We start from the raw sequence: 72,089 nt of genomic DNA, 5'->3' as shown, positions 1-72,089 counted from the left end.
AGTATTCAATTTTCTTGGTTAGCACTAGCAACTAGTCATGAGGGGTGCTAACTAGCTTTGGTTGCCATAGGCTAACTTTGATGATCTTGTTCTACTCTAGACCAAGTGAATCATGAATCAAAAAGTACTTTGATAAAACAAAGCAATAAAACTTCTAAGTAAAAGCTTGTAAGTAAAAACTTGGGATAGGCTCATTAAGCATAAAGTAAGATGGTGGTGATGCCTTGATCTTGTAGAGCTTTGCACTTTGCAAGAATATTAGCTTGCCTTGGTTGGTGTGGTGATCAAAGTTCTCTTCTTCTTCCTCTTGGTAGAAAACCTCCTCCTCTTGATAGTCTCCGGTACTAGCGTCTATAAACGAATACGAGGATACAAACACCAAATCAATACTTAAAAGAATCTAAATAGCCTTAATGGCTCACTCAAGATGATCTAGCATCATCATCTACCTTACTCAACATTTGACTAGGGTTTCTTCTTTAGTGTTTAGAAAACAACTCCTCCTATTGAATTAGGGTTTTCTCTTTAGTTTTTTGGAGAAATAATTTCCTCTCATTGAATCTTGTTAAGATTTACTCTCCTCAAATAGCAAGGTAGGATCACATGTTGACCAAGGTCAACACTTCACACTTACCCTTTGGGAAACATGATTTAAATGAGGTTCGATACCTCATACCATTTAAATCCTATTTGATTTAATATCCTCAAGTGTGCAATCATGAGACCAAGCCACAAGGGTCATCACATTACTTCATACCACTTGGGAAGATGATTTAAATGAGGTGCTACACCTCCTAGATTTGAAATCCTAAATTTGTAAATAATTTAAATGGGCTAGTATTGACTACATAGCCAATTCTTGATTCTAGCCCATGATGATATGAAGCAACTATAGTATTTTATTACATAATAAATTAGACAACATTAAATGTGATTTATGAGAGTTGGAATCACTTCAAAATAGTTTATGGTTGATTTTACATAATTATTTGAAGTTTGAAAAGGCCCTGCCTTGTTATTTTTACTATTTGAATTCTACAAGAGATCTTGGTTTGAATCCAGTGGGGCTGGATGGAGATTTTCATAAGCTTTCCAAATATATAAAATTGGTCAAATTTGGTTTGGTGGATTTGAAGTTATTTAAATTCTAAGTGAGCACTAGTATTGAATTTGCAACTAAAATGAATTAAACGAATTCAAAAGTTTGGGCTCTGGCGGGAAAGAGTTTGGGCCGCAGAGGGGGAGAAAGAGTTAGGCCAGCCCAACTAGCGTGCCACGCACGCAGCAGGCCGCCTGACTGTGGCCCCCGCTTGTCAACGGGTCTTAGCCAGCGAAACGGCATGACTCCGAATGAGCCGCACGATTAGAATACAGATCAACGGCTGTGGTTCATCCTCGTCGGCGACGAGCTCCGGTGAGATGCGGACTTACTGGCGGCGAGGGTGGGGGTCGGCGAGGTCTCCGGCGGTCCGGAGAGAGTTGGCGAGGTGCAGGAGGAGGTTGTCGAGGATGAGGAAGCGGCGGGTGCAGACGGCGGCTCCAGAGGTGGCTCAAATCAGCGACGGCGTCTGCGGCGGCTCACGGGTCTCCGGCGTGAAATTGATGGGCTTCGGTGAACAATGTGGACAGGGGAGGGTGCGAGGACGCTCAGGAGGGAGAGGGGAAGTCGAGGGCATGAAGAATTCGTCTCGGGGCGGCCGGCTTTTATAGGGTTGAGAGAGGCTGAGGCGGAGCGGGGCAGGTTGAGGAGGGAGACGACGCTACGGTGGCTGAAGGGGCAGGGTGACGTCAGGGAGGTGTTGGCGACGTCGAGGCGGTCACGACATGCATCAGGGCGCTAAAAACGGAGCACGGGAGCGTCGTCGTCGTCATCGGGTACCAGGGTACTGTGGCGGACGGTCGTCGTCATGGGCGTCGTCTGCAGCTCGTCCGCGGCCAATTGGAGATGTCCGCGAGCTAGCTGACGTCGAGGGGAGGCTGCAGGTACAAGGAGAGGTCGCAGGGTGGTGTGAGGTGACGAGGCGAGGCGGCGTACTGTCGTGCCCGTGGCCATGCCTTTGCGCGCGCTGGCAAGACCGAGGATGGTGACCACGTTGTAGCCAGGCCTTGGTTTCTTCTCCTTGACCCAAGATCATGTCTAGCAAGTACAGGGCGATGAGGTGAGGCTATGTGACAAGGGCAGAGGAAGAGAGGAGGACCAGAGGCAGGTTTGACATTGGGGTGACCATGATGGCCGGCATGGTCTTGTCCTTGAGGTTTTTGGTGTGAAAATCTTTGTCTCTGGGGTCATGGCTTGGTAAAGTGGGGTGAGTACGTCCAGATGATTTGACAAGGTTATCAAAGTTGGAGAGGTCTAGAGCTTGTAAAATTAACTCAAGTCCTATATGTATGTGGCACATGCACTAATTTTGGCCATGGTTGTGATGTGAGGTGACCATGCAAGCTATGTGAGGTCAGGGTGGGGTTTTGTGGTACATGTTGCACTATTGATGAGCCAAAGAGAGAGAGGGTGAGAGGTGGTACATAGTGGGTGGGGTGGTTGTACCCTAATTCTTACTCTATGTAACTAATTGATTCTCTTGTAAAAACACTCACGTGTGTGTAAATTTTACTAAGTTTCTTCATAGATAGGTTCTAAATGATATTGGGCAACCACTCATGGCATTGGTTTGAATTTTGAAATTGATTTGTGAAGATTCTAAATTTGGAGGGAATCTAGAATTTGTTTCAATGTAGCATCTTGGGTTGACTATTTTGAGCAATGGTCAAAGATCTGGTCAAAGTGATCAACACCAAAGTTGTTCATCTTGATGAGGTCTTGGATGAGGTGCAAAGCGTTGAGAGGGTTTGGTTTGAGAATCTCCTAATAAAAGGGCTCAAAGTGAGGTACTTGTTAAAAGTGTCACATGTGACCATATTGCATGTGAGTTGGAAATTCATTTTGTTTTCATTTTTATTTGAGTTTCTTTGATTCCAAAAGTGTTTCTAAGTGTTTAGTAACCATCTCTAATCAATGGTGCAAGCCAAAAGGGTCTAGGTTAAAGATTTTCAAAATTGGCCATAGCCACATATATGTATTGAAAAATCCTTTAATTTTCAATTTGATTTGGTTTTTCTTGACCCCATTGATGTGGTTGAGGGTTAAAAGGTTATGAGAAAGTAATCCAAGCAATGAAACCAAGTTTGGTGGCCTTTTGCTCAAATTTGCATTTTTGGCCATTTCCTCTCATATGCCTCTATGGACATTTTGGATTTTTCTTTATTTTCTTTTGTTTCACCTTGGATTTGATTTGTTGAGTTCTAGGTAGGGTTTCTTAATATTTTCAGACCATCTAGCAAAGGTAGATCATGTCCTAGACCTAGTTTCCAAATATAGTCTTAGGCTCATATGTGTATTTCTAATTTTTATTTCCTTTTCTTTTTATTTGATCAAAGGGCATGGTGTGGGGTCCATTTAGGGTTTGATGGGGTTTAGTAATGGTTTCAAACCATTTGGGCAAGGTAGAGGTGCTTAGGTCAAGTTTTGGTAATATGGCTATGTGCCACATATGTCTTTTTATTTTATTTTAGTTTCTTCATATTTGACCCATTGGGATTTGAGAAGGTTAGGGTTTAGGGTTTTGATATTATGTTCAATGTAATAACAAACAGTCATGGCAATAACACAAGTATTTGGTGTGAGCACTATGCATAGCACCATATGTAATAAAAGTTTTTGTTGGTTCTCATTTTTGGAAAAAGGAAATTCATTTTCTTCTTTGTTTGTAAATTTGGGATGTTACAGAATGTGGTAGCCATCCAAGAGGCTCGCTTTGCTCACCTCGCAAGGCGTAACTCCGCTGGAGAACCCATGGACCTGCAGTCCCACCCCGAGCTGAAGCACCACGTGGAGCAACTGGACATTATGTTGTTCCAGACTCAGAAGGAGCTGGACAACTCTCGCATCTACGCCAACCAGACTCACCTCCACCTAGCTCAGCATGCCGATGCCATCAAGATGCTTCCAAAGGACCGCAAGTCACTCCGCCAGCAGCGTGCCAAGAAGGACGCTACCATTGCGCGCCTTCGGAATCAAACAAGAGGACTAGATGAGGGAGATGGAAGAAGAAGGTGAAGACATTCAGGGAGGAGCAGCCTTCCTGAGTGATGATGACGACTTCGAGGAGGATGAGAACACCGATGTGGAGGACTACGAGTTCCTGGAGGCTGGAGAAGAGGATTACATCCCGATAGATGTAGATGATGAGTAGTTGCATTTGTTCACTTGCGTAGGTGTGAGTTGTATCAGAATCCCTTGTATCGTAGCTTGGAAAAAATGGTTCTTAAAACCATTAGTGTGTTAACTTGTAATGTGTGTTATTTGCAATGAATGAAAGTGTGTTTGTTTTCAACATAACAAGTCTTCAAGTTTTAAACTTTTAACTTAAGCACAAAACAAGCCATAGAGAATTTCCCTCTCATCTCATGATCTATCTCAATGTTTAGATGGCCCCTCCGACTTGCAGCAGCGGTCAAGAAGCAATGATGCAACTTTTGAAAACCCTGATGGAAGATCGAGAAGTTGAGAGGGCTGAACGACAAGCCAACATTGCTGCACTGCAACAGATTGCCCACAACAACCAAGGACAGGGAAACCATGATCACCCTGGGTCCAAAATCAAGAACTTTCAAAACACCAATCCCCCTGTGTTCAGCAAAACAGAAGAGCCACTTGATGTCGATGACTGGCTCCAGACCATGGAGAACAATCTGGAAGTTGCGGGAGTCGAATCCGCAGAAAAGGTCTTGTTTGCTACCCATTACCTAGCAGGACCTGCAAGAGCTTGGTGGACCAGCACCCGAGCCATGAACGCCGGACAGATCATGACTTGTGCAGATTTCAAGCTCAAGTTCAGCAAGTATCACGTGCCCCCGGGTCTGATAAAGAAGATGAGGGATGAGTTCCAGGAACTCAAACAAGGTAGAATGTCTATGGTAGAATACCGCGACAGGTTTCTCACACTATCAAGGTACGCCCCGGATGAGACCGACACCACTAAGAAGAGGAAGGAAAGGTTCCTGAATGGACTGCACGACGAGATGCAGACTGTGCTTGTCAACATCCCCTTTGCTGATTTAGAAGCCCTGGTAGACTTAGCCATCCAGATGGAGGGCAAGCTGCATCAAGCCAACGAGAACCGCAAGCGCCGCATGATGAACCAGAGTGGGCCCAGCAATACCCCAAGGTATCGCCCCAGCTCAAGCGGAGGATTCAACCCCAGAAACAACAAGCCCCATGTGCCGCTGTCACGTCCGAGTTTCCAGAATCGGAGTGGAGGACACCCAAGGCCAGGAGGCCACAACAACAACAACCACCATGCCAACAACAACAACAACTTCAACCGCGCCCCGATAAGAGCCCCCAACAACAACAACAACACCAACACTGCACCGAGGACTGGGAGTAACGCTGTCCCCATCGCCCCCAAGGACAAGTCGACTGTGACTTGTTATGAGTGCGGAATAGTGGGACACTACTCCAATGAGTGCCCCAAGAAGCTTGCCAAGACCACCCCCAATGCCTCTGCCCCTGCTCAGCAACAACGCCGTGTCTCCACCGGCAGGAAGTTCACCCCGAACAACCCGAACAACCGCGGCGGCCGCCTCTTCCACATGAACGCCTGATATGTCTCCGACGTATCGATAATTTCTTATGTTCCATGCCACATTCTTGATGGTATCTACATGTTTTATGCATACTTTATGTCATTATTTATGCGTTTTCCGGAACTAACCTATTGATGAGATGCCGAAGGGCCAGTTGCTGTTTTCTGCTGTTTTTGGTTTCAGAAATCCTAGTAAGGAAATATTCTCGGAATCGGACGAAATCAATGCCCAACATCCTATTTTTCCCGGAAGGTTCCAGAGCATCGAAGAAGTACCGGAGAGGAGCCAGGGGGGGCCCACACGCCAGGGCGGCGCGGCCAAGGGGTGGGGCGCGCCCCCCTAGTGTGTGGGCCCACCAGGCCCCCTCCGAGGCTGCCCTTCTGCCTACTTAAGGTCTCTGTCGCGAAAACCCTACCACGTTCGACGAAACCAGAGAAAACCTTCCAGAGCCGCCGCCATCGCGAAGCCAAGATCTGGGGGACAGGAGTCTCTGTTCCGGCACGCCGCCGGGACGGGGAAGTGACCCCGGAAGGCTTCTCCATCGACACCACCGCCATCTTCATCAACGCTGCTGTCTCCCATGAGGAGGGAGTAGTTCTCCATCGAGGCTCGGGGCTGTACCGGTAGCTATGTGGTTCATCTCTCTCCTATGTACTTCAATACAATAATCTCATGAGCTGCCTTACATGATTGAGATTCATATGATGATGCTTGTAATCTAGATGTCATTATGCTAGTCAGGTGGATTTTACTTATGTGATCTCCGGAGACTCCTTGTCCCACGTGTGTAAAGGTGACAGTGTGTGCACCGTGTGGGTCTCTTAGGCTATATTTCACAGAATACTTATTCGCTGTTATGAATGGCATAGTGAAGTGCTTATTTATATCTCTTTATGATTGCAATGTGTTTTGTATCACAATTTATCCGTGTGCTACTCTAGTGATGTTATTAAAGTAGTTTATTCCTCCTGCACGGTGTAATGGTGACAGTGTGTGCATCGTGCAGTACTTGGCGTAGGATATGATTGTGATCTCTTGTAGATTATGAAGTTAACTATTGCTATGATGGTATTGATGTGATCTATGCCTCCTTTCGTAGTGTGAAGGTGACAGTGTGCATGCTATGTTAGTACTTGGTTTGGTTATGTTGATCTGTTATGCACTCTAAGGTTATTTAAATATGAACATTGAATATTGTGGAGCTTGTTAACTCCGGCATTGAGGGTTCGTGTAATCCTACACAGTTAGTGGTGTTCATCATCCAACAAGAGGGTGTAGAGTCTAGCATCTATTTATTTATTCTGTTATGTGATCAATGTTGAGAGTGTCCACTAGTGAAAGTATGATCCCTAGGCCTTGTTCCTAAATACTGCTATCGCTGCTTGTTTACTGTTTTACTGCATCTTTACTTCCTGCAATATTACTACCATCAACTGCACGCCAGCAAGCACTTTTCTGGCGCCGTTGCTACTGCTCGCATTTATTCATACCACCTGTATTTCACTATCTCTTCGCCGAACTAGTGCACCTATTAGGTGTGTTGGGGACACAAGAGATTTCTTGCTTTGTGGTTGCAGGGTTGCATGAGAGGGATATCTTTGACCTCTTCCTCCCTGAGTTCGATAAACCTTGGGTGATCCACTTAAGGGAAACTTGCTGCTATTTTGCAAACCTCTGCTCTTGGAGGCCCAACACTGTCTACAAGAATAGAAGCACCCATAGACATCAAGCTATTTTCTGGCGCCGTTGCCGGGGAGGAAAGGTAAAAGGCACTCATACTCCGGTCCCAGGTAACTGAGTACTTTTCTGTTGCCGTTGTGTATGTGCTCGAAGCTATTTCCTTTAGATCCTGCAATTGCATCTTTTTGTTTCTTGTTTACACTAGTTAGGCATAATGGACAACAATAAGCTTCTTATTCTATTTCCTGATTTAAGACATGGATGGTTTGATGCGAAAATTAAAAAACCTATGGAACATATTAGTATGAACGCTTTGAACACCATTGTTGCTAATGATATGGAAAATTCTAAGCTTGGGGAAGCTGGCTTTGATGAGCATGATATTTTTAGTCCCCCAAGCATTGAGGAGAAAATTTACTTTGATGATACTTTGCCTCCTATTTATGATGATTATAATGATATTGGTCTTTTAGTACCGCCTGTTATGGAGGATAAATTTGATTATGATTACAATATGTCTCCTATATTTGATGATGAGAATAATAATGATAGCTACTTTGTTGAATTTGCTCCCACTACAACTAATAAAATTGATTATGCTTATGTGGAGAGTAATAATTTTATGCATGAGACTCATGATAAGAATGCTTTATGTGATAGTTATATTGTTAAGTTTGCTCATGATGCCACTAGATATTATTCTGAGAGAGGAAAATATGGTTGTAGAAATTTTCGTGTTACTAAAACACCTCTCTATGTGCTGAAATTTTTGAAGCTACACTTGTTCTATCTTCCTATGCTTGTTACTTTGCTCTTCATGAACTTGTTTATTTACAAGATTCCTTTTCATAGGAAGCATGTTAGACTTAAATTTGTTTTGAATTTGCCTCTTGATGCTATTTTTTGCTTCAACTACTATTTCTTGCGAGTGCATCATTAAAATTGCTGAGCCCATCTTAATGGCTATAAAGAAAGAACTTCTTGGGAGATAACCCATGTGTTTATTTTACTACAGTAATTTTTTTTATATATTTGAGTCTTGGAAGTTGTTTACTACTGTAGCAACCTCTCCTTATCTTAGTTTTATTGCATTGTTGTGCCAAGTAAAGTCTTTGATAGTAGAGTTGATACTAGATTTGGATTACTGCGCAGAAACAGATTTCTGTCTGTCACGAATTTCGGCAGGGCTCTCTGTAGGTAACTCAGAAAAATCTGCCAATTTACGTGCGTGATCCTCAGATATGTACGCAACTTTCATTCAATTTGGGCATTTTCATCTGAGCAAGTCTGGTGCCACTTTAAAATTCGTCTTTACGGACTGTTCTATTTTGACAGATTCTGCCTTTTATTTCGCATTGCCTCTTTTGCTGTGTTGGATGGATTTCTTTGTTCCATTGACTTCCAGTAGCTTTGGGAAATGTCCAGAAGTGTTAAGAATGATTGTGTCACCTCTGAACATGTGAATTTTTTTATTATGCACTAACCCTCTAATGAGTTTGTTTCGAGTTTGGTGTGGAGGAAGTTTTCAAGGGTCAAGAGAGGAGGATGATATACTATGATCAAGAAGAGTGAAGAGTCTAAGCTTGGGGATGCCCCGGTGGTTCATCCCTGCATATTTCAAGAAGACTCAAGCATCTAAGCTTGGGGATGCCCAAGGCATCCCCTTCTTCATCGACAACTTATCAGGTTTCTTCTCTTGAAACTATATTTTTATTCGGTCACATCTTATGTACTTTACTTGGAGCGTCTGTTTGTTTTTGTTTATGTTTGAATAAGTTCATCCTTGTGTGGGAGAGAGACACGCTCTGCTGGTTCATATGAACACATGTGTTCTTAGCTTTTAATGTTCATGGCGAAGGTTGAAACTGCTTCGTTAATTGTTATATGGTTGGAAACGGAAAATGCTACATGTAGTAATTGGTAAAATGTCTTGGATAATTTGATACTTGGCAATTGTTGTGCTCATGTTTAAGCTCTTGCATCATATACTTTGCACCTATTAATGAAGAAATACATAGAGCTTGCTAAAATTTGGTTTGCATAATTGGTCTCTCTAAGGTCTAGATAATTTCTAGTATTGAGTTTTGAACAACAAGGAAGACGGTGTAGAGTCTTATAATGTTTACAATATGTCTTTTATGTGAGTTTTGCTGCACCGGTTCATCCTTGTGTTTGTTTCAAATAACCTTGCTAGCCTATGCCTTGTATCGAGAGGGAATACTTCTCATGCATCCAAAATCCTTGAGCCAACCACTATGCCATTTGTGTCCACCATACCTACCTACTACATGGTATTTCTCCGCCATTCCAAAGTAAATTGCTTGAGTGCTACCTTTAAATAATTCAAAATTTATCACCTCTGATTTGTGTCAATGTTTTATAGCTCATGAGGAAGTATGTGGTGTTTATCTTTCATTCTTGTTGGGCAACTTTCACCAATGGACTAGTGGCTTCATCCGCTTATCCAATAATTTTGCAAAAAGAGCTGGCGCGGGGTTCCCAGCCCCCAATTAATCAACCTTCATTAATAATTCTCTTCACATGTTTTGCTCTGATTCATCAGTAAGCAACTTAATTTTGCAAATAGACACTCCTTCATGGTATGTGAATGTTGGAAGGCACCCGATGATTCGGTTAGCCATGGCTTGTGTAAGCAAAAGGTTGGGAGGAGTGTCATCCATAAATAAAACTAAAATACATGTGTAAACAAAAGAGAAGAGGGATGATCTACCTTGCTGGTAGAGATAACGTCCTTCATGGGAGCCGCTCTTTGAAGGTTTGTCTGGCAGGGGGGTTAGAGTGCCCACTACCATTCGTTGACAACAACAAACACCTCTCAAAATTTTACTTTTATGCTCTCTTTATGTTTTCAAAACCAAAGCTCTAGCATAAGTATAGCAATCAATGCTTCCCTCTGCGAAGGGCCTTTCTTTTACTTTTATGTTGAGTCAGTTCACCTATTTCTCTCCATCTCTAGAAGCAAACACTTGTGTGAACTGTGCATTGATTCCTACATACTTGCATATTGCACTTGTTATATTACTTTGCATTGACAACTATCCATGAGATATACATGTTATAAGTTGAAAGCAACCGCTGAAACTTAATCTTCCTTTGTGTTGCTTCAATACCTTTACTTTGATTTATTGCTTTATGAGTTAACTCTTATGCAAGACTTATTGCTGCTTGTCTTGAAAGTACTATTCATGAAAAGTCTTTGCTTTATGATTCATTTGTTTACTCATGTCATTACCATTGTTTTGAACTCTGCATTCATTACATATGCTTACAATAGTATGATCAATTTTATGATGGCATGTCACTCCAGAAATTATCTTTGTTATCGTTTACCTGCTCGGGACGAGCAGGAACTAAGCTTGGGGATGCTGATACGTCTCTGACGTATCGATAATTTCTTATGTTCCATGCCACATTATTGATGATATCTACATGTTTTATGCATACTTTATGTCATTATTTATGCGTTTTCCGGAACTAACCTATTGACGAGATGCCGAAGGGCCAGTTGCTGTTTTCTGCTGTTTTTGGTTTCAGAAATCCTAGTAAGGAAATATTCTCGAAATCGGACGAAATCAACGCCCAACATCCTATTTTTCCCGGAAGGTTCCAGAGCATCGAAGAAGTACCGGAGAGGAGCCAGGGGGGCCCCACATGCCAGGGCGGCGCGGCCAAGGGGTGGGGCGCGCCCCCCTAGTGTGTGGGCCCACCAGGCCCCCTCCGAGGCTGCCCTTCCGCCTACTTAAGGTCTCCGTCGCGAAAACCCTACCACGTTCAACGAAACCAGAGAAAACCTTCCAGAGCCGCCGCCATCGCGAAGCCAAGATCTGGGGGACAGGAGTCTCTGTTCCGGCACGCCGCCGGGACGGGGAAGTGCCCCCGGAAGGCTTCTCCATCGACACCACCGCCATCTTCATCAACGCTGCTGTCTCCCATGAGGAGGGAGTAGTTCTCCATCGAGGCTCGGGGCTGTACCGGTAGCTATGTGGTTCATCTCTCTCCTATGTACTTCAATACAATAATCTCATGAGCTGCCTTACATGATTGAGATTCATATGATGATGCTTGTAATCTAGATGTCATTATGCTAGTCAAGTGGATTTTACTTATGTGATCTCCGGAGACTCCTTGTCCCACGTGTGTAAAGGTGACAGTGTGTGCACCGTGTGGGTCTCTTAGGCTATATTTCACAGAATACTTATTCGCTGTTATGAATGGCATAGTGAAGTGCTTATTTATATCTCTTTATGATTGCAATGTGTTTTGTATCACAATTTATCTGTGTGCTACTCTAGTGATGTTATTAAAGTAGTTTATTCCTCCTGCACGGTGTAATGGTGACAGTGTGTGCATCGTGTAGTACTTGGCGTAGGATATGATTGTGATCTCTTGTAGATTATGAAGTTAACTATTGCTATGATGGTATTGATGTGATCTATGCCCCCTTTCGTAGTGTGAAGGTGACAGTGTGCATGCTATGTTAGTACTTGGTTTGGTTATGTTGATCTGTTATGCACTCTAAGGTTATTTAAATATGAACATTGAATATTGTGGAGCTTGTTAACTCCGGCATTGAGGGTTCGTGTAATCCTACACAGTTAGTGGTGTTCATCATCCAACAAGAGGGTGTAGAGTCTAGCATCTATTTATTTATTCTGTTATGTGATCAATGTTGAGAGTGTCCACTAGTGAAAGTATGATCCCTAGGCCTTGTTCCTAAATATCGCTATCGCTGCTTGTTTCTTTGTTTATTGCATCTTTACTTCCTGCAATATTACTACCATCAATCGCACGCATGACAAGCACTTTTCTGGCGCCGTTGCTACTGCTCGCATTTATTCATACCACCTGTATTTCACTATCTCTTCGCCGAACTAGTGCACCTATTAGGTGTGTTGGGGACACAAGAGATTTCTTGCTTTGTGGTTGCAGGGTTGCATGAGAGGGATATCTTTGACCTCTTCCTCCCTGAGTTCGACAAACCTTGGGTGATCCACTTAAGGGAAACTTGCTGCTGTTCTACAAATCTCTGCTCTTGGAGGCCCAACACTGTCTACAAGAATAGAAGCACCCGTAGACATCAACGCCGAAGAAGCCCAGGATGCACCAGATGTAGTGCTGGGTATGTTCTCTGTTAACTCAATACTTGCAAGAGTGTTGTTTGATTCCGGAGCATCGCATTTGTTTGTTACCGAAGATTTTGCATGCACTAATAAGATTCAACCAATCAGTTTGAAACATGTCATGATAGTTCAAATACCTGGTTCAACTACAAAAGCTAGAAAAATTTGCAAAGATGTACCCATCAGAATCCATGAAATAGATTTTTATGCCAATTTGATTGTTCTGGGAACAAAAGGTTTGGAAGTAGTACTGGGTATGGATTGGATGTCGAAACATCATGGATTGATTGACTGTGCCAAGAAGGCCATCACATGACTAGTAGCACCGGAATATTAGTAGAACATGTGTCTGAAAGGCTGCCCAGAAAGTTTACCTGCAACTAGAGTTTAGCCAAGCCAACCTTGGATCAGATCAGGTTCGTCTGTCGATACCCCGATGTGTTTCCTGATGATCTACCCGGTATGCCCCCAGATCGGGATATCGAGTTTATCATCGAGTTAATCCCTGGAACAGGACCTATAGCCCAGAGAGCCTATAGCATGAACCCCGCAGAGTTAGTGGAACTGAAGAAGCAACTGGATGATATGCTGTACAAAGGTCTGATTCGACCAAGTGCGTCGCCTTGGAGATCCCCAGTTTTGTTTGTGGATAAGAAGGACGGTGCCACTCGTTTATGTATGGATTACCGTAAGCTTAACGATGTCAGCATCAAAAACAAATATCCCTTGCCAAAGATAGAAGACCTGTTCGACCAGCTGACTGGTGCCAAAGTGTTCTCTAAGATTGATCTTAGGACAGGTTACCATCAACTGAAGATTCGTGCAACGGATATTCCTAAGACTGCCTTTACCACTAGATATGGATTGTATGAGTACAATGTCATGTCATTTGGATTGACCAATGCCCCCGCTTATTTCATGAATCTCATGAATAAAATCTTTATGAACTTTTTGGATAAGTTTGTTGTTGTCTTCATCGACGACATCCTTATCTACTCGAAATCCGAAGAAGAACATGAGCAACATTTGGAAGTTATCCTAGAAACCCTTTGGCAGCACAAGTTGTACGCCAAGTTCAGCAAATGTGAGTTTTGGTTGAAGGAAGTAGGATTCCTGGGACACATCTTGTCTGCAGGAGGAATTGCCGTAGATCCCGCTAAGATCAAAACCGTTGAGGAATGGAAAGCCCCAACCACTCAGACCGAAGTGTCCATGCATCGGATTAGCGGGATATTACCGCAGGTTTGTTGAAGGATTTTCTAGCATCGCAAGACCAATGACTCAACTGTTGAAGAAGGACAAGAAGTTTTAGTGGACTGACAAGTGTGAAGAGAGTTTCCAGCAACTCAAGCGCAGATTAACCACAACCCCAATTTTGAACATGCCCGATATCACCAAGCCATTTGACGTCTATTGTGACACATCCAAGATTGGTCTTGGATGTGTGTTGATGCAAGAAGGCAAGGTGATATCATACCTGTCAAGGCAACTAAAGCAACATGAGCAGAACTATCCCACCCATGATTTGGAATTAGCAGCCGTAGTCTTAGCTTTGAAAGTATGGCGTCATTACCTCATGGGTAATCGATGCGAGATCTATTCGGATCACAAGAGCTTGAAGTATATCTTCACCCAGAAGGAGCTGAATATGAGGTAGCGCAGATGGATTGAGTTGATCAAGGATTATGATATGGAAATTCACTACCACCCCGGCTAGGCCAATGTGGTAGCGGATGCCCTGAGTAGACAACCAATTCAATTGAACTCCATGATCGCAGCAGAACAACCTAGTTTGTATCAAGAATTTGAACAGTTTATACTGGAGCTAGTTAGTGAAGGATTTCTAGCAAGCATTGAGCTACAACCTACGTTGATGAGTCAAATCAAGGAAGTCCAGAAAGGAAATGCCAGCATTGATGGAATCAAGATTCAAATAGCTGCAGGAAAGGCACCAGGATTCACCGAAGATGAAGAAGGAGTGCTGTGGTACAACGGACGCCTGTGTGTGTGATACGTCTCCGACGTATCGATAATTTCTTATGTTCCATGCCACATTATTGATGTTATCTACATGTTTTATGCACACTTTATGTCATATTCGTGCATTTTCTGGAACTAACCTATTAACAAGATGCCGAAGTGCCAGTTCCTGTTTTCTGCTGTTTTTGGTTTCAGAAATCCTAGTAACGAAATATTCTCGGAATTGGACGAAATCAACGCCCAGGTTCCTATTTTCACCGGAAGCATCCAGAACACACGAGAAGGACCAGAGGGGGGGCACTGGGCCCCCAGACCATAGGCCGGCGCGGCCCAGGCCCTGGCCGCGCCGCCATATGGTGTGGCCACCCCTTTAGCCCTCCTGCGCCGCCTCTTCGCCTATTTAAAGCCTCCGTCGCGAAAACCCTGATGCGTTCGACGAAACCCACAGAAACCTTCCAGAGCCGCCGCCATCGCGAAGCCAAGATCTGGGGGACAGGAGTCTCTGTTCCGGCACGCCGCCGGAACGGGGAAGTGCCCCCGGAAGGCTTCTCCATCGACACCGCTGCCATCTCCACCGCCATCTTCATCACCGCTGCTGCTCCCATGAGGAGGGAGTAGTTCTCCATCGAGGCTCGGGGCTGTACCGGTAGCTATGTGGTTCATCTCTCCTATGTGCTTCAATACAATAATCTCATGAGCTGCTTTACATGATTGAGATTCATATGATGATGCTTGTAATCTAGATGTCATTATGCTAGTCAAGTGAGTTTTACTTATGTGATCTCCGGAGACTCCTTGTCCCACGTGTGTAAAGGTGACAGTGTGTGCACCGTGTGGGTCTCTTAGGCTATATTTCGCAGAATACTTATTCACTGATGAATGGCATAGTGAAGTGCTTATTTATATATCTTTATGATTGCAATGTATTTTGTATCACAATTTATCTATGTGCTACTCTAGCAATGTTATTAAAGTAGTTCTATTCCTCCTGCACGATGTAATGGTGACAGTGTGTGCATCCGTGTTAGTACTTGGTTTATGCTATGATCATGATCTCTTGTAGATTATGAAGTTAATTATTGCTATGATAGTATTGATGTGATCTATTCCTCCTACATATGCATGAAGGTGACAGTGTGCATGCTATGTTAGTACTTGGTTTAGTCTTTTGATCTATCTTACACTATAAGGTTACTAAAATATGAACATTAATTGTGGAGCTTGTTAACTCCGGCATTGAGGGTTCGTGTAATCCTACACAATGTGTTCATCATCCAACAAGAGTGTAGAGTATGCATTTATCTATTCTGTTATGTGATCAATGTTGAGAGTGTCCACTAGTGAAAGTGTAATCCCTAGGCCTTGTTCCTAAATACTGCTATCGCTGCTTGTTTCTTTGTTTCTTGTGTTACTACTGCTGCAATACTACCACCATCAACTACACGCCAGCAAGCTATTTTCTGGCACCGTTGCTACTGCTCATACTTATTCATACCACCTGTATTTCACTATCTCTTCGCCGAACTAGTGCACCTATTTGGTGTGTTGGGGACACAAGAGACTTCTTGCTTTGTGGTTGCAGGGTTGCATGAGAGGGATATCTTTGACCTCTTCCTCCCTGAGTTCGATAAACCTTGGGTGATCCACTTAAGGGAAAACTTGCTGCTGTTCTACAAACCTCTGCTCTTGGAGGCCCAACACTGTCTACAGGAAAAGGAGGGGGGCGTAGACATCAAGCTATTTTCTGGCGCCGTTGCCGGGGAGGAAAGGTAAAAGGTACTCACACTCCGGATCTCGGCTACTAAGCTATTTCCCGGCGCCGTAAGTACTCAAAGCTATTTCCTTTAGATCCTGCAATTGCATCTTTTTGTTTCTTGTTTACACTAGTTTGGCATAATGGAGAAGAATGATCTTCTTATTCTATTTCCTGATTTAAAACATGGATTGTTTGATGCGAAAATTAAAAAACCCATGGAACATGTTAGCATGAATACTTTGAACACCATTGTTGCTAATGATATGGAAAATTCTAAGCTTGGGGAAGCTGGTTTTGATGAGCATGATCTTTTTAGTCCCGCAAGCATTGAGGAGAAAATTTACTTTGATGATACTTTACCTCCTATTTATGATGATTATAATGATAGTAGTCTTTTGGTACCACCTGTTATGGAGGATAAATTTGATTATGATTACAATATACCTCCTATATATGATGGCTACTTTGTTGAATTTGCTCCCACTACAACTAATAAAATTGATTATGCTTATGTTGGGAGTAGTAATAATTTTATGCATGAGACTCATGATAAGAATGCTTTATGTGATAGTTATATTGTTGAGTTTGCTCATGATGCTACTGAAAGTTATTATGAGAGAGGAAAATATGGTTGTAGAAATTTTCATGTTACTAAAACACCTCTCTATGTGCTGAAATTTTTGAAGCTATACTTGTTTTATCTTCCTATGCTTGTTACTTTGCTCTTCATGAACTTGTTTATTTACAAGGTTTCTATGCATAGGAAGCATGTTAGACTTAAATGTGTTTTGAATTTGCCTCTTGATGCTCTCTTTTGCTTCAACTACTATTTCTTGCGAGTGCATCATTAAAACTGCTGAGCCCATCTTGATGGCTATAAAGAAAGAACTTCTTGGGAGATAACCCATGTGTTATTTTGCTACAGTACTTTGTTTTATATTTGTGTCTTGGAAGTTGTTTACTACTGTAGCAACCTCTCCTTATCTTAGTTTAGTGTTTTGTTGTGCCAAGTAAAGTCGTTGATAGTAAGGTTCATACTAGATTTGGATTACTGCGCAGAAACAGATTTCTGTCTGTCACGAATCTGGGCATAATTCTCTGTAGGTAACTCAGAAAATTATGCCAATTTACGTGAGTGATCCTCAGATATGTACGCAACTTTCATTCAATTTGAGCATTTTCATTTGAGCAAGTCTGGTGCCCAAATAAAATTCGTCTTTACGGACTGTTCTGTTTTGACAGATTCTGCCTTTTATTTCGCATTGCTTCTTTTGCTATGTGGGATGGATTTCTTTGTTCCATTGACTTCCAGTAGCTTTGGGCAATGTCCAGAAGTGTTAAGAATGATTGTGTCACCTCTGAACATGTGAGTTTTTGATTATTCACTAACCCTCTAATGAGTTTGTTTCGAGTTTGGTGTGGAGGAAGTTTTCAAGGGTCAAGAGAGGAGGATGATATACTATGATCAAGAAGAGTGAAAAGTCTAAGCTTGGGGATGCCCCGGTGGTTCACCCCTGCATATATCAAGAAGACTCAAGCGTCTAAGCTTGGGGATGCCCAAGGCATCCCCTTTTTCATCGACAACATTATCAGGTTCCTCCCCTGAAACTATATTTTTATTCCATCACATCTTATGTGCTTTTCTTGGAGCGTCGGTTTGTTTTTGTTTTTGTTTTGTTTGAAAAATGGATCCTAGCATTCACTTTGTGGGAGAGAGACACGCTCCGCTGTAGCATATGGACAAGTATGTCCTTAGGCTCTACTCATAGTATTCATGGCGAAGTTTCTTCTTCGTTAAATTGTTATATGGTTGGAATTGGAAAATGATACATGTAGTAATTGCTATTAATGTCTTGGGTAATGTGATACTTGGCAATTGTTGTGCTCATGTTTAAGCTCTTGCATCATATGCTTTGCACCCATTAATGAAGAAATACATAGAGCATGGTAAAATTTGGTTTGCATATTTGGTTTCTCTAAGGTCTAGATAATTTCTAGTATTGAGTTTGAACAACAAGGAAGACGGTGTAGAGTCTTATAATGTTTACAATATGTCTTTTATGTGAGTTTTGCTGCACCGGTTCATCCTTGTGTTTGTTTCAAATAAGCCTTGCTAGCCTAAACCTTGTATCGAGAGGGAATACTTCTCATGCATCCAAAATACTTGAGCCAACCACTATGCCATTTGTGTCCACCATACCTACCTACTACATGGTATTTTCCGCCATTCCAAAGTAAATTGCTTGAGTGCTACCTTTAAAATTCCATCATTCACCTTTGCAATATATAGCTCATGGGACAAATAGCTTAAAAACTATTGTGGTATTGAATATGTAATTATGCACTTTATCTCTTATTAAGTTGCTTGTTGTGCGATAACCATGTTCACTGGGGACGCCATCAACTACTCTTTGTTGAATTTCATGTGAGTTGCTATGCATGTCCGTCTTGTCTGAAGTAAGAGAGATCTACCACCTTATGGTTAAGCATGCATATTGTTAGAGAAGAACATTGGGCCGCTAACTAAAGCCATGATCCATGGTGGAAGTTTCAGTTTTGGACATATATCCTCAATCTCAAATGAGAAAATTATTAATTGTTGTTACATGCTTATGCATAAAAGAGGAGTCCATTATCTGTTGTCTATGTTGTCCCGGTATGGATGTCTAAGTTGAAGAATAATCAATAGCGAGAAATCCAATGCGAGCTTTCTCCTTAGACCTTTGTACAGGCGGCATAGAGGTACCCCTTTGTGACACTTGGTCAAAACATGTGCATTGTGATGATCCGGTAGTCCAAGCTAATTAGGACAAGGTGCGGGCACTATTAGTACACTATGCATGAGGCTTGCAACTTGTAAGATATAATTTACATGATACATATGCTTTATTACTACCGTTGACAAAATTGTTTCATGTTTTCAAAACCAAAGCTCTAGCACAAATATAGCAATCGATGCTTTCCTCTTTGAAGGACCATTCTTTTACTTTTATGTTGAGTCAGTTCACCTATTTCTCTCCACCTCAAGAAGCAAACACTTGTGTGAACTTTGCATTGATTCTTACATATTTGCATATTGCATTTGTTATATTGCTTCGCATTGACAATTATCCATGAGATATACATGTTACAAGTTGAAAGCAACCGCTGAAACTTAATCTTCCATTGTGTTGCTTCAATGCCTCTACTTTGAATTATTGCTTTATGAGTTAACTCTTATGCAAGACTTATTGATGCTTGTCTTGAAGTACTATTTATGAAAAGTCTTTGCTATATGATTCACTTGTTTACTCATGTCATATACATTGTTTTGATCGCTGCATTCACTACATATGCTTTACAAATAGTATGATCAAGATTATGATGGCATGTCACTTCAGAAATTATCTGTGTTATCGTTTTACCTGCTCGGGACGAGCAGAACTAAGCTTGGGGATGCTACGTCTCCGACGTATCGATAATTTCTTATGTTCCATGCCACATTATTGATGTTATCTACATGTTTTATGCACACTTTATGTCATATTCGTGCATTTTCTGGAACTAACCTATTAACAAGATGCCGAAGTGCCAGTTCCTGTTTTCTGCTGTTTTTGGTTTCAGAAATCCTAGTAACGAAATATTCTTGGAATTGGACGAAATCAACGCCCAGGTTCCTATCACTACAAGAAAAGTTGCCATGGCCGACGAAGTTGAAGTCGTGCCGTGGTTGCTGGTGTACCATGGCCGACGATTTTGGGTCCCTCCGTGGTGCATGTCAAAACTTTTTTTTTCTCGTTTTTGAGGCCACCTAGCCCGACGAAAGCGGCCAAAACGTCGAGTATGGTGGCCCGGGACGTGGTGCATCTCGAAATCTCGGGTTCGCCGGCCGAGTCAACGCAAATCCGCACCGCCGAGGGATGTAGGGCCCAGATGGCAGCCTCTCTGGCATTGTTTTTTTTCTCGATCGCGCCATCTCGTTCAACGTTCTCCAATCGAGCCGTTTACGATGCAGGATCATGGGTCCCGCATTTCATCCTCTATGAACCAAAATTCTTTCTATTCTTGGATTTTTTTTGACCCCCTGATTTCTGGCTACTTCCTTTTTCTTTTGATCCCTTGCCGCCTTGGAAACGTTGAGACCGCTGCTGCCAAATGGGACCCGCATGTCATCCTCTATGTGCAATCAACTTTCTTTTCTTGGAGTTTTTTTTGGCACCTCATATTTGGTCACTTGCCTTTTTTTTTTGATCCCCTGCCGCCTCTCAAACGGTGATACCGCTGCTGCTAAATGGGACCCGCATGTCATCCTCTATGTACTATAAAACTTTCTTTTCTTGGATTTTTTTTGGCACCTCATATTTGGTCACTTGCCTTTTTTTCGATCCCCTGCCGCCTCTCAAACGGTGATACCGCTGCTGCTAAATGGGACCCGCATGTCATCCTCTATGTACTATAAAACTTTCTTTTCTTGGATTTTTTTGGCACCTCATATTTGGGCACTTGCCTTTTTCTTTCGATCCCCTGCCGCCTCTCAAACGGTGATACCGCTGCTGCTAAATGGGACCCGCATGTCATCCTCTATGTACTATAAAACTTTCTTTTCTTGGATTATTTTTGGCACCTCATATTCGTTCACTTGCCTTTTTCTTTCGATCCCCTGCCGCCTCTCAAACAGTGAGACCGCTGCAGCTAAATGGGACCCGCATGTCATCCTCTATGAGCAATCAACTTTCTTTTCTTGGAGTTTTTTTTGGCACCTCATATTTGGGCACTTGCCTTTTTCTTTCGATCTCATGCCACGTTTGAAACGTTGAGGAACCTGCAGGCTCATGGGACCCGCATGTCATCCTCTATGTGCTATAAAAGTTCATTTTCTTGGTTTTTTTCACCTCTGATTTTTGGCAATTTCTTTTTTCTTTTGAACCCCTGCCGCCTCTCAAACGGTGATACCGCTGCTGCTAAATGGGACCCGCATGTCATCCTCTATGTACTATAAAACTTTCTTTTCTTGAATTATTTTTGGCTCCTCATATTTGGTCACTTGCCTTTTTCTTTCGATCTCATGCCACGTTTGAAACGTTGAGGAACCTGCTGGCTCATGGGACCCGCATGTCATCCTCTATGTGCTATAAAAGTTTCTTTTCTTGAATTATTTTTGGCTCCTCATATTTTTTCACTTGCCTTTTTCTTTCGATCTCATGCCACGTTTGAAACGTTGAGGAACCTGCTGGCTCATGGGACCCGCATGTCATCCTCTATGTGCTATAAAAGTTTCCTTTGTTGGATTTTTTTCACCCTCTGATTTTTGGCTTGCCTTTTTATTTTGATCACCTGCCCCCTTTGAAACGTTGAGTAAGCTGTTGGCTCAAGGGACCCGCATGTCATCCTCTATGTCCATCAACTTTCTTTTCTTGGATTTTTTTTCACCCCTAATTACTAGCTACTTTCTTTTTCTTTTGATCTCAAGCCGCATTACAAACATTGAGACCGGCCGCAAAATGGGACCCAGATGTCATCCTCTATGTACAATAAATCTTGGATTATTTTTGGCTCCTGATATTTGGTCACTTGCCTTTTTCTTTCGATCTCATGCCACCTTTGAAACGTTGAGTAAGCTGCTGGCTCATGGGTCCCGCATGTCATCCTCTACGAACAATAAAAGTTTCCTTTCTTGGAGTTATTTTTGACCCCTAATTTCTGGCTATTTGCCTTTTTCTTTTGATCCCCTGCCCCCTTTGAAACGATGAGGACGCTGTTGGCAGGTCGGTCCCACATGTCATCCTCTATGAACAATAAAAGTTTCCTTTGGTGGATTTATTTTTGACCCCTAATAAATTTCTGGCTATTTCCTTTTTTTCTTTTGATCCCCTGCCGCCTTGGAATTGTTGAGAATGCTGCTGCCTCATTTTTCTTTTGGTCCTGTTCCGCCTTGGAAACGTTGAGACCGCTGCTACAAAATGGGACCCGCATGTCATCCTCTATGTACAATAAAGTTTCTTTTCTTGGATTTTTGGCTCCTGATATTATGTCACTTGGCTTTTTCTTTCGATCTCATGCCGACTTTGAAACATTGAGGATGCTGCTGCCTCATGGGTCCCGCATGTCATCCTCTCAGAACGATAAATGTTTTCTTTTCTTGTATTTTTTTACCAACTGATTTTTGGCTTTTTTTTTATTTTCGGTCCCCTGCCGCCTTTGAAACGTTGACGACGCTGCTGGCTCATAGGTCCCCGATGTCAGCCTCCCCGTACAAGAAACATATGATATTTTATTTTGCAGACAATAAACGTTGTATTTCGCTCTGAGCTATTGCAAACGGATAAATTAAATCTTTATATCTACATAAACAAACTTATATGTTGAATCTCCTTGTTTTTTGTTTTTGCGAAGCATAGGACTTTCCTGTTTTTTTTTGAGAAAAATCCGACCTTTCCTGTTTTGGAGTGGGCTGAAATTGTACGGGTCAAAAGGCCCAGCAGGATAGTTCGAAGGCCCAGATGTCGAGATACAGCCCAATTGAAATCTTTCTTTTCTTGGATTTTTTTTCACACCCTGATTTCTGGCTACTTCATTTTTCTTGCGGTCCTGTGCCGCCTTGGAATTTTTGAGAACGCTGCTACAAAATGGGACCCGCATGTCATCCTCTATGTACAATAAAGTTTCTTTTCTTGGATTATTTTTGGCTCCTGATATTATGTCACTTGCCTTTTTCTTTCAATCTCATGCCGACTTTGAAACGTTGAGGAAGCTGCTGGCTCATGGGTCCCGCATGTCATCCTCTATGAACAATAAAAGTTTCCTTTGTTGGATTTATTTTTTTCCCCTAATTTCTGGCTATTTGCCTTTTTCTTTTGATCCCCTGCCCCCTTTGAAACGATGACGATGCAGCTGGCAAGTCGGTCCCACATGTCATCCTCTATGAACAATAAAAGTTTCCTTTGATGGATTTATTTTTGACCCTAATTAATTTCTGGCTATTTCCTTTTTCTTTTGATCCCCTGCCGCCTTGAAATAGTTGAGGATGCCGCTGCCTCATGGGTCCCGCATGTCATCCTCTCGTAAAGGTAAATGTTTCTTTTCTTGAATTTGTTTACCAACTGATTTTTGGCTTATTTTTTCTTTCGATCTCCTGCCACCTTTAAACGTTGACGACGTCGCTGGCTCATGGGTCCCCAATGTCAGCCTCCCCATACCGCAAATCCTCTTTACGCAAAGGTTGTATTTCTAGATAGATAAGGTGGATTCGAATCTGCCATGGTTCAAGCAGCTCAGGTAAGCCTTCTTGCACTGATTAATGGAAGTAGTGTATAGCAAGGTCAAGACATGTGGCTCGGTGTAATGAATCTATTTGAATCATGTTGTGGGTTCAATCTGATAGTTCTCTAACAGGTCAGCCAAAATAGAAATTAAGTTTTTTTCTAAAACAGAAATGCAAATTAAGATGAACACAAACATTAGTTATCATAATAGCTGATCATACATACATACTTGCTAAGAGCAAAAGCTTGCCAGAGTTTTACCACCCATACAATTAATTAGCGGTTCAGATAAGATAACCTTATATAAGTATAACTACAAATGCATTTGCTAAGGGCTCATGGGGCAACAGAACTAGACAACCGCGAACTTTATGACCAGCATGTCACAGTGGCATCGAAAGATCTTGACCTTCAACTTTGATCCAATGCGAAGTTTGGCACCGTCAATGAACTTTTTCCACCTGGAAGTAACAGCCAAGCGGCCATCTGTGGGACGGACGGAGTACCGTCCCTCAACGGTGAGACCTTCACTCTCCATGACGAGGGATATCTTGCCCCTTCGGCCAGCATTGAGATCCTTGGAGATACTTTTAGGCAATTTCTGATTCAAAGCAAGAGATACCACCAAAAATTAGTCAATGGCACCAATGCACCGAACCATGTGAGACTTTGAGCAGAGAAGACATCAAGATAAGAGCAGTTATGCTGTCATATACTCACGAACATAGCCTTCGGATGCGTCCTGGTCACCACACGGGTGGCCACAACAATGAGCCGAGACCTCGGTGATCCGGTGGGGCAGGTGCGGGAGCCTGGGCTGGTACACGAGCCTGGTGCTGATGCAGAGACCTGCTGGGCAGGTGCGATAACGGTGCCTCTAGAGGAACCGGTGCGATGCAGGAGACTGTTGGGCAGGTGCAATAAAGGCAGCTAGAGGAACCGATCTTGATGCGAGAGCTCTTTGGCAGGTGTAGTATATGGGGCCTCTACAGAACCAATGCCGATGTAGGGGACTGCTGGGTAGATGCAAGAAACGGAGCTGGTACAGAACCGGTGCCGATGCAGAGAGTGGGAAGCCGGTGCCGATCTTTGGTGTGGTTGCCCTTTGTGACATCCGCTCATGTTCCATCAGGGGATCTGCAGCTTTGATCATGTTAAACCCAGCAAGCTAGAACAGAGGGAATGGTTTAGAACAACTGCTCAGAACAGTTATCAAAAGATATGAGTAGAAAAAAGTTACATATTATATATTTGGAAGTGTCTCCAACTCTGTAAGCAGTTACGTATATCTGCCCGTTTGAGTTTCGATCCTCGGCTCGTCGCCCTTCTTCGCACCGTAGTCAAAAGCAAACTTTCTCCAATCATGTCCATACAAATATGTGATGGCTGCGTCTTGTAGACATACACCTCATAGACCGTGTAGGTGTTCATCAATTTGCCATTGCCATGCATAGTGAAAGACCCTTCATGCGGACACATCTGGTTAATCATTGGACGAAGTTCACAAGGTACAGTCTGCATGTGAAAATTGATACAAATGTAAGAAGTAGGAAGACTAAAAACAAGACTTTACTATATGCCAATTCATGCTAAACCACTGAGAATACATACCTGTAACTCTGTGAAGGAGCTACTAGAAAGGTAGATAGAGCCATAGGAGGTGTTATATGCGGGGTATGTACATGGGCCCGCCATATTCCCGCAAGCTCGGCATCGGGATGGTGAAGGAAACATGGGAGGTACTATCAAAAGTGCGTAGCGCTGAACGTAAGTGGAAGAATTAGGTTGTGTAAAGTGCATAGTTCAGAGCAATGCAAATGTTGACAAGCGAGTGCATAACACTATGTTACAACCTGAACAGTGAAAAATTAGTGTATGATGAATATAAGCATGCTAATTTGGTGTTTCCGAATTCCAAAAAGCATTAGACAGAGCCTGTGATAATATCAGACATAAATCATGGCATGTATATGTGGCTTAAGAAAATATACCCGAACCCTTGGATGGTTACGGCCCGGCTGGTCCTTGGACTTGAGCTTATATAAGCATCCAGACGGTGGGGCCGACAAGAACTTGGTGGCAGCCTCTGCAGATGCCTCATCACAGTAGTTGCAATCCTTTTGACCAATGAAGGGTTAGCGGTTTCAGTCTGCATATGAAAATTGAAGAGCAACGGACATCAATGAGTGATATATAAAATGAATCTATGAGACACTGATGCATATAGTGCTGGATGTAAGTGTAAGAATAGGTGTGTGTGTTTCTGAACTATTGGTAAGCATTAGACAAAGCCGGCAATAAACAGACAAAAATCAAATCATGTATGAGGATTAAGAAAATATACCCTTCTTGAAAAGGGTACCACCCAAATGGCCCGTGGCCTTGTGCTTGAGGAGGTTTTCGAGAAGATGGTGGCGGCACCATCGTCTTCACACAGCAGCCTCATCAGGATCATTTTTATCCATTTGAGTAGAGGCACAGAAGTTTCATCCTGCATATGAATAGCAACAGAACTCATCATTGATATTTAATAAATCTATGAGATAGACTGATGCAAATAGTGCGGGTGTAAGTGGAAGAATAGGGTTGTGCATAGAGAACAGTCGACAACAATGCAAATGATTACAAAACAAGCCAATGGAAATCAACAGTTTATATACTGGATGAGACAGACTGAAAAGTGAAAAATTAGTGTATGATGTTTGTAAGCAAACGCAGTGTTTCTGAACTTTTGGTAAGCATTAGACAAAGCCAACAGTAATTAAACAGATAATAATGAAATCATGTATGTGGATTAAGAAAATATACCAGATTCATTAAAAGGTCACCACCCAGCTGGCCCATGGCCTCGTGCTTGTAGAGGTTTTCGGAAGATGGTGCCGGCACCATCGTCCTCACAGCAGCCTCATTAGCCTCATTTTGCATCCACTTGAGTAAAGGCGCAGCAGTTTCAGCCTGCATAAGAATGGGAACAGATCTCAGCAGTGATATTGAATGACTCTGAGACAGACTGATGCATATAGTGCTGGATGTAAGTGGAAGGGTATGGCCGTGTATGGACAACAGTTCACAACAATGCAAGGGTGTGTTCGGTTCTGAAACAGCGTGGAATGGAATGGAATGGTTCCATTTCAGAGGAATGGAATGGTTAAATTTTTGTTCGGTTGGCATAAATGGATAGCAGAAGAGATCGAGGTTAAACTAACCATTTGTCTCAAAATTGTAATTAACAATTACAAATGACATTTTAATCTCAAAGTCATAATTAACAGCGCCTAATGGTGCTCTTTTAATCTAAAAATCGTAATTAACATAATTTTTTGTTGGGTTAGGGGAACTGGAGTAGATGAACATTAATGTATGATGATTGTAAGCAAACGAATTTGGTGTTTCTAAACTTTTGGCTTCGAGATCTTATGGGTTTCAACTCTAGCCTACCCCAACTTGTTTGGGACTGAAAGGCTTGGTTGTTGTTGTTGTTGTTGTAAACTTTTGGCAAGCATAGAAAAAACCGACAATAAACAGAGAAAAATCAAGGCATGTTTTGTGGATTAAGAAAATATACCATATTCATTAAAAGATCACCACCCAGCTGGCGCGTGGCCTTGTGCTTGTAGAGGCATTTAGAAGATGGGGCGGCATCAACATACCGGCAGCCCGATCAGCCGCAGCTTTGATCTTCCTTTTGAGTAAAGGCCCTAAAGTTTCACTGCATATGAATAGCAAAACAAAAGGCAGACCTCGGCGGTGATATTGAATTACCGTATGAGATAGACCGATGCATATAGTGGATGCTCTTAGCCTTTTGCAGCGTGAACACTAGCTATGGACAGACAAAAAAACTAGTTAACTCAGCTTTGTCTAGATATGAATGTACTACCACCATCCAAAAGCTTAAGCCTTATTTATTTTTGAGAAATCAAAACAAGCAAAGTTTGACCAAAATTTTAGAACATTCTATCAACAAATATAATACTGTGTAGATACCGTAGGAAAATATATTTTATTATCAATTTAATGATATTAATTTTGTATTTTGCATGTTACTGATTTTTGGTAAAAGCTTAGTCAAACATGGTATAGTTTGACTTTCTAAAAATAATATAAGCCCAAAGCTTTGGGATGGAGGCAGTAGTATCTAGAGCTAAAACACATCTAGATACATCCGTATCTACGTATAGTTGAGTCAATTAATTTGGATCTGAGGGAGTATCAGATTCATACTACATCATGGTAAGTTGGTTAAAAAAAATTACCCCTGGGCGGTCCCTGCCCAGCTCGGCAGTGTCATTTCGCTTCTTGTGCTGCAGATCGGGCCATGCTCCTGCAGCAGGTGGGGCGCTATTCTCGTTCCCCATAGCCTCAAAGACGGAACCTGGAGGTACCAACCTGATACAGAGAATATAGAGCATGGTGTCACAGAGGCTTTACGCACAAACACCCGAAGACATGTGCTACTTTAAGCATATTCCGTAACAGGAACAGATTGAGGATGCGAGAGAGACACTTAAAAGGTAAAGAGTGGATAAGCAAACGGAGTACCGCTTCGCGGGGCTGGGGACGCAGCTCGAGGCTCAGCCAACTGCCCACATGCGTGGTGGCCTTACGCTCCATTGCCCCCACCACCGAGGTCTTACCTTTCTGTACAAGCCGACAAAAGATACAAGTGAGGATCAGCGAAACTACAAAGGTTGCAAATGTCGACATATCAAGGAAGAACACACCAATCCAAGCAAAGGTAGACCCCGCACACCAACCCCATCAATCACTCCCAGCTCGAGGGTGACCAGAAAGACACCCCTTCGCCCAGAATAGGAAAGAGATGCGCAAGATATCGAGGAGAGGAAAAAAGAACCGATCTCGAGAAAGGAAAGAACATTACTAGTCCTACCTAATCCGCTTGGTCTAGATGCAGCTTGCCCCTCCAAGCTGGATGCCTGGACGGTGGAGGCGAAAGGAGGGGATCGAGCTAGCGGCTTGCATCCGTCGGCAATCGGCACTTGATCGGGAGAGAAGGGGTGCTACATAAAGGGGAGGGGTAACATATTTTATTATACAGTGAACTTACTGATGTGACTATAGTCATTACATGTCTCACTGAAACTAGGGCCCATAGCGTGGCACCCCAAATTCACTTGAAGCTGCCCGGCGGGACGCATTGGCGCGTCAAGAAACCCCCGAATTGTAGCGGGGAAATGAAACATTTCACAAAAATTCGAAATTCAAGCACACCGCCACGCGCCAAGCACGCGGCTGTTCCTTCCTCTTCCTCGGTTCCTCCTCCCCTATCCGAAAAAACCCCAAATCCCAAGCTCAAACCAAAAAAAAAAACCCTGGCCGCCATGCATGTCCTTGTTAACCCGCTGGAGATCGTTCCTGGACGATGCGGACCCCCCGCCCTGAGATCCAGAATTCCGTCCACCTCGAGGCACTGCGTGCTGTCTCGCAGCAGCGGCTTGAGGGCGCTGAAGAGGAAGTTCCGCCGGAAAGTGCTCGTGGCAACCGTGCAAGCTCACCGGCGTGCTGCATCCCGAGAGGAACTGGTCAAAGCTTTGCTATTCGCCACACACAAAAAATTGCGGGCCAAGATCTGGTCAAAGCTTTGTCGATGGCTTGCCGCGAGAGGCTTGGAGTCCAGAGTCAATAAACTAGCTGCTCGAGGACTGGGTGGTTTACACGGATTCATATTAACTGACTCAAGTTTGTTAGTCTAGTTAACAAATGCATCTAGATACATCCATATCTAGACAGAATTGAGTCAATTAATATGAATCAGAGGGGAGTACCTGAAAGTGTTTCATGCTACCAACTAATGCGCTGGCAGGAATCGCTGTAGAAGTAATTGTGCTACTACTCATACGATGAACTGATTGTGTGGGTGTCGAATTTTGCAACGCGATCATCCACTGAATGCTTAATCTAGCGCCAAAGGCGTACAAATCATAACATACTACAGCACCAGAACATAAGAGTACGAATCATAAAGTAGCTCAACATTTTGCATCGTGGCTGGGTGGTCCCGAGACTACCGGGACGCCCGATGATCTCCGGTGTGCATCCTCTTCAACGCAAAGCTGTGTACTCGGTCCACGGCCTCCTTCGTAGGCTGGATAATCTCAGGTGCAGGACCTTCGTCTATGAGAGGCTCGTCATCGCAGTACCATCCACAGGTGCATCAGGGCTGGGTGGTCTTGAGACTACCCGGACGCCCGATGATCTCCGGGCATGCATCCACTTCAACGCAAAGCTGTGTACTCGGTCCACGGCCTCCTTCGTAGGCTGGATAATCTCAGGTGCAGGACCTTCGTCTATGAAAGGCTCGTCATTAGTACCATCCACAGGTGCATCAAACTGAGATTCATCTTCAAATCTCCCATCAAACTGAGAGACCTCTTCAACTCTATGCTTCTGCAATTAGTACATCAACCGATTAGACAAACATCTAAGGGATGCAACCTGAACAAATGCCGTTTTACATATTTACCTTCTCATCTGGCACAACACATGTCCCAGAGCTGAAACCCGTTTCCTGAAGCAAGCGCTTTTTCTCTCCTTCCCGTCCATCCATCTGCAACAAGTTAAATTTGAGTACGTAACCTTGCACAAAGAATGCAAACTATTGATTGAAACAGCGGCAGCATCAATATAAATAATTAACTACATATGCCAAAGACACATACGGTGTGAGCAAGATCTCGCTTCTCCCGCAAAAGGATCATTATATGGTTCACCATGCTAAACCCGCCTAACATATGTGCGGTCCATCCCAAAAATGTGTAAATGATCTGCCACTACAGGGTGAGGCCTCTTCTCACCATTCATACATGTGCAGCGCGGGCAATACACGTCCAGGTTGTGACTTTCATGAGCTCTAATAAACCCCATAAAGGGTTGAACACCATTTATATATGAAGGGGGACATAAGTGTCCATGCAGTATCCAAGTTCTGTCCATCTGTTTAATTATGAGATACAGTGGTTGGTGATTAATTTAAGGCGAAGTAGGAAATGTATATCCATCGAGTACAAAACTATACTACATGATTATGCATTTCAGCAATCATGTCGAGTACAAAACAAAAAATGCCCATCGACATTTTAGCAAACAGATCGTGTACAAAACTCTGCCATGGCATTTCAGCAAATTAACGGTCGAGTGCAGAACTGACTCTATATGCCCACGCAAATGAACAAATTGATCGATGACAAATCGAGCGGAAAACTATAAAGTGCCAATTAGTTCGAGCATACTGACGAATTTTTTTAGCAGCATCAAGAAAATATAAATTGTTAGGTCGTCTTGCCCGATACATGATTGAGCTAGAGATAGCAGCCCTACCGTGGATCAACTTGACCGCCGGTGCGTCTCGAGAAGAACGACGGGGAGGGGAAGCTTCTTCTTCGCACGGACGGGACGGGGAGGGGAAGCTCTTCGCACGGACGGGGATAAGTTGTGTAGGGGTGGGTGGGGGGTCATGCGGCCGGGCCGCCGGGGTGATAATTAAGGTCAGTAGGTGGCGTTGTTTAATGGAGTTTAAATTCAAACTATCCCGCCCATGTAGTTTAAATTCGCCATATTTTCGTTAAATCGACATAAAGTCATGTGAGTGGGGGAAAATTAGCAAAGTTGCTTGAAAAATAGTAAAACTCTGGAATTATCCTTTAAATATGCTCTACTTCGTGTGGAAATCGGGGTGTGGAAGCATGTTGAGCTGTTTTATTTGTACTTTCTTCATTAAAACTCCCATTTTATGCACTTTGGATGGAAAGAAATCATTTGTACATAAATTTTGACAATGCCATTTGCAAACACTAATTGTTTTACATGCCAAGATGCACCCATCCACCAAATATATATGGGGCAAAAGTTTATCACAATCTAGCAGATATGCACAATTAGTGAGGGACCCCTTTTGATTTTGTGCAATTTCCACTAATTAGGTAGAGAGAAGGGGTTAATTAATTAGGCCATGTTAGGGGTTATGTGTTTTAGATTAGGTTGTGTGGATTCAAATACAACTTCTTTATTTGTGTGCTATGATTAATCAAAACTAGATTGATCGACTGCGCACACATTATTAGAGGCGCATGCCTTTGCGCACAAAGTGCATGTGTGTGTTGTTGGCCACCAATTAACGAGAGAGAGAGAGAGAGAGACAGAGAGAGAGAGAGGTAGAGAGAGATCTACATACGAGAGAGCGATTGAAATCCCCAAATTAAACACATATATATATGCATGGCACATTTAATTTAATTAGAGGACCGCGAGCTAAGGCACCCCTGGCCTGCTTGATGCACAATTAAGTGTCATTGGCCTATATATAGGGTTTAATTAGGGTTTAGGGTTTAGGGTTAGGAGGTTAGGGTTTAGGGTCTAGGGTCTAGGGTTTAATGTTTATGGTGTTTAGGGGTTTAGGGATTAGGGATTAGGGTTTATTGAATTAGGGTTTAAGGTTTATGGATCATCGATCGAGTGCGCACACACACATTATTAGAGGCACACGTGCCTTTGCGCATAAAGTGCATGTGTATATGTGTGTGTTTTTTTGGCCAACAACGATATATAGATGATCGAGAGAGAGAGAGATTGAAATCCCCAAGAATATGTTCGATCAAATATATATTAAAATATATGCACGAATGCATGCATGGTAGGCCATGCATGCACACTAATTATATATATATATATTATGAGGAAACTTAATCAAATGTGTTTTCATTCGAGAGAACTTGTCAAAATTCAAGTTAATTAATTTATCATCGATAATTATATAATTAATTAATGAATCTCGGGGAGATGTTATACAACATATGATCGATATAGGCCATGTCGTATATATTAATTGGTGTTAATCTACTAGTTTAATTTGCTAGCTAGCTGCTATATATAGATCGAGCATGTTTTTATTAGATCGGGTTATAGCTAGCTAGTATAGTTTAGGGTTATGTGTTTTAATGAACTAGGGTTTGATTAGCTAGGGGTTAGTTATATATATGGTTTAGGGTTAATGCATGGCACATTTAATTTAACTAGAGGACCGCGAGCTAGGCACCCCTGGCCTGCTTGATGCACAATTAAGTGTCGTTGGCCTATATATAGGGTTTAATTAGGGTTTAGGGTTAGCTAGGGTTTAGGGTTTAGGGTTTAGTGTTTAGGGTGTTTAGCTAGGGTCTAGGGTTTAGTTTAGGGTGTTTAGGGTCTAGGGTTTAGGGTTTAATTAGTGTTTAGGGTGTTTAGGGTTTAGGGTTTAGGGTTTAGTGTTTACGGTGTTTAGGGTCTAGGGTTTAGGGTTTAGTGTTTAGGGTGTTTAGGGTCTAGGGTTTAGTGTTTAGGGTGTTTAGGGTTTAGGGGAGTTTTAGGGTTGTTTAAGGTTTAGGGATCATCGATCGAGTGCGCACACTAATTATATATATATATATTATGAGGAAACTTAACCAAATGTGTTATCATTCGAGAGAACACTTGTCAAAATTCAAGTTAATTAATTTATCATCGATAATTATATAATTAATTAATGAATCTCAGGGAGATGTTATACAACATATGATCGATATAGGCCATGTCGTATATATTAATTGGTGTTAATCTACCGTTTAATTTGCTAGCTAGCTGCTATATATAGATCGAGCATGTTTTTATTAGATCGGGTTATATATAGCTAGCTAGTACAGTTTAGGGTTATGTGTTTTAATTAAGTAGGGTTGATTAGCTAGGGTTAGTTATTACATATATATGGTTTAGGGTTAATGCATGGCACATTTAATTTAATTAGAGGACCGCGAGGCACCCCCTGGCCTGCTCGATGCACAATTAAGTGTCGTTGGCCTATACATAGGGTTTAATTAGGGTTTAGGGTTAGCTAGGGTTTAGGGTTAGGGTTAGGGTTAGGTTAGGGTTTAGGGTCTAGGGTGGTTTAGGGTCTAGGGTTTAGGGTTTAGGGTTAGCTAGGGTTTAGGGTTAGGGTTAGGGTTAGGGTTAGGGTTTAGGGTCTAGGGTTTAGGGTTTAGTGTTTAGGGTGTTTAGGGTTTAGGGATTAGGGATTATTAGGGATTAGGGATTTAAGGTTTTAGGGGTTGTTAAGTTTAAGGTTTAGGGATCATCGATCGAGTGCGCACACACATTATTAGAGGCACCCGCGCCTTTACGCATAAAGTGCATGCGTATATATGTGTGTTTTGGGGCCACCAACGATATATATATAGATGATCGAGAGAGAGAGAGATCGAGACTGAAATCCCCAAGAATATATATGTTCAAATATACATTAAAATATATGCACGAATGCATTGTAGGCCATGCATGCACACTAATTATATATATATTATGAGGCAACTTAATCAAATGTGTTTTCATTCGAGAGAACTTGTCAAAATTCAAGTTAATTAATTTATCACGATAATTATATAATTAATTAATGAATCTCAGGGATATGTTATACAATATGATCGATATAGGCCATGTATATTTTAATTGGTGTTAATCTACGGTTTGCTAGCTAGCTGCTACATATAGAGCATGTTTTTATTAGATCGGGTTATAGCTAGCTAGTATAGTTTAGGGTTATGTGTTTTAATTAAGTAGGGTTGATTAGCTAGCTAGGGTTAGTTACATATATATGGTTTAGGGTTAATGCATGGCACATTTAGTTTAATTAGAGGACCGCGAGGCACCCCCGGCTCGCTCGATGCACGTACAATTAAGTGTCGTTGGCCTATACACATAGGGTTTAATTAGGGTTTTAGGGGTAAGCTAGGGTTTAGGGTTAATTAGCTAGGGTTAGGGTTTAGGGTCTAGGGTTTAGGGTTTAGGGTTAGCTAGCTAGGGTTTAGGTTTAGGGTTAGGGTTAGGGTTAGGGTTTAGGGTTTAGGGTTTAGTGTTTAGGGTGTTTAGGGTTTAGGGATTAGCTAGGGATTATTAGGGATTAGGGATTTAAGGTTTTAGGGGTTGTTTAAGGTTTAGGGATCATCGATCGAGTGCGCACACACATTATTAGAGGCACCCGCGCGCGCCTTTACGCATAAAGTGCATGCGTATATATGTGTGTTTTTTGGGCCACCAACGATATATAGATGATCGAGAGAGAGAGATCGAGATTGAAATCCCCAAGAATATATATGTTCAAATATACATTAAAATATATGCACGAATGCATTGTAGGCCATGCATGCACACTGATTATATATATATATTATGAGGCAACTTAATCAAATGTGTTTTCATTCGAGAGAACTTGTCAAAATTCAAGTTAATTAATTTATCACGATAATTATATAATTAATTAATGAATCTCAGGGATATGTTATACAACATGATCGATATAGGCCATGTATATTTTAATTGGCGTCAATCTACGGTTTGCTAGCTAGCTGCTATATATAGAGCTAGCATGTTTTTATTAGATCGGGTTATATCTAGTATAGTTTAGGGTTATGTGTTTTAATTAAGTAGGGTTGATTAGCTAGGGTTATTTACATATATATGGTTTAGGGTTAATGCATGGCGCATTTAATTAATTTAATTAGAGGACCGCGACGCACCCCTGGGCTGCTCGATGCACAATTAAGTGTCGTTGGCCTATACATAGGGTTTAATTAGGGTTTAGGGTTAGCTAGGGCAGATGGTTAGGGTTAGGGTTAGGGTTTAGGGTCTAGGGTCTAGGGTTTAGTGTTTAGGGTGTTTAGGGTTTAGGGATTAGGGATTAGGGATTTAGGGTTTTAGGGTTGTTTAAGGTTTAGGGATCATCTATCGAGTGCGCACACACATTATTAGATCGAGGCACCCGCGCCTTTACGCATAAAGTGCATGCGTATATATGTGTGTTTTTTGGGCCACCAACGATATATAGATGATCGAGAGAGAGATTGAAATCCCCAAGAATATGTTCAAATATACATTAAAATATATGCACGAATGCATTGTAGGCTATGCATGCACACTAATTATATATATATTATGAGGCAACTTAATCAAATGTGTTTTCATTCGAGAGAGCTTGTCAAAATTCAAGATAATTAATTTATCACGATAATTATATAATTAATTAATGAATCTCAGGGATATGTTATACAACATGATCGATATAGGCCATGTATATTTTAATTGGTGTTAATCTACGGTTTGCTAGCTAGCTGCTATATATAGAGCATGTTTTTATTAGATCAGGTTATAGCTAGCTAGTATAGTTTAGGGTTATGTGTTTTAATTAAGTAGGGTTGATTAGCTAGGGTTAGTTACATATATATGGTTTAGGGTTAATGCATGGCACATTTAATTTAATTAGAGGACCGCGAGGCACCCCCGGGCTCGCTTCGATGCACAATTAAAGTGTCGTTGGCCTATACAGAGGGTTTAATTAGGGTTTAGGGTTAGCTAGGGTTTAGGGTTAGGGTTAGGGTTAGGGTTAGGGTTAGGGTTAGGGTTAGGGTTTAGGGTCTAGGGTTTAGGGTTTAGTGTTTAGGGTGTTTAGGTTTAGGGATTAGGGATTAGAGATTTAAGGTTTTAGGGTTGTTTAAGGTTTAGGGATCATCGATCGAGTGCGCACACACATTATTAGAGGCACCCGCCTTTACGCATAAATTGCATGCATATATATGTGTGTTTTTGCCCACCAACGATATATAGATGATCGAGAGAGAGAGATTGAAATCCCCAAGAATATGTTCAAATATACATTAAAATATATGCACGAATGCATGGTAGGCCATGCATGCACACTAATTATATATATATTATGAGGCAACTTAATCAAATGTGTTTTCATTCGAGAGAACTTGTCAAAATTAGAGTTAATTAATTTATCACGATAATTATATAATTAATTAATGAATCTCAGGGATATGTTATACAACATGATCGATATAGGCCATGTATATATTAATTGGTGTTAATCTAAGGTTTGCTAGCTAGCTGCTATATATAGAGCATGTTTTTATTAGATCGGGTTATAGCTAGTATACTTTAGGGTTATGTGTTTTCATTAAGTAGGGTTGATTAGCTATGGTTAGTTACATATATATGGTTTAGGGTTAATGCATGGCACATTTAATTTAATTAGAGGACCGCGAGGCACCCCTGGCCTGCTTGATGCACAATTAAGTGTCGTTGGCCTATATATAGGGTTTAATTAGGGTTTAGGGTTAGGGTTAGGGTTTAGGGTATAGGGTTTAGTGTTTAGGGTGTTTAGGGTTTAGGGATTAGGGATTAGGGTTTGTGGTTGTATAAGGTTTAGGGATCATCGATTGAGTGCGCACACACATTATTAGAGGCACCCGCGCCTATGCGCATAAAGTGCATGCGTATAGTTTAGGGTTATTTGTTTTAATTAAGTTGGGTTTGATCAGCTAGGGTTAGTTACATATATATGGTTTAGGGTTAATGCATGGCACATTACATATAGTTTAAATCTCAAGAATGTTTATACATGATAGGCCATATGTGAAAAGGATTTTTTCCCGTGAACTTGTCAAAATTCAAGTTTATCAGTGCCAATGGAAACTAGTCCAAAAAATTACATAGAGGACCAAAAGTACTAGACAATAACTAATAGAACCTGCAACTTTACAAAAAGGACCCCAAAACATATAGAAGAAAATCAATCGAGTCCTTCTCGACCGCACATCGATCTCTGCTCCGCATCCTTTCCAGCAACTCCGTCGCCGAGGACGCACCACTTGGGACGGTGTCGCCGGTAGTCGCCAGGACGAAGGAGAAGAAGGGCCTCAGCAACGGCATATTGGCTCTGAGAAGGGCCGCTGAAAGGCCAAGATGTGCACGGGCAAGACGGATGACGCCGTCGTATGCCCCGAGCTTGTGAACTTTAGCAGCTTGACTTCCCCATTGACCAGATCGGAAGCACTGACCAAAGCAAGCCTCACCGTTAGCGCCATCACATTGATGGCACCAGATCGGGGTTTGGACGGCAAGATCCGCCAGATTCACCATAGGCCGGATACGAAGCCGATGACGAGATCCCCGACTCCATTGCGCCATTCTGCTCATGGGAAACACTGGATCTAAGCTTACAACAACACTAACTCCCTCGGATCCAAATTAGCTGACTCAACTTTGCTTATCTAAATATGGATGTATCCACACATGTTTTTACTCTAGATACATACACGTCTAAGGAAAGTTGAATCAATTAATTTAGTTCGGAGGGTGTACAATATACAGAGAGAAGTCGACCTCGTCTCCGGCCGGCGAGGCCGCCGGAGAGAAGGGGGAGAGGAGCCGGGGGAGTGGGAGAGACTCGAGAGAGAAAGAGAAGAGGAAGAAATGAGAGCTCCCTGGGGAAGAACATTATTTTTGTCGTTCTGCTCGTAGCTTGAAACTGAAAATTTCGGCCGCGCGCCAAATCATCCCGCCGCATCCATTCGAAAATCCCGTGACCAGTTTTACCCTTTTAACCCTGGTCCGGAAGCTACAACCCACCGACCATGGAGGGCTCATTCGGTAACAATGAAATATCTTGCCTAGATCCGGAACCCTCCCCACAGGCCCACACCCACCCACCAACCATTCGCCCCATTAGCTCAAAAATACTCTCACACGCCAAAGCTCTGACTCTCTACAAGATTAGATCTGCTTCGCCGCCGGCATACTCCTCCCACGGCGTAGCCTTGATCGTGTTGGCTGTCCACCCACCTGATCCGCTCCCCGCCGCCCTCGTCACCGACGGATCTGCTTCACCGCCGACCTCGCCACCGACGGATCTGCTTCACCGCCGACCTCGCCACCGACGGATCTGCTTCACCGCCGACCTCGCCACCGACTACCTCGGCGCAGCGGCTGTATCAACTTCATCGAATCCCTTGCCAGCCAACCAGATCTGTTTCACTAACGCCCGCTTCTACTAAAACAGGGTCGATTCATCGTCTCCCGCGTTCGCCGCCGCTGGAATGCAAGTTGCCGCCCCCGTCCACCCCGCCGCAGCTTGGTTAGTACGCTGGCCCGTTAGATCGCGGTGTTTCTTTAGCCATGTTTTGTGTAGTTATTTGCAGATCTCATATGCCGTTAACTTTCTTGATGTGTTGCTTCGCATGAAGTTTGTTTAAATATTGTACAGTACAAAAGCATTATCCGGTCACTACCATCCTGTTCATTCTACTGACACCTGTGTGCATCCACATATTTATAGCCTTATACCCATTCATTTGTCGCCTATCAAGCTTTTGTACTGCATGCTATTGTCGCACTGCTTTTATAGTCATGCTATGGGCATTTCCAATCTGCTTGTTCTTATACCACGTCATTAGCTCACCGCTAGCTGCTAGTTGTTTTCTCGTGTCTGCTATTCTCACACTGCTTTTATAATCATGCTATGTGCATTTCCAATCTGCTTGCTCTTATACCTCGTCTTTAGCTTATATAGTTATTGCTGCGTGCATGTCTGGTCTTTGTATTATCGTAGACTGACTTGTCAATGTTATTTTTCCTAGGGATTGATCATGCGAACCACTTATTAGAACATCCAACATTAACAGCGGGGATGCTAGGGAAGGTTGGAATCTGAGTTCTTGGTTGGTAATTTTGGCAGTTTACTTCTGTTATTATCTATAACCTATATGCATTGTTCCTTATGCAAGAGATTAACACTTGGAACCCTGCCATAGCAATGCCATTCATGCTTTACTATGTTTCGCCTATTTGATATGCTTGTCTTGGAGAAATCGCTGAAGGTGATTTGAACGACATTTGGTCATTCTTAATGCCAGTTTACTTTATGTGGAAAACCTTGGCATTACCCTACTCTAAATCTGAATGTCTGAAATTCGTATCTCATGCAAAGCAACATCTAGTTGGTTTTAATCTGATATCTGGTAAATATTGGCTTATTCATTTGGCAGCTCAAGTTTTTTGTTATTTGAAACCAGCTGACTTGGTCTTAAATGTGATATCTAAACACAGATTAAGGACAATGGAGCAGGAGGATTAGCATTTCACTTGATGGCTGAACCTAAAATGACAGGCATGTTGACCACGACTAGTGCACGCAAGAGAAGGACCTGCAGCGAGCCAGTATGTGCTTAGTACATGCATCTTATCTTATCTTGTGCTTATTTCTGCTACATGCTGTTATCTGATCTCTACATTGCGTAATACATGTTTGAATAGTTAATTGTTGTAACTATGTTTGCAATGTTACCGAATGCGCTTTTAATGAAGCAGTCATCATTAGAAGATAGTCGCCAAAAAGGATCTGTAGCGACCCTGTGCAACATTATGATGTAAGTTTGTGCTTAGTACAAGTTCCATACATTGTCTTATTTATGCAACTTGTTATTATCTTATATCTACATTGCATAATAAATGTTTGCATAGTTCATCGTTTAACTCTTTTTGCATTATTATCAGAATGCAGTTGTGATGAAGCAATCTTCATTAGAAGTGAGGCCCACAAAAAGTTCTGATATTTCTTCTGATGCATCTTCTCAAAGATTCAATCAAGGCGATTGCCAAATGTCAACGTGTTATTGATGATGCTAATAGAAGTCCTCAATGATTCTATGTAATTTTTTTGTTTGGGCACATTAATTGCCTTGTAATTTTCCTACCTGTTTTATTTGTGTATGTAATTGTGTGTATCATTGATATCAGATTTTAGGCTCATGAAATGTAATGCAAGTTGACTAGTCAAACAAGTAGGGCACTACAACAGATTGGGCCGGCCCACTTATAGTAGTGTGGGACCCACTTTCATTTTGGGCCAGCCCACTTCTTTAGTAGGCCGGCCCGGTTACACGATAGTGGGATCCACATGCTTATTGGGCCGGCCCAATATCTTGTTGGGCCAGCCTATTTGCTATATGGTGGTCCCACATGGTAAATGGGCCGGCCCTTTAACAGGAAGGTGGGACCCACCTGTGTTTTTGGCCCGGCCCACTATCTTGTTGGGCCGGCCCACTTGCTATATGGTGGACCCCACATACTAAATGGGCCGGCCTTTTAACTGGAAAGTGGGACCCATCTGTGTTTTTGGCCCGGCCCACTATCTTGTTGGGCCGGCCCACTTGCTATATGGTGGACCCCACATACTAAATGGGCCGGCCTTTTAACAGGAAGGTGGGACCCACATGTGCTTTTGGCCCGGCCCACTATCTTGTTGGGCCGGCCCACTTGCTATATGGTGGACCCCACACACCAAATGGGCTGCCCTTTAACAGAAAGTGGGACCCACTGTATTTTTGGCCCGACCCACTATCTTGTTGGGCCGGCCCACTTGCTATATGGTGGACCCCACATACTAAATGGGCCGACCCTTTAACCGGAAAGTGGGACCCACCCGTGTTTTTGGCCCGCCCACTTGCTATATGGTGGACCCCACACACTAAATGGGCCGGCCCTTTAACAGAAAGTGGGACCCACTGTGTTTTGGCCCGACCCACTTGCTTCTTGGGCCGGCCCGATTCTTTGTAAGGTGGTCCCCACATGTTAAATGGGCCGGCCCATTTAAGTTTTGACCGATCAACCTTTGGGGTTTGGCCCGGCCCACGTAACTAATGGACCAGCCCGGCTATATAGTTGACCGGTCAAACTATGTCACCGGTCTGCCCGCTTAAGACGTGGCAGGCCTCGTGTGGGCCTACCATCTACCACGGGGTTTCAGCGTTAACGCCGTTAACCGCGCTAACGGCGTACGCCACGTGTCGGTTGCATGACGTCAGCAGTCAACGGGCTCCCGGAAACACTTGGGCAACGGTCCGATTTTCCGTGGCGGAAGGGCGCCCAAGCGCGACGGACCGAAAAAATCGTCGTAGGACTTTGCCTGACGCAGTTTCCACAACAGAACCCATATCGTCGGGTTAGGCCGATAGGCGACGAAAAACACCCCTTAGCGGACGATTTTGAGACGTTGCCTATCAGAACTTTTCTTGTAGTGTATTTTCACCGGAAGCATCCAGAACACACGAGAAGGACCAAAGGGGGGGGCACTGGGCCCCAAGACCATAGGCCGGCGCGGCCCAGGCCCTGGCCGCGCCGCCATATGGTGTGGCCACCCCTTTAGCCCTCCTGCGCCGCCTGTTCGCCTATTTAAAGCCTCCGTCGCGAAAACCCTGATGCGTTCGACGAAACCCACAGAAACCTTCCAGAGCCGCCGCCATCGCGAAGCCAAGATCTGGGGGACAGGAGTCTCTGTTCCGGCACGCCGCCGGAACGGGGAAGTGCCCCCGGAAGGCTTCTCCATCGACACCGCTGCCATCTCCACCGCCATCTTCATCACCGCTGCTGCTCCCATGAGGAGGGACTAGTTCTCCATCGAGGCTCGGGGCTGTACCGGTAGCTATGTGGTTCATCTCTCTCCTATGTGCTTCAATACAATAATCTCATGAGCTGCTTTACATGATTGAGATTCATATGATGATTCTTGTAATCTAGGTGTCATTATGCTAGTCAAGTGAGTTTTACTTATGTGATCTCCGGAGACTCCTTGTCCCACGTGTGTAAAGGTGACAGTGTGTGCACCGTGTGGGTCTCTTAGGCTATATTTCACAGAATACTTATTCACTGATGAATGGCATAGTGAAGTGCTTATTTATATCTCTTTATGATTGCAATGTATTTTGTATCACAATTTATCTATGTGCTACTCTAGCAATGTTATTAAAGTAGTTCTATTCCTCCTGCACGATGTAATGGTGATAGTGTGTGCATCCGTGTTAGTACTTGGTTTATGCTATGATCATGATCTCTTGTAGATTATGAAGTTAATTATTGCTATGATAGTATTGATGTGATCTATTCCTCCTACATATGCATGAAGGTGACAGTGTGCATGCTATGTTAGTACTTGGTTTAGTCTTTTGATCTATCTTACACTATAAGGTTACTAAAATATGAACATTAATTGTGGAGCTTGTTAACTCCGGCATTGAGGGTTCGTGTAATCCTACGCAATGTGTTCATCATCCAACAAGAGTGTAGAGTATGCATTTATCTATTCTGTTATGTGATCAATGTTGAGAGTGTCCACTAGTGAAAGTGTAATCCCTAGGCCTTGTTCCTAAATACTGCTATCGCTGCTTGTTTACTGTTTTACTGTGTTACTACTGCTGCAATACTACCACCATCAACTACACGCCAGCAAGCTATTTTCTGGCACCGTTGCTAATGCTCATACTTATTCATACCACCTGTATTTCACTATCTCTTCGCCAAACTAGTGCACCTATTTGGTGTGTTGGGGACACAAGAGACTTCTTGCTTTGTGGTTGCAGGGTTGCATGAGAGGGATATCTTTGACCTCTTCCTCCCTGAGTTCGATAAACCTTGGGTGATCCACTTAAGGGAAAACTTGCTGCTGTTCTACAAACCTCTGCTCTTGGAGGCCCAACACTGTCTACAGGAAAAGGAGGGGGGCGTAGACATCAGTGTGCCGTCAGATTCAGAGTTGAAGCAAGGCATTCTGAAGGAATCCCATGATACCCTGTATTCCATTCACCCCGGAAGAACCAAGATGTACCAAGACCTGAAGGAACAATTTTGGTGGCATGGAATGAAGCAAGAAATTGGCAGCTACATCGCCAAGTGCGATATCTGTCAGCGAGTCAAAGCAGAACATCAGTGACCTGCAGGACTGTTGCAGCCATTACAGATTCCTGAATGGAAGTGGGACTCGGAAGGAATGGACTTTATCACAGGATTTCCCAAATCAAGTAGAGGAAATGATTCTATTTGGGTAGTGGTCGATAGATTAACCAAGGTCGCCCATTTCATCCCCGTCAAGACCACATACCAAGGCCCAAAGCTAGCTGAGTTATACATCTCCAGAATAGTCAACCTGCACGGAACCTCGAAGTCAATTGTGTCAGATAGAGGATCTCAATTCACCTCAAGATTCTGGCAGAAAGTGCATGAAGGACTAGGAACCCGACTGAATTTCAGCACAGCCTATCACCCGCAGACTGACGGACAGACCGAGAGAGTCAACCAGATACTGGAAGACATGTTGAGAGCATGTGTACTAGAGTATGGATCTAAATGGGAAGACTGCCTGCCTTATGCAGAATTCTCATACAACAACAGTTACCAAGCCAGCTTACAAATGGCCCCCTTTGAAGCCCTGTACGAAAGGAAGTGTCGTACCCCTCTGAACTGGTCGGAAGTCGGAGATAGTCAAGTCTTCGACCCCGATATTCTCCGCGAAGCGTAAGAGAAGTTTCACAAGATCCGTGAATACCTCAAGACCGCCCAGTCAAGACAGAAGAGTTACACCGACAAGAGACGCCGAGAGATGACCTTCGACGTCGAAGATTTCGTGTATCTCAAAGTCTCACCCCTCAAAGGAATGCAGAGATTCCAACTCAGAGGAAAACTTGCCCCCAGATATGTTGGACCCTTCAAGGTTCTGGGTCGCCGAGGAGAAGTTTCATATCAGCTCGAACTACCGGAAGAAATGTCTGCTGTGCACAATGTGTTTCACATATCACTACTTCGGAAGTGCTTAGAAGTGCCGGAGAAGACGGAGGTGTTCAAGAACATCGATCACAGATCGGTGGATATCAACAAGGACTTGACGTATCACAAAGTACCTATTCACATCTTGGAAGAAGCTTTCAGAACCACCCGCACCAGAAGCATCAAGTTCCTGAAGATTCAATGGAGCAATCATAGCGAAGAAGAAGCCACTTGGGAACGAGAAGAAGATATGAAGAAGGAATTCCCCGATCTCTTTAGTACCTAGTTTTTTCTTTAGGATCTCGGGATGAGATCTTTTGTAAGGGGGAAGGGTTTGTAACATCCCAAGTTTTCAATCAATGAGAAATGGTGGTTTCCAAAGTTCAATTTTTGCAACCAACAAAAACTTTTAGTCTTGCATATAGTGCTAGGCATAGTATTTGTGAATTTGGGTGACATTGCCATGATGTGTGCTTGCAACTCTTGCTAGTGTACTAAAACCCTACCCTTGATCCCTTGTGATCACAAAGAAAAGCAAAAACAAAAAGAAAAGAATAAAATTTAGAAATTCACAAAACCCTCACATATGGTTTATGCCATTTTTGAAATTCTTCAACCTAGACCATTTTTGCTTGCACCATTGGTTGGAGATGGTTACTAAACACTTATTAACACTTTCGGAATCAAAGAAACTCAAATCAAATCAAATTTGAATTCAAAATGAGCTCACATGCACTAATGGTCAAATCTGCCATTTTTAGCATGCTGCCCACTTTGAGCCTTGCTGGCGTGTAGTTGACACACGTCTATTGGGAACCCCAAGAGGAAGGTGTGATGTGTACAGCAGCAATTTTCCCTCAGTAAGAAACCAAGGTTATCGGATCAGTAGGAGTCAAGGAACACGTGAAGGTTGTTGGTGGCGGAGTGTAGTGCGGCGCAACACCAGGGATTCCGGCGCCAACGTGGAACCTGCACAACACAATCACAATACTTTGCCCCAACTTAACAGTGAGGTTGTCAATCTCACCGGCTTGCTGTAAACAAAGGATTAAATGTATAGTGTGGAAGATGATGTTTGTTTGCGAAGAACAGTGAAGAACAAGTATTGCAGTAGATTGTATTTCAGATGTAAAGAATGGACCGGGGTCCACAGTTCACTAGTGGTGTCTCTCCGATAAGAAATAGCATGTTGGGTGAACAAATTACAGTTGGGCAATTGACAAATAAAGAAGGCATAACAATAAACATACATATATCACGATGAGTACTATGAGATTTAATCAGGGCATTACGACAAAGTACATAGATCGCTATCCAGCATGCATCTATGCCTAAAAAGTCCACCTTCAGGTTATCATCCGAACCCCTTCCAGTATTAAGTTGCAAACAATAGACAATTGCATTAAGTATGGTGCGTAATGTAATCAACACAAATATCCTTAGACAAAGCATTGATGTTTTATCCCTAGTGGCAACAGCACATCCACAACCTTAGGGGTTGCTGTCACTCCCCCAGATTCAATGGAGACATGAACCCACTATCGAGCATAAATACCCCCTCTTGGAGTTACAAGTATCAACTTGGCTAGAGCCTCTACTAGCAACGGAGAGCATGCAAGAACATAAACAACACATATATGATAGATTTATAATCAACTTGACATAGTATTCCATATTCATCGGATCCCAACAAACACAACATGTAGCATTACAAATAGATGATCTTGATCATGATAGGCAGCTCACAAGATCTACCATGATAGCACAATGAGGAGAAGACAACCATCTAGCTACTGCTATGGACCCATAGTCCAGGGGTGAACTACTCACACATCAATCCGGAGGCGATCATGGTGATGAAGAGACCTCTGGGAGATGATTCCCCTCTCCGGCAGGGTGCCGGAGGCGATCTCCTGAATCCCCCGAGATGGGATTGGCGGCGGCGGCATCTCTGGAAGGTTTTTCCGTATCGTGGCTCTCGGTACTGGGGTTTTCGCGATGAAGGCTTTAAGTAGGCGGAAGGGTAGGGTTGGTGGAGTCACGGGGGCCCCACACCATAGGGCGGCGCGAGGCCCACCCTGGCCGCGCCGGCCTATGGTGTCGGCGCCCCGTGGCCCCACTTCGTTTCTCCCTCGGTCTTCTGGAAGCTTCGTGGAAAAATAAGACCCTGGGCGTTGATTTCGTCCAATTCCGAGAATATTTCCTTTGTAGGATTTCTGAAACCAAAAACAGCAGAAAACAGCAACTGGCTCTTCGGCATCTCGTCAATAGGTTAGTGCCGGAAAATGCATAATAATGACATAAAGTGTCTATAAAACATGTGAGTATCATCATAAAAGTAGCATGGAACATAAGAAATTATAGATACGTTTGAGACGTATCAAGCATCCCCAAGCTTAGTTCCTACTCGCCCTCGAGTAGGTAAACGATAACAAGGATAATTTCTGAAGTGTAATGCTATCATAATCTTGATCAATACTATTGTAAAGCACATGAGATGAATGCAGCGATTCGAAGCAATGGTAAAGACAATGAGTAAACAATTGAATCATATAGCAAAGACTTTTCATGAATAGTACTTTCAAGACAAGCATCAATAAGACTTGCATAAGAGTCAACTCATAAAGCAATAAATTCTTAGTAGAAAGCTTTGAAGCAACACAAAGGAAGATATAAGTTTCAGCGGTTGCTTTCAACTTCAACATGTTTATCTCATGGATAATTGTCAACACAAAGTAATATAACAAGTGCAATAGGTGAACATGTAAGAATCAATGCACGCAGTTCACACAAGTGTTTGCTTCTAAGATAGAAAGAAGTAGGTAAACTGACTCAACAATAAAGTAGAAGATAGACCCTTCGCAGAGGGAAGCATGGATTACTATTTTTGTGCTAGAGCTTTTCATTTTGAAAACATAGAAACAATTTTGTCAACGGTAGTAATAAATCATATGTGTTATGTATAAGACATCTTATAAGTTGCAAGCCTCATGCATAGATTACCAATAGTGCTCGCACCTTGTCCTAATTAGCTTGGATTAACATGGATTATCATTGCATAACATATGTTTCAACCAAGTGTCACAAAGGGGTACCTCTATGCCGCCTGTACAAAGGTCTAAGGAGAAAGCTCGCATTGGATTTCTCGCTTTTGATTATTCTCAACTTAGACATCCATACCGGGACAACATAGACAACAGATAATGGACTCCTCTTTAATGCATAAGCATTCAAAAACAGATAAAATTCTCATAAGAGATTGAGGATTAATTGTCGAAACTGAAACTTCCACCATGGATCATGGCTTTAGTTAGCGGCCCAATGTTCTTCTCTAACAATATGCATACTCAAACCATTTGATCATGAAAATCGCCCTTACTTCAGACAAGACGAACATGCATAGCAACTCACATGATATTCAACAAAGGTAAAAGTTGATGGCGTCCCCAGAAACATGGTTACCGCTCAACAAGCAACTTATTAAGAAATAAGACACATAAGTACATATTCTTCACCACAATAGTTTTTAAGGCTACTTTCCCATGAGCTATATATTGCAAAGACAAAGAATAGAATTTAAAGGTAGCACTCAAGTAATGTACTTTGGAATGGCAGAGAAATACCATGTAGTAGGTAGGTATGATGGACACAAATGGCATGGTTTTTGGCTCAAGGATTTGGATGCACGAGAGGAATTCCTCTCAATACAAGGCTAGGCTAGCAAGGTTGTTTGAAGCAAACTCAAGTATAAAAGGTGCAGCAAAGCTCACATATGAACATATTGTAAGTATTATAAGACTTTACATTGTCTCCTTGTTGTTCAAACACCTCACCAGAAAATATCTAGACTCTAGAGAGACCAATCATGCAAACCAAATTTTAACAAGCTCTATGTAGTTCTTCATTAATAGGTGCAAAATACATGATGCAAGAGCTTAAAGATGATCTATATGAGCACAACAATTGCCAAGTATCAAATTATTCAAGACATTATACCATTTACCACATGCAGCATTTTCTGTTTCCAACCATATAACAATGAATGAAGTAGTTCAACCTTCGCAATGAACATTAAGAATAAAGCTAAGAACACATGTGTTCATACGAAACAGCGGAGCGTGTCTCTCTCCCACACAAGGAATGCTAGGATCCGATTTATTCAAACAAAAACAAAAATAAAAACAAACAGACGCTCCAAGTAAATCACATAAGATGTGACGGAATAAAAATATAGTTTCACTAGAGGTGACCTGATAAGTTGTCGATGAAGAAGGGATGCCTTGGGCATCCCCAAGCTTAGATGCTTGAGTCTTCTTAAAATATGCAGGGATGAACCACGGGGGCATCCCCAAGCTTAGACTTTTCACTCTTCTTGATCATATTGTATCATCCTCCTCTCTTGACCCTTGAAAACTTCCTCCACACCAAACTCAAAACAATCTCATTAGAGGGTTAGTGCATAATTGAAAATTCATATATTCAGAGGTGACATAATCATTCTTAACACTTCTAGACATTGAACAAAGCTACTGAAAGTTAATGGAACAAAGAAATCCATCAAACATAGCAAAACAGGCAATGCGAAATAAAAGGCAGAGTCTGTCAAAACAGAACAGTCCGTAAAGACGAATTTTTTAGAGGCACCAAACTTGCTCAGATGAAAATGCCCAAATTGAATGAAAGTTGCGTACATATCTGAGGATCACGCACGTAATGTAATGTCCCAGGTTTAGAGACGATCGAGGGGTAGATCTTAGAAAGGGATGTGCATTGCATAGTAAATTCTGGGGAAATTTCGCGCTTTTAAACAAAAACTGCATCGAAGGGGGACAAGTTTCTCTCTCGACACCTTACAGGGTTAGGGTTTCGAGAGTGCGACAAACTTGCATCTCACTTCACTAGTATAGGGTTTTGAGAAGAGAGGGGAGAGTTTGCTTGATTGAATTTTAAATGATATGACATGGTTGAATTCAAACCAAGGTTGAATTTGAATTTCAAATTCAAACATTAAACAATTAACTTAAATAATTCAATTGAGGAAATTCATTAAGTAAATGATCAATAATAAACAAGATGAACAATAATAATAAAGCAAAGCTCATTAGGGAAAACTTTGAGCTTTATTGATCATCACACAAATTACAATGTCATTACAATATTCATAAGTGAAATAAAAGAATAATACAACACATTACATAAATGGGCAGAATAGAAGAAAGGAAAATAAAGCAAAATTACAAGTTAATAATCCTAGTCTAAGTTTTACAAGATCATCTTCACTTGATCTTGTATTTGATGAACTTCAAGTCCATTTTGATCCATGCTTGATCCCTGCACAAAAATCACAATAAAGAAAAGTTATGCCAAGTGGCATAGCCACTTGGCAGGTTAAAAATCAAATGGAAATGGTGGATAATATCACAGCTCTGCCGAGCTGATCCACACCAAGCCAGGTTCACAGGATTTGGTACACACATACACACAAGCAAAGACACACATCGTGTGTGCATGCTCAACACCCAGTCACTGAGTGTGCATGCGGCACAACACACTCACACATCATCAGTGAGTCACCAAAGTGACAAGCAGGAGCTGTCGACCAGGGATGCAAGAGAGCACCATATATAACCTTTTCAGAGCCAAACCCTAGCCATTTGTTCATCCATCGACAGCAGCAGTGGTAAGTTCATCAAGAACACCAAGAATACTTAGAACAGGAAAAACCACAAGCCATCGTAAACCATCCAGGGACAAGTTTCACCAAGAACTGTCCAACTGTGAGCAAGTACCAGATGGAGTAAAGCACCACAAGCTTGTAAGGAGGAGAAGGGCAAGCAAACCAAGCATCACAGAAGCAATCCTCTACAACAACACTTAATTCTAGGAGCTGGAGTGAGGTATACCACACAAGAGCCTGAGCAAGATCATATCTTGCTCATAAATAAGCATACAATGCATCACTGGAGCACAGAAGGGTAGAATACCCTGTGTGTGTCATCATCTGGCTACCAGACCATTTGGTGCAAGCATAGATGGGTAAGACCACTAGGTAAACATCCTATGGGAACAACAGTTATGCAAATCCATGCATAACTAGAGGAATCCAGCCAAGAATGCAACCATAGCTAGCCTAACCCACTCACTAAACACCTACAGCTAGCTAGGCCATCGGACTATAGACAAATTCTTGTCTTTAGAATTTCTCAACATCAAAAGCCACCGGAAGTCCAGTATTGGATCAAGCCGGTGAGCATCTATCCATCACGTAAAGCCACCAAACAGGGGAGCCATCCCAGGGCAGCACATAAACACTGCCAGGATCACCTCAACCACTTAACCAATTCCAACAAAGAAACCATGCACAGATATCATCACCCAGTTGGGTTCAAAAGGAGGGCTAGGGTACCCAACCAGTGGTTGGCATCCTGCTAGCCCTAACAAATTCATTGAAATGATCATCACTGAATCTCAGTTCACATTATTTATCCATTTAATCAAGCAAGGATAAACAGATAAATAAAACAGACAAGCAATGGATGCACCAGGGTCTTGCAAATGATCAAATGGATCATGACAGGCATCAATTGATGCTTAAGCAAGCAACAAAGACACATCGTGCCAGGCCTGTGTGATACACAAGTGAGCAACAGTGAGGCACAGACACCAAAGGGCAGCTGTTATAAGCAACTGGTGATCATATGAACACCAGAAGCTTGTTAGAGCATGCTACTGCATGCTAGAACTCATTCTAAGCAATTAACACATGAACAGATAATTAAATAACTGAACAATTGCATCACAGAGAAGGGCATCGTGCTTTATAATTGTATCCGAAGCACATCAAAGGCTTGATGAACCAAAGGATCATAATACACAAGAAAAGCACATATCAATTCATCAACTGGATCACACCTTGCTAAGCCAACAAGAATGCTCAATTGAGCATAATCATGAATCTGAACTAAATGAACTAGCCCGTAGGCACTGCACTTGCAAGTATGCAAGGATTAACCACCACAATCAAGCCAGGGACAAGATTAAGCACACACAGTATGCCCTAGTGACAGTAAAAAGAATAGGAGCATGCCAGTAGGCCATGAGCATCACTGGATGCTCATGAGCAATCACAGGAGGACCACAGCCAGAGATTACAATAAACAGAAATAGCTAGGAAGCACAGTGAGCAATTGAGCAAGAACAAAGACAAAGACAAGAAGCTAGGATCTATGGCGACAGCGCAAGCCAAGCACAAACAGAGCACCAACATCGGTAGGGCCGGCACCTCCACAAGGAGGGAAGCCATGGCCAGGGATACCGGAGGAGGAGGAAGAAGAGAGGCACAGGAGAAAGAGGGTGGCGGAACACTTACCGTGGTCGAGCAGATCGGCACGGCCATGGCGGCCACGGCGGCACACGCCAGAGCGCGGCGGCGCCAAGCCAAGCCAGGCCATGGCGACACCACGGTACCACCCGCACCACGGCGGCGAAGCCAGGGCGGAGTCCAAGCACCAGGAGCGCCAGGAACGGCGGGATCGAGCGGATCCCGTAACCCTAGCACCAGACGGGGACGAGACCGAGAGCAGCAGGTCGTCGCCGCGTCGGATCGACGCGGATAGGATTGACCGCCGCCGTCGTGTGGCGCGTTGATTGCGCACCATGGCGGGGGCCAAGTCCGGCGAATCTCGCCGGAATCGAGCGGCGACGGCGGAGGCGACACGGGTCGCCAGAGCAGGTTAGGGTTAGGGTTCGTTCGCACGTGAGGAGAAGAGAGAGGAGTGGGGCTGGTCGAGCCGGACCGGGCCGGTCGGTTCGACCTAACCCATTGGGTTGCACCGACAGGTGGGCCCAGGGGTGTTTTTGTCTTTTCACAAACAAATAAAAATGCTGAAACTTTGAATAATAATAGAAAATTATTAATAGCTCTAAAAAAATAATTAAAAATATGAAAATAGATCAACATAAAATTCTCTAACTAAATAAAATATCAAAGAGAATTTTTGAAGACAATTAAGAATGAATCTTAATTTGATGATTTAAATAATGATTTAAATCACACATATTATTTTCAATAATGAAAATAAGTCCATTAATGCATTTGGACTTCAAAAACACCTTGACAACATTTCAAGGTAGTATTTTACTCTTAAATCAAGTATCCCCAATTCATTCTTAGTATTAACCTCTTACATGAAATAATAACGACATCGGAAGGGGGAACAAACCCTAAAAATGGAATCATGCATAATTGCTTCTTTAACCATTGCCCTTATCGGACAATGATGCTATTTTTCAGAACAAGAGGACAAGGGTCAGTCCATACCTTCCAACTGCAGAACTTTGCAGTGTTCAGGCAAGTTCATCGCTTGCTCATGTCATTTGAGTATTTTTACCAAATTACTTGCAAAGTACTATGTTTATCACTATTGCATAAAAAACAAAACCACTATTTTCATAACTATGAATATGACTATGTGGTGGGCAATGGAACCATGGATTGTGTTGATATGGTGGAGGTTCCATTGCACGGGTTTATATCCATCTAGGATTAAACAACAAATGTCGCCAGTGATTCTTGTGCCGTAATACCCGTGTTAACCATAAGATCTGGAGTGGGACGGAGTAGTCAAAAGTGTTTCCACCTCTCGTTCATCAACGGATGCTCATTACCGGGTGCTCATGATCTTGCGAGACTTGATGCAGGGGTGGGAACCCGTAGAAGTCCCAACGGTAATGAGGTCTATGATGGGTTGCATCTGCGGCGTAGGAATGTATGGTAGAGCCCCGCATTGACGTCGTGGTCGGAGTCCACCCTGAAATATATGGGGATAATGGGGCCGGCGTGGAACCATGGTCGGAGTATGCAACAAAGGGGGGGTGTTCGAGGTATCTGAGGAACATGATTGTCTAGACCTTATGCCTGGCCTAACACCAAAGGAAGTGTGGACGGGAAAGCTGCCGGTTGGCACCAAGGTTAAGATCTCTTATGGGTAAAGCAACACACCTCTGCAGAGTGTAAAATCGTGGACTGTCACTCCTGTTCCGGGATTGAGGAACTGCGAACGCGGCCGGAAAGGAGCTCCATGAAGTTCTAGTAAACCGGTGAAGGCTGACGGACATAGCTCTTTGAAATAAAAGCAATCTCTAGAAGAAATGTTTATCAAAACCTGCATTGGTATTAGACTTTCTGGTCTAACATCGTAGCTAGTGCATAAAACACCTCTTATCTATAATGAACTTGTTGAGTACGCTCGTACTCATACCACTCTTAAATCCTCGCTTAGATTGTCCGAACCATCCTGGAGGAGGACTACGACAACAATGATGGAGCCGAGATCATCGGCTACGATGAACCTGATCTCTCAGGTGGGAGTTGAAGGCGTAGACTATATCATAGTCTACGGATCCGGGGAGGCTTCTGGAGGAGAACAAGCCCTAGAGATATCTGCTGAGTAGTAGTAGCCGAGCAGCGCAGACTCTTACTAAGGAGCTGCTCGATTAAATAAATGTTTAGTTTAATGAGACAATGGTATTGTAAGCTAAGTTGGGTTCGCCTCGAACCCAGGAGTTATCCTCTTAGGACCCAAGAGGAGCTCCAAGACGACTTGTGTATGTGTATTGTAATATTATGTGAATGAGTTATGGACCTTGCTATGTTCTGCTGTACTACTCTGAGGGATGTAATATTTGCGGAATGGTACTTCGCGAATGTTATATCAACGACCGCATACTACAACATGCGGTGGTATGCAGGGTCACCACAGTTGGTATCAGAGCAAAAGCTTTGACCTTAGGTTGGAACCTAGTAAATGGGACCAAACGTTAGGAGTCAAATAGGATTAGTAAAGAATTCTCTAAAAATATGGTGTATATTCAATTGAGAATACAACAATCATATCTTTTAGTGCGATAATTCTTTATTATCTCTATTATGATGCATTATTACTAATCTTATAATCTTTCTATTTCTACAGCCAACATGGCAAGTTCACGACCGGGAAGAAACGTGAAAGTTATGGATTCCACACTGAACGAATACCAAGGAGGACTTGCTGATATCCTACGAGCCATGTTATTGGAATTTGGGTGCGATCCCCAGATTCCAGTAAAGAAGTACATGTTCTATGATGGACCGGTGTTGGCCAAGTGCAGAGTAGGACTGCGACTTCCCGAATCTTTGGGAATGAGCATAGTCATGCCAGCTGGAGAAGCTAGGACAACCAACACAGCCTATCATATAGCTGTTATGAGAGCCATAACCGACATACGGGAACATAAGACAAAAGAGCTTATGGATTCCGAGTTCTCCCATATTCCTCATAATCAGGAGGAAGAAGATCCCATGCTCAACCACTACAAATACGCCAAACGCAAACCCATAGCAGCGGCAAAATATATGGATAATAGCCGTAACTTCATATCATTACTCTTTCAGCTGAACCATCATCTGATAGGAGCTATTGATACGATGCTAGAGGAATTTACCGAACCCAAGGAGGAGAGTAGGGAGAAAGAACCTATGGATAATGTAGTGCACACACCAGTTTATTCAGCTGGTGACTACATCAGCTTTGATCCACTTGCACGTGAACCTACACCTGTTACACCTGGGAACTACCTGGGTAGTTCCTATGGGGGATACGAAGGCGGAGCGGAATCCGGAAACAACCAGCGTTCCGAGACTCCAATCGAGAATTCTAGGGGTTGGCGTTGGGGTAATGATACCGGAACCCATAGTACTACTGAGTATTATGATGGAGAGATGAACGATGACGCAACAACCCAGAACCAGAGCTATCCTAGTAATGAAGGAGTGGATGGAGGATATCCGACACAGGTTGAGTCGGGTATGGGTTTTGGAAACCCTTATGGTGGGCCTACAGGAGAGTACACCCGTTGGGTGGACTATGATGCACTCAACGATTAGTTTGTGAACATTGATTTCTCCTTAGGATCATCATCCGATTCAGATTACCAGCCAACGGGGAGACCTTATGTTCCAGGGTTGTCGTCGTGGTGAACGAGCAGATGCCATAGGATGGCTTAGATTGGGGCCGAATGGACGCAAGAGGATTCGGGGGAGGGTTTGCGATTAGATGGGAAGAACTTCCGGATGCTTTCCTCAAGAACACAGCCAGAGACCGGTATACAAGAAGAGAGACAAGAGGAAGAACTCTTTACTAGATCGCTAGCTTCATTGATCACAGCATGATTACAAGTTCTGTCTATCTCATTCCATCGTGCCGTTTCGTATCGTGCCCGCAAGGAGGGCTGCCCCCTCTCCTTATATAGGGGAGTGGGTGGCTTACAGAGCAAGAAACCCTAATGGCATCTTTGACTGGACAAACTACTTTACAAAGCTACTTTAATCATGGATGACGCTGGGTCCTCTTTAATCAGGCACGCTGACGTCCTCCGGCTTCTTTCAGCGTCATCTCTCTCTTTGGCGCCAGGGCTCTGATTAAAGCCACTTTGCTTAGCTCATACTTGCCTTCTTGCTCTGAAGAGAATCTTTGACCAGTCTTGCCGACGTGCTACAGTGACCCTGGTACCGGTTTTCCGGTACCTTTGCCTGTTATGCCGGTATCTTTGATCCGGTATCTTTGATCCGGTATCTTTGATATCACCGGTTGCCTTTACTCCGGTATACCCCTCATGGTATACCGGATTGTTTCATCCAACACTGTTGAACTCAGCCATCATAATCCGGTTTACTCTTCAATCCGGTATCTTATTCTTTTATCCTGTATCTTTGGTTAGAGACGACCATGTCCGGTATCAATATTAAACCGGTATCTTGATGGCTCATACCATCCAGTTTGGCATGCCTTTGGCATACCGGGGGTCATCCCCCCAACATTAGTCCCCGAAGCTGGTATAGTCTGGTGGATCCTACCCAACGGACCATGCCAGGTTCTATTTTCTCAAGGTACCGGTTTAAACCTTCTGGCGTCTAGTTGAAAACCTTCCGGCGTCTCTACCGAAACCATCTCATCACACCGAATTCAGCCTTGGTATACTTGCTCTGGTATCTTTGCTCCGGTATCTTTGCTCCGGTATCTTTGTCGTCAAAAACTTTCTCGGTGAAGTCGAGAATATGTGGGGAGCAGTGCCTGTCAGAGACATACGCACTGTTTCTGACGCGTCATGCTAGGTTCCCATTCCAAACGTACCGGATTAATCCTTCTGGTTTCCATTTAAACTCATCCGGCTCCTTGCCGAACCCACTTAGCTGAACAACCATCATTGAACACCTCCGGCTTCTTTCTGTCGGTTCCTTGGTCTTCAATGCTTGTCTTGACGAAGTCCAGAATACCCCGAAACTTGTGCCTGTGAGAGACATGCGCACTGTACCTGGCGTGCCAGTGTCAGGCTTCAAATCCTTCGTCTCCCTCGCGCAGTTAATGTGGCGCACCGGATCCATGTGACCCTTCCGGAACTCGGGCCGCCGGTTCCGGCTATGATGACAACGACTGTGTTGTGCTTGAGGTATTTACATTACTTGCGTTATCTTGTGCTTTCTTTGTGGCGCCGATTTCAGCCGACTGGTAACCCTCGGTGCTATAGCACGTGACTTCCATTGGTGCCAAAGTCGGGGATCCTCCGGCTTCCATAGTGCAGAAGGCTTCGGCTTTTGATGCCAGAAGCAGCGCTGCTCCGGATGCCAAGCGCCCTCAGGCCGAAAGAGGAAGAACCAGATTGCGGTCTCCTTCGGGTGAACCTTATCATCACAGCCTTCCGGTTTGCACCCTTGCATTTGCCCATACTGGGCGCGTCGCAAGGGAAGCCGGCGAGAAGGTCTCAGCGCAGCCGGGCCGGATCACTGAGCTCAATCGCGACGGGGTCAACCTGGGCCTGCTGCTAGAAAACGCTGAGAAGTGGAACCAGGCGGAGTTGTCTCCGGCTACCCGCGGCCCGGGCAAGGACGAGCTTCCGGTCGTTGTTACTTCTGGTTCGCGGAGCACGGCGCAGCACTTGAGCCGGCTTACGCGCGTCGTCAAGGAGTTTGACACCACTTGGCACGATGCCAGCGGCAACGTGGTGGTAAGCCGCACACCTTAAACTTCAAAGCTTCATCTTTCAAATCTATGCCGGTTTTCAACTTCCCAGCTTATATGTACATCCTCCCAGTCCCCGAGTTTCGGGTTGAGAACGCAGTTCTTAGCGCGAAACTTTGCTGGAAACAAAAAAAACCGGCATAGCTAGTCCCCGAGTTTCGGTTTTTTTTTTTTCATTTTTTTTTTTTTTAATACCGGTATATAGCCTTCTTGGGCGTTTACCGGAATAGATTTTGCCATCTTGGGCATGTTTGACATTTTGCCTTCTTGGGCTTGTCACATATCGGTGTATAGCCTTCTTGGCGTATACCGGATTGAAATTTTGCCATCTTGGCATGTTTGACATTTTGCCCTCTTGGGCTTGTCACATACCGGTGTGTATAGCCTTCTTGGCGTATACCGGATTGAAATTTTGCCATCTTGGCATGTTTGACATTTTGCCCTCTTGGACTTGTCATATACCGGTGTGTATAGCCTTCTTGGCGTATACCGGATTGAAAATTTTGCCATCTTGGCATGTTTGACATTTTGCCCTCTTGGACTTGTCACATACCGGTGTGTATAGCCTTCTTGGCGTATACCGGATTGAAATTTTGCCATCTTGGCATGTTTGACATTTTGCCCTCTTGGGCTTGTCACATACCGGTGTGTATAGCCTTCTTGGCGTATACCGGATTGAAATTTTGCCATCTTGGCATGTTTGACATTTTGCCCTCTTGGGCTTGTCACATACCGGTGTGTATAGCCTTCTTGGCGTATACCGGATTGAAAATTTTGCCATCTTGGCATGTTTGACATTTTGCCCTCTTGGACTTGTCACATACCGGTGTGTATAGCCTTCTTGGCGTATACCAGATTGAAAATTTTGCCATCTTGGCATGTTTGACATTTTGCCCTCTTGGACTTGTCACATACCGGTGTGTATAGCCTTCTTGGCGTATACCGGATTGAAATTTTGCCATCTTGGCATGTTTGACATTTTGCCCTCTTGGGCTTGTCACATACCGGTGTGTATAGCCTTCTTGGCGTATACCGGATTGAAAATTTTGCCATCTTGGCATGTTTGACATTTTGCCCTCTTGGACTTGTCACATACCGGTGTGTATAGCCTTCTTGGCGTATACCGGATTGAAATTTTGCCATCTTGGCATGTTTGACATTTTGCCCTCTTGGACTATGTCAAGATGATATTCGACGAGCTATGGCCACTGGTCAACCCAGATATGCAGTGGTTTGACTTAGTAGTCAATGCCACGTTACTTGTGACATGATGTAGCTGACTTTGGCGTGATACTTTGGCCAACCAGAATAAACAACGATCTGGGATATTAGATGGTGCCATGATAAACGGCGATCTGAGAGTTTGGATGATGCCATGATAAACGGCGATCTGAGATACTAGATGGTGCCATGATAAACGGCGATCTGAGAGTTTGGATGATGCCATGATAAATGGCGATCTGAGATACTAGATGGTGCCAGGATATATTATGAGCTAAGAAAAATGATGGTAGCGATGAATTTTCATCGGAAAACAGTTGTGCCTGAAGACAGGGTTAGTCAATGCATATACATCATAAATATTTTACCTTAGTTGCAAGTCGACGCACAGGAAGGTCGGCCCGGCTTTGCTCGAGCCCGGCTTTGTCCGAGCTTCACTGCCCCTAAACAAGCCACAGAAATACCTGCTACTTCCGCCCAAGCCCCGGAGAGCTCATCTCCATTTTACCTGTGAAAACTCCGTTCCTGTCTCATGAAAAGCAACCTCGTGAAATTTTCCCGGTATACCGGGTGGGAGTTGTATTAATGCGTTAAGCCCTCTTGGTGGTGCTGACTTTAACCGGTACACCGGTAGGCTTATAAGTTGAGCCGGTATTTACATGATTAAGACCTTGCCGGTTTGTTTTGGTTTTGCTCTGATCCTTGCATGGTGAAGATTCCGGATTTCTTTCCGAATCCAATCCGACGCACACTTGGTTCTTTTGCTTTGGCTCTGCCTACCTCTTTTGGGCGTTCGGCATATGAGACTCAAAGTTCTTTTGCCAAGCAAGCACTTTCTTGAATTTAGAAATAATTCGAAATGTTTCACAAAAAACCGGTATGACCGGGGTTAGTTAAATTTTCTTCTGGATTGTTCGTTTTCGGTCCCTTTTTCGTTTTTCACGTGCTTAGGACCTTCCGGTTTATCTTGCTTGCCATGAAGCCGGGTTTCGGACAGCAGCAAAGTCGAAGACTCCGGTAGGTTTAGCACGTTACCAGACCGGAAGAACGAACCTTAAGCAAACAAACCGGTATACGGAAAGAATAAACATATTGCATGCAGTTTCGATAGAGGCAGTCCCCGAGATTCATTCGAGGTACCGGCATACTACAGACAGCAAACCAGGCAGAGAAAAGAACTCCTTACATTACCGGGGTTAATAGCGATAGGCGTGGCCAACGAGCCAATGGCGGCCTGCAGCAGGGTTGCTGCCGGTGGCGCGGTAGAGGTGCCGGGATGATCCCGTCGGGCTCCGTTGGATGCTTTGCCATGTGCCCGAACTTGACGGGCCCAGCGCCCTTCTCAGCTGCCGCTTCGCCAACGCCTCCTGCGCCGGCCATCATAACCTCGACGCTGCCGGCTGCGCGGTCGGTGCGCAGCCCGCGAGTTGGTGAAGATCTTGGCGGGTCTTGGCGCCTCCAGTACCGGCGAGAGGTACTGGCGCTCCGAGACGGTGCCGAGGTAGACGCGGTGGCTGCCGAACTCGATGATGCGGCCGTTCTTGGGGAAGATGCCGCCGTTGGCGAAGCAGCCCGCGTTGTCGTTGATGAAGTCCGTGTCGAGGACGCGGTCGACGAGCGCGGTGACGACACGCTCGCCGTCGATGGTGAGGAGGCCCGCCCGAATATGTACTCCAGCAAGCGCCACTTCATGCCCCACGGTGGGCGCCAACTGTCGTCGTGGTGAACGAGCAGATGCCATAGGATGGCTTAGATTGGGGCCGAATGGACGCAAGAGGATTCGGGGGAGGGTTTGCGATTAGATGGGAAGAACTTCCGGATGCTTTCCTCAAGAACACAGCCAGAGACCGGTATACAAGAAGAGAGACAAGAGGAAGAACTCTTTACTAGATCGCTAGCTTCATTGATCACAGCATGATTACAAGTTCTGTCTATCTCATTCCATCGTGCCGTTTCGTATCGTGCCCGCAAGGAGGGCTGCCCCCTCTCCTTATATAGGGGAGTGGGTGGCTTACAGAGCAAGAAACCCTAATGGCATCTTTGACTGGACAAACTACTTTACAAAGCTACTTTAATCATGGATGACGCTGGGTCCTCTTTAATCAGGCACGCTGACGTCCTCCGGCTTCTTTCAGCGTCATCTCTCTCTTTGGCGCCAGGGCTCTGATTAAAGCCACTTTGCTTAGCTCATACTTGCCTTCTTGCTCTGAAGAGAATCTTTGACCAGTCTTGCCGACGTGCTACAGTGACCCTGGTACCGGTTTTCCGGTACCTTTGCCTGTTATGCCGGTATCTTTGATCCGGTATCTTTGATCCGGTATCTTTGATATCACCGGTTGCCTTTACTCCGGTATACCCCTCATGGTATACCGGATTGTTTCATCCAACACTGTTGAACTCAGCCATCAAAATCCGGTTTACTCTTCAATCCGGTATCTTATTCTTTTATCCGGTATCTTTGGTTAGAGACGACCATGTCCGGTATCAATATTAAACCGGTATCTTGATGGCTCATACCATCCGGTTTGGCATGCCTTTGGCATACCGGGGGTCATCCCCCCAACAAGGGTCTATCAGGAGGACGACACGTTCGACCGGATGGAAGCCTGGAATGTATCGGGAGTGAAGACCGATTAGAAGTCCACCAAGGGAGGCGTGGCTATAATACACAAGTACCACGTGTAATATAGTTTGTAATATTTGTATAAATTTGTACATATACTTTAATAAGTGAGTTTGCATACTCACATCGACTTGAGTATTGTAATAAGACCACTTATGTATATACAGGGTATATGTTTTGTATGATTTGGATTTGCTTTTTGATTTCCATTGCGTGACTAGTTCTGTGCACAAAGTTGAGCTCAGAAAACTTGCGCATGGGGTAATTATGAGTATCAGCTTGTGTTGCAGAACTAGGGGGATTATGTCGGGAACGTTAGAAAACGAGACTGAAGCGCAGCGCATGGAGCGCGAAGCAAAAGCAAAGGAAGAGGCTGAGGGTGCAGCCAGAGATCAGCTTCCACCACCACCACCACCCATGACGGAGCAAAACTTTATCCAGTACATGCAGCTGGCGGAAGAGAGGCAGCGTGTAACACTGGAGCTGCAGAACAAATTCCTTCAGGATCTGATGCAGCAAAATAGGGTGGAGAGACCTGAGAACCAGGGAGTCACATTAGCAGACTTCCAAAACACCAAGCCAATATCTTTCGCATATGCGCCAGAGCCTATGGATGCGGAAGATTGGCTGATGGATACTGAGCGCAAGCTCAACACTGTTGGATGCAATGACCAAGAGAAGGTTCGATATGCTACCCATCTGCTATGTGGACCTGCCGCATCATTGTGGGACAACATTGTAGCCGTGTATCCGGCAGGAAAGGTATTTACCTGGGAGGAGTTCGCAAGGAAGTTCAGGGAATCCAATGTCCCTGAAAGTATTGTGGAACTAAAGCGTCGAGAGTTCGAGAGTCTCGAGCAGAAGGATAAGGCAATCCTGACCTATGTCGTGAGTTTTCAAAAGCTGTCCCGGTATCTTTGTTGAGGAAGTCAATACCGAGGACAAGAAGAAGAAGAGATTTCGAGGGGTTAAGTCCCCGTTTAAGGTGCAGCTACGGATGATGAGAGCAACAGAATTCCAAGAGTTGGTGGATGCAGCCATCACTCTTGAAGATGACTTCAAACAACTGCAAGAAGAGAAGAGGAAGAAGGCCAAGTATGAGCCTAAGAGGTTTGTTAGTAACAAGCCTAACACTAGCTTGAGTTTCAAGCCCAGATACAACAACAACAACAACAACAACAGCAACTACTACGGTAGTAGGAAGAACTGTGCATTCCAAACCTGCAAATCAAATAGTTTGCGTGTCGTGGAGGTACGGGGCATTTCTCCAAGGACTGTAAGAAACCCAGAATCATATGCTTCGGGTGCCGTGAGGAAGGACACATGCTTAGGGATTGCCCTAAGAATAGGAACAAAGGAGGCCAGTCAGGAGGAGGAGGAGGTCGAGGAGGAAACACCGGAGGCAACTGGAAGAATAAGAAGCCTTCGGCAAGCTGAACTGCACTTTCACCTGGAGGAGGTGGTCAACTCGACCAGGCGGTGATAGGTACGCTCCAGATACTCACTCATCCCGGCAAAGTACTTTTTGATACCGGTGCAACTACATCATTCATTTCTCAACAATTCATCATCAAACATGGGATTAGTTGCACTAAGTTAGATACACCCATAACCATACTTTCTGCGGGGGGAACGATAGTAGTAACCCATGTCAAACAAAAACAAGTCATTATGATCAATAAGTGCGCGTTTGACGCGGACTTGTTCATTTTACCAATGAAGGACATTGATGTCATTCTTGGTATGAACTGGTTAGAAGCTAATGGAGCATTGATCGACTGTGTAAACAAGACGGTGTCTTTGAAAAGTCCAGATGGAAGTAGAATGATCTACCAAGGCGACAAACATACACAGATTGAAGTTGAGCTACAGCTGAACAAAGATGAAGGAGGTGAAGTTAGAAGATATACCTGTAGTTAATGAATTCCAGGATGTGTTTCTCATGAATTACCTCGGTATGCCACCAGATAGGGAGATAGAATTTACTATCGACCTAATTCCAGAACAGCTCCGATTGCCAAAGCACCATATAAGATGGGGCCTAAGGAATTAAAAGAACTCAAGGAGCAATTGGATGACTTGGAACAAAAGGGATTCATTCAAGAAAGTGTTTCACCATGGGGATCACCCGTGATCTTCGTGGATAAAAGGGATGGAGGAAGAAGGATGTGTGGAGACTACAGAATCAACAACGTCACAATCAAGAACAAGTATCCACTTCCAAGAATACAAGATCTATTTGATCAGGTTAGAGGAGCGGAGTCTTTTCCAAAATTGATCTAAGATCCGGTTATCACCAGATAAAGATCAAGAAGGAGGACGTTCCGAAAACTGCCTTTGTCTCAAGGTATGGACACCATGAATACCTTGTAGTACCTTTTGGATTAACCAATGCCCCAGCAATATTCATGAATCTTATGAATAAGATTTTCATGCCATATCTAGACAAGTTTGTCATCGTATTCATCGATGATATTCTGATATACTCCAAGAACAAGGCAGAACATGCCGATCATTTGAGGTTAGTGTTGCAAACACTAAGGGAACACCAACTTTATGCCAAACTCAGTAAGTGTGAATTTTGGCTAGATCAAGTGGAATTTCTTGGTCATGTCATTAGTAAAGATGGAATCGCTGTCAACCCGAGCAAGGTAGCAGCAGTTCTAGAATGGGAAGCACCCAAGACTGTCAAGGAAATTCGAGGATTCCTAGGAATGGCAGGATACTATCGGAGATTCATTGAAGGATTCTCTAAGATAGCAGGACCAATGACAAAGTTGCTAAGGAAGAACACACCATTCGTGTGGTCAGAGGAGTGTGAGAAGAGTTTTCAAACTCAAGGAGAAACTCACCACGGCACCGGTGTTAGCAGTTCCGGAGGTTGGCAAGGATTACACCGTGTACTGTGACGCATCCAAACATGGATTGGGTTGCGTACTCATGCAAGATCGGAAAGTGATATCTTATGGATCGAGGCAACTCAGACCTCATGAAGTGAACTATCCAACGCATGACTTGGAATTAGCAGCGGTCGTATTTGCACTCAAAACTTGGAGACATTTTCTCTATGGAGCTAAGTGTGAGCTCTATACAGACCATAAAAGCCTCAAATATTTCTTCACTCAGAAGGAACTCAACATGAGACAGAAAAGATGGCTAGAATTGATCAAGGATTATGATCTGACAATCAATTATACACCAGGGAAGGCTAATGTTGTAGCAGATGCCCTGAGTAGGAAGAGTACTGGAGGAGTGGAACAAGAAATATCACCGGAGTTGAGGAAGGAAATAAGCCAAGCCCAAATACAACTTTGGGAGAAGGAAGCCCATGAAGGATTATCGGCGTTGCAAGTAGCCGATGAACTGAATGTTAACTTGAAGAATGAGATAATGATGGGTCAGATGGACGATCCATTCATTGTAGAAGAGATGAGAAGAATAGATGAGGGAAGACCATCAGAATTTCACCGAGGAGAATCTGGATCTTTATGGTTCCGTAAAAGAATTTGCGTTCCGGATATTGCTGAAATTAAGGAAGTAATACTCCGGGAAGCTCATAAAACACCATATTCCATACATCCGGGAAGTACAAAGATGTACATGGATTTAAAGCAACTATTCTGGTGGAATAACATGAAGAGGGAGATAGCACAATATGTGGCAGAATGCCATACCTGCCAAAGAGTGAAAGCAGAACACCAGAGTCCGGCAGGGAAGTTACAACCTTTACCTATTCCAGTGGAAATGGGAGGAGATAGGAATGGATTTCATCACCGGACTACCCATGACCAATAAAAAAAAGGACATGATATGGGTAATCGTGGACCGGTTGACGAAAAGTGCACACTTCTTAGCGGTAAACCAACAGGATAAAGGAGAGAAACTTATCGATCTTTACATCAAAGAGATCGTGAGTAAGCATGGAGTGCCTAAGAAGATAGTATCGGATCGAGGATCCGTGTTCACATCAGCATTCTGGAAGCAACTTCATGAAGCTTTAGGATCCCAGTTGGATTATAGTACCGCGTATCATCCACAAACAGGTGGACAAACTGAGAGAACTAATCAGATCTTAGAAGATATGCTTAGGGCTTGTGCCCTAGACTTCGGAGGATCATGGGAGGAGCATCTACCTTTAGCAGAGTTTTCATACAACAATAGTTACCAAAGCAGCATCAAGATGGCACCATTTGAAGCTCTGTATGGGAGGAAGTGTAGATCACCAATATGTTGGTATGAAGCCGGAGCAAGCAAAGAGTTCAACCCTGATTATGTCAAGGAAAAACAACACATCATTGACATTATCAGAGACAGGCTCAAGATAGCCCAGAGTCGACAAAAGAGTTACGCCGATCAGAAGAGAAGGACTTGGGAACCACAAGTTGGAGACATGGTTTATCTTAAGGTAAGCCCGATGAAAGGACTCCAGAGATTTGGAGTTAAAGGAAAACTCAGTCCTAGATATATAGGACCTTTCAAGATACTGAGTCAGAATCGAGGTTTAGCCTTTGAATTGGATTTACCCGGAAGGCTAGATCAAGTTCACAATGTATTCCATGTGTCACAACTTCGGAAATGTTTGAAGACCCCAGATGAACCAATATCACATGAGGAGCTTGAGTTACAACCAGACCTGACATACATCGAGAAGCCAGCCAAGATTCTCGAGGAGAGCTGGAAACAACTCAGAAACAAGGCGATCAAGTATTGCAAGATACAATGGAAGCATCATCCCGAGAGGGAGGCCACCTGGGAAAAAGAGGAAGACCTGAGGAAAACATACCCCGAGCTGTTCAGGTATTACAACCACAACTTCGGGACGAAGTTTTCTTTAAGGGGGAAAGGCTGTAATGTCCCAGGTTTAGAGACGATCGAGGGGTAGATCTTAGAAAGGGATGTGCATTGCATAGTAAATTCTGGGGAAATTTCGCGCTTTTAAACAAAAACTGCATCGATGTCGTCGTGGTGAACGAGCAGATGCCATAGGATGGCTTAGATTGGGGCCGAATGGACGCAAGAGGATTCGGGGGAGGGTTTGCGATCAGGTGGGAAGAGATTCCGGATGGTTTCCTCAAGAACTTGGCCAAGGCCAGAAGTTGAAGAAGAAAGACACAAGGAAGAACTCCCTCTAGATCACCATGTTCATAGATTCACACAAGTTACAGGCTCTGCCTTCCTACATACACGCGTACATACTTGCTTGCCCGTGAAGAAGGGCTGCCCCCTCTCCTTATATAGGGGAGAGGGTGGCTTACACTGCAAGAAACCCTAACGGCATCTTTGACTGGACAAACTACTTTACAGAGCTACTGTACAAAGCTACTTTAATCATAGATGACACCGGGGCCTTCTTTTATCAGGGCTGGTGACGTCCTCCGGCTTCTTTGGACGTCACCTCTCTCTTTGGCGCCAGGGCTCTGAATAAAGTTACTTTGCTTGGCTCATCCTTGTCTTCTTGCTCTGAAGAGAATCTTTGACCAGACCTGCCGACAGGCTCTCCTTTCCGGTATCTTCTATACCGGGTTCCGGCATGCCCCTTTGGGGATACCGGCTTAGCCTTGCTCCTCCGGATTCCTACTAGGCTTCCGGTAAGAACATTAAACCGGTATCTTGATGGCTCAAACCATCCGGTTTGGCATGCCTTTGGCATACCGGGGGTTATCCCCCCAACATTAGTCCCCGAAGCTGGTATAGTCTGGAGGATTCTATCCTACGGACCATGCCAGGTTTTCATCTTTTTAAGATACCGGTTTAGTCACTCATCTTTTGAGCTTGGTTCCGGCACCTTTACCCTTGTTCCTTTTCTTCTCTTCGCAAGGCTTGTTCCGGCACCTCTTTTCTCCGGCACCTTGTGTCTTTACTCCTTCCTCGGCGAAGTCGAGAATATATCGGGTCCCGCGCCTGTCAGTGACATGCGCACTGTAACTGACGCGCCAGTGCCCGCTGTCACATCGTTTCGACTCCCGCGCACGCATTTAATGCACCGCAGCGGATCCCACTACCTCTTCGGGATCCCGCGTGCGCCTCCGTGTGGCCTCCGTTTTCGCGCGTGTATCCGTTCGCCACGTGGCGGCCCAAGGTGCGAACCGTCGCAGGCCGCGAGGCGAACCGCCGCGGCCCAGCGGTTCGCTGCCCACTTTCTCTCTCTTATATAAGCACAACTGCCCGTTCCCCTTCATCTTCTTCGCATTCTCCTCCTTCGCGCACAGAGCTCCACGCCTCTGCGCCTCCGCCGCTCCCCGTCCGCCGTCGCCCGTTCAAGCTCCGGCGCCCGGCGAACTTACGCCGCCCCTCCGCCGAACTTCGCCGTGCGGAGTTCTTTGGCAGCACCTTCCTCGCGTCCGCCGCATTTGTGCTTCTTCGCGAGCTTTTCCGCTTCGCCATCGACGGAGCTCGCCGGCGACCGCAGAGCCGCTCCACCGCCAGCAAACACTCCCCTCAGCGTCCGCGCCGCTCAAGGTTGGTATCAATTTTGCTTTACTCGCCGTTCGCTTGCTTTCCAGATCTTGAGCCTTTGGTGTTCTTATTTGCTCCTTTTCTTTGGTTTTCTTCTTACTCGTAGATCTTCACACGGGGTTGAAGTTTGGGATTCCTGTTTCTCCGCCCATCCTTGCGATGTCTGACGAGGGATCTTCCTCTGCATCCTCTTCTTCTCTTTCTCTCAAGCGCCGTAGACCTTCTCCCGGTGAATCTACGGCCTCAGATCCAATGGAAACCGATTCCGGCAACCAGCAGGAATCCGGTGACCCCAAGAGTCCGGCGGCCACCTAGAATCCGGTAGCTTTAGCCAAGCTTCCGGTAGCCAAGAGGCCAGTGGCTCTGGTCAAGCCTCCAGCAGCTCCAGCCAATCTTCCGGCGAGGAGCCTTCCCCAACCACCCGCGGAGCCTGGATGGGCTCCTACGTTACTGAGTTTGAGATCGATTGGCTGTACCGGTCTCGGAGGATTCCGGAAGGAGTTGCCTGCCGGATTCCGGATAACGAGATCGAACCGGATCCGGAAGACGACGAGCATGTTGTTTTTCTCGCTCACTTTGAGCGCGGCCGGCCTTCCCGCCTCTACTTTTTCCGGGATTTCCGGATTTCTACGATCTCCAACCTCACCACCTTCCTGGCAACGCCCTTTTCTATCTTTCTTGTTATGCCACCTTCATGGAGGCTTACATCGGCATTCGTCCCACTCGTGAGACGTTTGCCCGTTTCTTCAACCTGCGGATCAACTCCGTCCAGGGCAAGGAGATCCCCAAGCCCAAGCCGCCCGTGCAGTGCGGCTCCTGCATCGTCGGCTCCCGCCAAGGGAGCACTTTTCTTAAGCTTTCCGGCCTCGAGTCTTGCCGCACCTGGCAAGGAACTTTCTTTTACGTGAAGAACACCGGCCGCGCTGATCGCATCAATCTTCCTCCATATCAAGCGGGGCCCCCAGAGAACCAACTGGAGCTACAACCCAAGGACGGAACACGCCGAAACCAACCGGGTAGTGCGTTTCTTGGCCTCTCTGAAGAAGGAGACCAACATCTGTTCTGACGATATCATCCGGACTTTCATATCGCGCCGGGTGCTTCCTCTGAAGCGCCGCGCACATAGGATGAGCGAGATGTATGGCCCAGGCGATCCTACCAAGATCACAAGGCCGCGCTCTCGCAAGAAAGACGTTGTTCTCAAGGCCAAGCAGATTTGTCAAACTGCTATGCCTTTGCGTGGGAATGGGGCCTCCTTCCCTCGCTTTCTCTAACCGTCCGACCCAAGAAGTAAGAGATTGCGCAATTTGGGGTTGTCTTTGCCGGTAAGTTTCTGCTTTTGCTAACCATCTTTTACCTTGTTTCAGGCCAGGGACCGCTTCCCCTCTATCCAGGCAGAGCCGCGAGGACCTCTCCGGAAGCGTGCCTTTGACTCCTTCGACCCGGATCCCTACATCTTTTGGAAGGATCTGAAGATGGGGAAGACTCCGGCTGCGCGCCTTGGCCGGGACCCGCCGGAGCCCACCGGAAATCCGGAGGAGCTGGTTGTGCTCGAGGTATTTTCTTTTCCGGCTTCTTATACTTTGCCATTATCGCTTTCTTGCGAATTGCTTCTTAGCCATATCCAACTCACAGATCCACGAGCGCGTGCCGCCCTGCGCGCTGAGGCCGGCACTGAGTTTGTGGACAAACTCATGGCCCAGGGCCAGAAGAACAAGCAGCCGGCATCTACTGCCGGCTCCAGCCATGCTCCTCCCTCCAAGCGCTTCCGGACGGAGCCCGTGGGGGAGAAAGAAGTGGGCGTGCGCCGCTACGGGCGCAAAGCGATGCCAACCGCTTCCGGGTAATTTCATTTTCCGGCTTGCCTCCTTTTTTGCTAAGTTCTTTTTCCGGTTGCTTCTTCTCAACCACTTGTCTTTTTTCTTTTTCTCAGCCCCGCTCTCAAGCTTGGCCCAAGGCCATCGGGCTCTGAGGGATCCGCAAGGACCTCAACCCCTCCTCCTCGTTCAAGCCCGGCACCATCTGGTGCCGGCAACACCTCTGCCTCCCTTTCGGGGGGCACAACAAATTCGGGGCGTGCGGCCCCTTCACCGTCGAATCACCGCACGGAGGAGGATCTTTCCTTCCTCCCGGAACACCAAGACACCGGCGCCGCAACACCGGCGCCGGAGAAGAAGAAGCTGCCGGGCGGGCGGAGCCTTTGCTCCTCCCGTCCTCGAAAGACAACCTCCGCGCCGGAATCTTCCGCGCCGGAAGGCTCCAAGACGGGTGACGCTCCTAGCGCTCCCCCTTCTCCACGCACCATCCTCATGCCTCCGCCTGAGGCTCCTCGCGCCCAGCCCTCCAAGGCCGCTCCTGGCGCGCCGCCGGCTAAGACTTCCGGGGCCTCTTCTACCGCGCCGCCGCCCAAGCCCTCCAAGCTCATCAAGGGGAAGGCGACGGCCTCCAGCGCCCCTTCGGGCGGCCAGCAGCCCTTGGTGCTGCACGTCTCCAAGGCTGCCAAAAGCGCCAGCATGAAGGCCACCGGCCTCCTCGGCCGCATTACGGAGTTCCAGCGCCGAGGCCGGGACCTGGGGCACCTCCCCGCCGTATGCCCAAAAGTGGAACGCCGCGGACATCACTCCGGCGACCCGCGGCATGGGCAAGGATCGGCTGCCGGCACCTGATCCCGTCGGGGATCGGTGTTCTGAGGAGCACTTCATGCGGCTCCGGGCTGCCGTAAAAGAGCTTGACAGCGCGTGGTACGATTCCACGAACAATCTGACGGTATGTTCTATTAACTTTCAACCTTTGCCGGTTTCTTCGTTTCCGGTTCTGCTTTATCTTTTCCTTAGTTTCATGCCGGTTTCTCTCTTGTCTATCTTCCCAGTCCCCGAGTTTTGTGGTGAGAGCGCAGCTCTTAGCGCAAAACTTAACTTAAGTTTTTAGCGCAAAACCGGCACTGCCAGTCCCCGAGTTTCGGGTTAAACATCTTCTTCTTAACACATAATTTACCTTAGAAATGCGCAAAACCGGCACTGCCAGATCCCGAGTTTCGGGTTAAGAACTGGGTTCTTAGCACAAAATTTTACCTTATTTCTTCTTTTTCTTGAACAGGTCACCGCTGACACTCGGAAGGCCCTCTGCGAGGAGCTTTTATGGGAGCACCGGGAGCTCGCTGAGGCACATGACAAGTGCCAAGGTAAGTTTTCGTTTCACCGGCATCTTTGCTACCGGAAACCTCTTTTCCTTGTGACATTTACAATTTCTGTTCAACAGTTGATCCCGGAAGCTTCCATCGATGCTCTCAAGGAGCAGCTCGCCACGGCCCAACGTACTATTTTTCCTTTCTCCTTTGAACTTGGTTTCTTTTCAGTTTTACTAGTGTAGCCTTGCTAACACTCATTTTTCCTAAGCATGTGGGAGAAGGATGAGCTCAGCCGGCAGCACCGGGAGGAGCTAAACGCCCTCAAGACCAGCTACCAGGAGCTCAAGTCTCGCTGATTCAGCTGGGGCTTGATCACGCCAAGGCCCTCAAGGCCGCTGAAGTGACCGCAGCGGCCAAGTTGGACGAGGCTCTGGAGAATGCCTGCAATGCCACTGTGGTGTTGCGGGCAGAGCTGGAGGAGATGACCAAGGCCCGGAAGGGTGCCGAGGAGAAGGCCGCGCGGCTGGAGGAGGGGCACAAGGAGTGCGATCAGCTGATCCTGCAGACCGACACACTTGCCCTCCGTAAGTTGTTTTCTTTTACACTTTGACTACTGCATACGAGCCTTTTTTCCTTCGACCCCATTTTTGTTTCCGCTATCTTTCCGTCCGGTCTCTCTTCTTCCGGATTCTTTTCTCTCCGGTCTCTTTTTCTTCCGGTCTCTTTTTCTTCCGGACTCTTTTCCTTAAGCTTTTTCTTTCTTTGCACAGGCCTCTTTCCGGACTCGCAGAGGTATGCCGTCAAGAAGGTCGACGCGCAGCGCAAGGACAAAGGCCAAGCGGATCTTACCGTGCCATGGACGCCCAAGGACCATCTGGTCGCGCTTAACGCGCGGGTGTCCCATATGCGCTGCATAGACCGCAATCTTTCGGACATCCCTGATGTAGCTACCCAGCTATACAGGACTTTATGGCCTGGCGAGGAGGTGCCGGACACCTTCTCCCTCATCAACGACCGCCTGAAAGGTGCCGGCAGGAGGATCCGCGAGTGGCAGTGCTCTGCTGCCCGCGCTGGAGCGGACTCCGCCCTCCGCGTCGCCTGCTCCTGGTACCCGGAGCTCAATCTGGACGCCCTTACCGGCGTGCGCGAAGGCGCAGAAACGGATCTGGACCCGATCCTCTCCGCCAAGCGGCAGGATCGCGCGTACCGCATCGCGGAGTATGCCGACATGCGCACCTTCATCCCTCCCCCTCCTGGCGTCACGGACTATCTCGACGAGGAGGAGGATGAAGCCGAAGAAGAGCTCCTGGACGACGCTGATGCTGGCGATGCTCCTCCGGAAGCCCCTGCTGCGTGATGATTCTCTGTGAAATGTTTGCCTGCTATGTCTGTTGGTCCTGCTTGCTCTAAGACAATGTTTGTTAAATTCTACCCCGGTATGCCGGGGTCTATGATGTAAAACTTTAAATCTGCTTTTGGTTGTGGTACAACATTTTATGCCGGTAAGTTATACCGGTAGCTAAGTATTTATAAGTTTGCCTTAGCATATTTGTTCTTGGTTTTGATTTTGTCCTGTACTGCAAAGATTCCCAAATCGTTTCCGCATCCAATTTGATGCATACTTGGTTCTTTTGCCTTGGCTCTGCCTGCCTTCTCTGGGCGTTCTTTGGCGTATGAGCACAAGGTTCTTTCACCAAACAAGCATCTTCTTGAACTTAGAAATAACTTTGAAATTTTTGCAAAAAACCGGTTTAACCGGGGTTAGTTAA

General features: G+C 44.6%; 1 protein-coding gene across 1 annotated transcript; it reads left to right on the top strand.

Moving 5' to 3' along the window:
* Positions 1–56,176: 56,176 nt before the first annotated feature.
* On the top strand, positions 56,177–71,677 carry LOC139830398 (uncharacterized). Its single transcript, XM_071818398.1, has 4 exons — positions 56,177–56,259; positions 56,570–56,879; positions 70,682–70,904; positions 71,091–71,677. Exons 1-4 carry the CDS (start codon positions 56,177–56,179, stop codon positions 71,675–71,677), a joined length of 1,203 nt encoding a protein of 400 aa, XP_071674499.1.
* The last annotated feature ends 412 nt before the right edge of the window (positions 71,678–72,089 follow it).

The sequence above is a fragment of the Lolium perenne genome, chromosome 4 (assembly GCF_019359855.2).
Source record: "Lolium perenne isolate Kyuss_39 chromosome 4, Kyuss_2.0, whole genome shotgun sequence".
In the NCBI taxonomy this organism is placed as follows: domain Eukaryota; kingdom Viridiplantae; phylum Streptophyta; class Magnoliopsida; order Poales; family Poaceae; genus Lolium; species Lolium perenne.
Note: the sequence above shows the minus strand (reverse complement) of the source record. Positions and strands in the feature narration are given on the sequence as shown.

Bases quoted from the DNA above. Each gene is read 5' to 3' on its own strand.
- LOC139830398 (XM_071818398.1), top strand. From the start codon at position 56,177: ATGCGCACTGTACCTGGCGTGCCAGTGTCAGGCTTCAAATCCTTCGTC. The intron at 56,880-70,681 runs GTAAGCCGCACA...TCGCTGATTCAG, and splicing joins ATGCCAGCGGCAACGTGGTG to CTGGGGCTTGATCACGCCAA. The intron at 70,905-71,090 runs GTAAGTTGTTTT...TTCTTTGCACAG, and splicing joins GACCGACACACTTGCCCTCC to GCCTCTTTCCGGACTCGCAG.